The 60,948-nt window shown below is 42.7% G+C and overlaps 2 protein-coding genes across 5 annotated transcripts in view; one reads left to right on the top strand and one right to left on the bottom strand.

Moving 5' to 3' along the window:
* The window catches only part of LOC311054271 (amphoterin-induced protein 3), a gene marked incomplete at both ends in the record, with an annotated part of 2,134 nt that extends 1,800 nt beyond the window's left edge, over positions 1-334 (top strand). The window contains one exon of the mRNA XM_084070147.1: positions 1-334. This exon is cut by the window's left edge and continues 851 nt beyond it. Coding sequence (XP_083926273.1) covers positions 1-334 — 334 coding nt within the window.
* Positions 335-20,511: 20,177 nt separating this feature from the next.
* tasorb (transcription activation suppressor b) lies at positions 20,512-60,630 on the bottom strand. 4 transcript variants are annotated; one of them, XM_084069607.1, is made up of 25 exons: positions 60,131-60,630; positions 55,781-55,932; positions 54,040-54,132; positions 53,099-53,171; positions 50,863-50,954; positions 50,590-50,724; positions 49,543-49,667; positions 48,638-48,666; positions 47,808-47,913; positions 47,029-47,132; positions 44,102-44,211; positions 43,006-43,078; positions 41,932-42,006; positions 40,111-41,112; positions 38,246-38,553; positions 36,647-36,776; positions 35,741-35,910; positions 33,970-34,603; positions 33,223-33,560; positions 30,938-31,060; positions 28,830-28,989; positions 28,372-28,480; positions 27,244-27,422; positions 24,033-24,167; positions 20,512-22,445 (listed from the first exon to the last, which is right to left on the bottom strand). In XM_084069607.1, exons 1-25 carry the CDS (start codon positions 60,513-60,515, stop codon positions 21,064-21,066), a joined length of 6,222 nt encoding a protein of 2,073 aa, XP_083925733.1. In that variant the 5' UTR covers positions 60,516-60,630; the 3' UTR covers positions 20,512-21,063. The 4 variants fall into 4 exon arrangements, with proteins under 4 accessions (XP_083925733.1, XP_083925734.1, XP_083925732.1 ...); XM_084069608.1 differs by having other exon boundaries at positions 33,970-34,546; positions 38,246-38,556; XM_084069606.1 differs by having other exon boundaries at positions 20,512-22,442; positions 38,246-38,556.
* Positions 60,631-60,948: the final 318 nt, after the last annotated feature.

Genomic DNA, 60,948 nt, shown 5'->3' on the forward strand with positions numbered 1-60,948 from the left:
GACCATGGTTCTCATCCTCGTCTACCTCTACCTCACGCCGTGTCGCTGCGGCTGCTGCAAACAGCCTCAGCTCCCGCTCGATCCCTCGATCCTCCCGCCCGCCGCCTATGAACCCACCAACGCCCTTTGCTCCATGTTCTCGGCCTCCGTCACGACGACGAGGCCCAAGCCGGAAGGGAACCACCGACACGTGGCGTTCATCGAGCCGAGGCCGGAGGAGGAGCAGAACGGACGCCTGAAGGCCGCCGCCGACTACCCGCCGTCGTCTCAGTGGGAGTGGGAGACCGCGGGAGGACTGACTATAACGCCCTTCACAGCCGCCATCCATCATTGAGATATGAAAACGTGCTCTAGTGCAGTGGTTCTCAAACTTTTTCATGTCAAGGACCCCCAAAATGATATGTATTTGGCCGCGGACCCCCATCTAAAAATATTTTGTTCCAGGGACCACCAGAAGCGAAGATTTGAGTTACAAATGTTCGCTTTAAAAAAACATATATTCAAAGATTTGCACACATTTTCAAGATTTTTCAAAAATAGCAGATCTACAAGCTCATAGCGCGGCACTCGGTGCCGCGCTATGAGCTTGTAGATCTGCTATTTTTGAATAGACAAAGTATAAAAGGTTAAAATTATTCTGATGCTATATTTACACATTTTGCTGGGTACCCCCTGGAACCCACTCAAGGACCACTGGTGGTCCCCGGACCACTGGTTGAAAACCCCTGCTCTAGTGTGTCTAACCCAGGGGTTCTTCATGTTAGGGACCCCCAAATGTATATCATTTTGCTGTGGACCCCCATCAGAAAGGATGTTGTGCCAGGGACCCCCATAAAAGATCGGTGTTGTTAAAATATATATTTTTTTTTCAATATTGTTTTGAAAATAGCCAATTGTAGATCGTCTATTGTCAAATAGCCAATGTGTATATGGAGTTATATATTAGTGGTTAAAGTGATTTTGATGCTACATTAAAAATGTAATTGGTTAAATAAGTGTTAAATAGCTCTATATTCTGATAGTACTCATTGCTATAGAGTGTTTGTTCAGTAACAGGAGTCTCCATGTCTCTCCAGCTCTTTATTAAACAGAAAAAGCATTTTCAGGTCAGGATACCAATTTTTTCCAATCAATCAGGATAGAGAACTCAGTCAGGATACAGATTAAACAAGTTAAATTGGAAGTGATGACACAAAGAAATGAGCTGATACAACATTGGAACTGGAACACTATAAAAATGAAGCTGATAAGTGGGTACCTACCTGAAAATGTATTTTCTGTTTATTAAAGAACTGGAGAGACAGGGAGACTCCGGTTACTGAACAAACACTCTGTAGCAATGATTATTATCAGAATATAATGCTTTAACCTTTTAACAAAAAACGTTTTGTTTTAACCAATCGTTCTAACGATTGTAAATGAATACGGATATCCTCTCTCTTCTTCACCGATGTGACTATAAAGCCTGATTTATACTTATAGTTGCACGTCCAGTGTCGCGTATAGGAAAAGAGCAGATCGAACGAGCTCACGACTCGTCGCATACTAATTCGCTCGTATACAGGGCGTGCAAGCACATACACATCAGGCATAAGCTGCTGTATAATAGATAAGGTCAGTTTGTGTACAGTGTGTACTAAGTGAGTGGACTGTGATAGGCTCTATGCACAGCAGCCATATTGGAAAGAAATTGGGCACAGGAGGCCCTAGTAATGAAGGCCCTGTTCCTTTCAGGTCAAACAGAGTCAGGGTGCTGATATTGTGCATGTTGGCTCACTGGACAAAAGACGGGAAAGAAGGGAAAGACAAGGCAGCGAAGCCAATTCAGATCTCAGAGGAAGATATGGAAGGTAAAACGGAATAAGAGATCGAGATGATGAAAATAATGGGATTTGGCGGCTTTAACACCACAAAGTATAGGAAGACTGATGGATCAGTCAATGCACATGCTATCAACGTATCCCAGAAGAGAAAATACAGGCAGTATATGAATAGAAAAGGTGGATTCAACAGACCACTGGACTTCATTGCTTGAACGGAGGAATGCGTCGCATAATACTTCTGAAATAAACCTTCGATAGCTTCTCCTCCTCATGAAAGTGTTTGGTTTTGTGCTAATGAAAGTGTTTGGTTTTGTGCTAATGAAAGTGTTTGGTTTTGTGTGAACCAAATGGACCCGGGTTCCATTTGTACACTCTCAGAGTTATGGGGGTCCACCGTGTTACACTAAATGGATCAGAGCCTTAATTAGTATCTTAATTAGTGGAACACAACAGCACCAGAAGAGCCGCTCCAGTGTGTCCCTCCTTCTGGACTGTGATTAGTGTTGTAGAGCAGTGGTTCCCAAACTGGGGGTTCATGACACCCCGCGGGGTCCCCAAATTATTGTTGGGGGTCCCCAGATGATTAGCTTAACGTCCAACATTGTTTTTCTCACTCAACAGTAAACAAACCAACATACAGTATGTGTATAATACTGGGTATCTGCACATTTCTAAAGTTACAATTTAATGACTTTTAAAGACCTTTTTAACACCAAATTATCAAATATTACGTAAGAAAGAGGCAAATATTGTGAAAATAGCTGATGTACAAGCTCATAACGTGAGGCGTTGTGAGCTTGTAGATCCGCTAATGCCTACTATTCCAAGTGCTTGTCAGGGTGGGGGGGGGTCCCCAGTTCAAATAATTATGATTATTTTGGGGGGTCGCGGCCTGAAACGGTTTGGGAACCCATGTCGTAGAGATAGGCACCTGGCAAAGGTATATCTTCAGTTAAAGCACTATGCAACTTTTCTTTTATGAATAAAATGTAATTTTGTCCAATCTGTATTTGCCCTGCTCATCTATTGAGACATTTAGATTGTGTCAAAGGTCATGTCTAACATAGACACAGGATCTGACACAAATCTTGACCTGATAGAAAAGATTTAATTTATCCCCTGAGCAAGCAGGCAGGCTCCATTAGCTCAATGGTAAGAAAATGTCAGCACTTGCGCAGGAAAACGCGTTCAAATCACAGGGTAGAAGAGGAAAGATACATAGTGCAGCTTTAATTTGTCCCTCATTCTCTGTGAAATGTGTTTTTGACATGAGGTTCTGACAGCTCCGTCTAACTCCTTTGAATGTCCCACTCACTCCCCGATTTCTTAATAAACGTTTCTTTATTTGATCGTTGCTAGTTTTTCCTTTTCACCACCCAAGAAATGAATTCAAATATCCAATACGACTATTTAGTCACTGCAGCTACAAAAGAAATAAATGATTCTGGCCTAAAGCCTATGGGCATTCAACACAAGTTTAAACAGCTTATCTGGCAGAGAACAGGAACACCCTCCCGAGGTAGTCTATTTACTATAATCTAATACAAACCTGACGCATTAATCTGGGTAACAAACAATGCCTCGATCAGATGTAATGCTTATCTAGGAAATAGCAGACTGCACAAGTCTAGTAGAGGAGCCAAAAGCAAACACATATTGTTCTGCTTTCTACAAGACACAATCTCTTTGATAAAGCATATAGTGGAACAGCTGATCATTTTGGGGAATACAAACGTACACAAAGTGAACTGAAGTGACAAACGCCTCAATGGCCGGAGGATGTGTTATGATTGGAGTCCGAACGGAGACATATTTTTGGGCCCAATGCTGACCCCGATTTTGGAGAGCCTGTGGACCACAGACCACCTTTACAATGAGGTATAACTTGTATTTGTGCAATTGGGAAACAGCTAAACGTGTGGATAGCGCCACAATTCATTTTGCCAAAATCCCCAAAATGCCTGTGGACAACTTGTTATGAGCGACCTGTACCCGAGCATGGTACCTGAGCATGGGTCCTGCAACTTTGTTGAGTTTGTGTATGCTCCAAGCAGCAACACTGCCCCCATGGAAAGATGCCACGTGTGTCCCTTCAGGATATAAGGCCTGTGCAATAGACCCCTTAACAGACAACGTCACACTGGCTCCAAATGAAACCCATATCAGGTCTCGCTAGGGCGCGCCTCACTAGCCAACATGCAAGAGTGGGGTCGGGGTGCGCTGAAACAAGCGCACCCCGAAACAACGGTTGAGAATTGAAATGAGAATTGATTGCATGAAACCTGTGCATCCATCTCAGTGTTAGTAAATGAATACTTGGTCTATAGGGCAAGTGGAAGCTGGTGTTCCGTTAATGTCGGTATGTCAGCATAATATTTGGGTAGAGTCACCATTTCCAAACTTAGGACCAAGTTCTGTGAGACTGGTGAAGTCAAAGACAGACCGCGACCAGTGGCCGTCCCAGGGGGACAACACCCTATACAATGAACAAGCAAACTTAATATAAAATATGCATAAACTAAACTTTAATGTATTTAACCACTTTTTAAAGGTAAAAAAATAGACAGATCAACTGCAGAATCACTGATACAGATAAAAGAAAAGGCAAATAATTGCTGATATATGGGTCGGGTTGTGCTCTAGTTGTGACACGCTTTGTTTTGGTGCGTCGAAGATCACAGAGTACGTTGCACATGGTGAGAATGTGGCATCAGCAATGAATGGACAAAGAATAATCAAAGTAAGGACTGCCATGTGAGGTCACATGGCAGTGTGATGAGAACATTAGGTCAATGACATCATGAGAGACCAATCTGGCTTTGTGTACATCTATCAATAATCTATGTAATCCTGTCTGGAAGTCTTAAATACAGCCGTTCACTGAACCAAGATGATTTGGATCTGGATTTGATCTCAAACACAACAAGGCTCCTGGCATACAATGGCAGCCTGGATATATCAACATCTCTTGACCTACACACCCTGGTACATCAGGGTTGGATATGCGGGGGGGTGGGAGTTTTCATTTATATCGCCGGTGGCTATGTGTTTTATCCCTGCTTCTGGTCACACTGAATTAACCCTTTATGACCGGGAACGCATCTGTGTCATTTTAAGATTTCTTTGGCTATATAAAAATAGCAGATATACAAGCTCGTAGCGCGGCACCGAGTGCCGCGCTACGAGCTTGTAGATCTGCTATTTTATTTTTAAATTATGAAAATGTGTGCAAATCTTTAGGTTGAATATATATATACTTTTTTAAAGCGAAAGTTTTTAACTCAAATCTTTTTACAAATTCACTCAAAAAAAAAACTCAAAATTTTACAAATGTCTTGTAAATCCTAACATTTTTTTCTTTTCTAAAGTTTTTTTTAAATATTTTGTTTTACTTATGTTGCTCATTATTATTATCAATGGTTTTCAAACTTTTTGTGTCAAGGACCCCCAAAATAATACGTATTTGTCCGCGGACCCCCTCCCATCTAAAAATATTTTGTTCCAGGGACACGATTTTTTCTAAAAAATAGCAGATCTACAATTTCATAGGGCGGCACTCGGTGCCGCGCTATGAGCTTGTAGATCTGCTATTTTTGAATAGCCAAAGAAATCTTAAAATGACACACATGCGTTCCCTTTCCGGCCTTAAAGGCTTAATAGATACTGTAAGTGACAGAATGTTTGTTCAATAACAGGGGTTTCTCTGTCTCTCCAGCTTTTTAGTAAACAGAAACAAAGAAGAGGACAGCAATTTTATCCAATCAGGAGAGAGAACTCACACGGGATAAAGGATAAACAAAATGTGGAACTGGAACACAAGCGGATACATTATCTTTGTGTGATTCTCTAGTCTAGTGGTCAATAATTTTGTTCATCACGCACTAATATATGCAAACACGCCTGTCCTGGTTATCTGTCGAACAAAAACTGATCTGTAGTCTCCTTATGTTCTTCAGGACCATTATTTTAAATCAAACACCAGATTAGTTTTGCAAACAGTTATTAAAATCAAACAACACACACAATTATTTCACCAGGAATGCCAGCCGTGGCCCTATATCTCCTCAAACACACAGTTATTTATAGAGCTATATCCTTCTGGGACTTCTTACCATCTCACATTTATCTTATACAAAATAAATTATCCTTCAAAATAGAGTTAAAGACACACTTGTTGCAGCAGACCACATGACCGGAATCTTAATCTTGTGTTGCGTTTCATTTTTGTATAATGTAATGCAATGTAATTATGTATTTGTCATGTTTTATATTTGTATGCATCTTATATGAAGTGGACCCCAGGAAGACTAGCTGTCGCCTCGGCGTCAGCTAATGGGGATCCATTCAATAAACAATAAACGATCAGACTAATCGATTAAAAAAATCGTTTAGATTTTTTATTTTGGACGTAAAAAATAAATTCACAAAAAAATCTGCTTCTCCATTATTCTTATAGTTGCAGCCTTTAGATGCAGATGAACTGGAGAGGATCGACAAAACGCTCTCCAGCTACAGTAACCAGGGTTCATGACATTGCGCTTTGACTTTAAAGACCCATCATTTCTTCTGCCAAGAAGCTAAAGGGCACAGAAATCTATAAAAGATCAGCAAGTCTTCTCAGAAACGGGTCCAAGTGAGAAAAGAGCTGTTGCCCAGGTTGAAAGCCGCCTGAGAAAGGTGATAAAGCCAGCCTTAAGTATGATAAGCTGGTCATCACGCCCAGGGCTGGGCAAAGTCAATCATCAGCTTAAAGCTTCAAGGTTCAAAAAAGGATTTTGTCATGTTGGTTGTACGTGTCCAAATATGAAAACCAAGTAAGGGATTGGTAGCTCACTTAACCACATCAACCCTTTATACTTCATTGGCCGGGGTCCCCCAGGGGTCTGTTCTTGGTCCCCCATATTTTTTCCCCCCACTTTTTACCCCAAATCTCTTCAACGACAAAATCTACAAGCTTACAACACGTCGCCTGCAGATCGGATATTTTCACAGAATTTCCTGTAGAATTTTCCCCAATTATGACAGGCCCAGAACAGGTACGCTAGGGTTTATGTCAAGGGCGTCCGAACTTTCCTCAAAAAGGGGGCCATATTTGAAAATAACCTATGAAAATACCTTAGGATCAACTTTATCTCCTGCAATACCTTTGGACCATAACAAAGTCACTACAAATGCATCGCATTACAACAATTATATTTAACTACAATTATATTTAACTACATTTAACTCAATAGCCTTTTGTTGGCAGCGTAGCCAAATGTTTACTCAATGCTGTGAACAAAACAAAAACAAGAGTATTTCTGTGAGAGTTGCCACACCACTTAACACACACATACACAGAAAAGGGGGTGGGGGTGGGGTGGGGGGGGGTCAGTCTCGACTCTCGAGAGGCTCTTCAAAGCAAGCAAGCTTCAAGAAAGAAAAAAGAAAGGTTACCAGTTGTGACATAATGGACAGCACATCAGTCTACATGCATTGATTGGTTAGTGGTTCAGCACCACTGCTGATGGACAGCGACAGGCCCATGCATCATGCTGTGTGACCCAGCACCATGACTGACTCTACACACAGAGATACAAGACCCAAGAGAGCAAAGCAACACACTGTCTCAAGTCTCCACAGAGGCAGTAGGCTTGTAGTTAACCCATTAAACGACGACTTCACCGATTTTCAACCTATCTTCATATAATTGGTCCTCACTAATACCCATGATAAAATGGTACCATTTTTTTCTACTTGGTCTGTGTCTCATAGGAGGGCTGTGGACAGTCCAGGAACCCGTCTACCAGTGACATCATCGTTAGGCATGATTTTTTTCTCCAACAAGATTTCACATTTTTTATTTCGATTTTTATTAACACGAGAACAATGGCTTCTTTTATTGCATTGCAACTTTCCAGGAATAGAAAGCCTGCAGTTTCTATTGGGATTCCCCATCCCCATCATATACGACTGCATTGAGATTGGAGAGGATTATTGTATGTAATCCATCATATAACTGTTAAAGGAGATGTCATCAGTATCAGTAACCACACGTCTTAGTTCTTACGGGGGGTGTGGGGGGGGGTGATTACGGTCTAATCCTTAATCAAAACAATTGCTTTCAATCCTACAAAGACGGAGATCTCTGTGAGACGTGAATCTATATGGAGTGTTATAGTGATGATGTCTTTTTGTAGGCGTTGTGAGCTTGTAAATTGTCTGTTTTCACGAATGTTGCCTCTTTCTTATATTATTTGACAATTTGGCCAATGTTTGACCAGTTTTTAATAGTATATAGTTTGTGTTGGTTACTTTTTTAAGGTCTTAAAAGTCCTTAAATTGGGGGGACCCCTTCCTGTACCACTGCTCTAAGGGACAGAAAGGTGCTCAGCAAATTCCACTGCAGTCCGGCCAGCCGTTTTTGAGTTATGTTGCTTATTGGAACCAAAGTGGTAGAAGTACGGACACAAACCGACATTGATTTGCCATCCTAAGAGGGGAAATGTCTCATCTCTCTAGGATGGACCTCAAAAGAGCCCGTCAACGATGTTTCCAGTCATTTCAGACCTCCACGCATCGAGCTAGCTAGCCGGTACACATACACTAATCCCACAGCACCAGTTTGCTGGCTGGGAGCTCCTGCCTTCAAAGAGTTATGGTTTAAATATTAAGGGGTAGTAAAACTCTCTTAGGCTTTAACAGTACGTTAACCACATACATTATTTTCTTCATAGATCAAAAACCCTACAGGGAAATAAGCATTGGAACTCTGGGGGTGGGAACCCGTCGTCGCTAACTCAGTTCCTGGTTGTAGAACTACAAAAATGATTACTATTAAAAACTATTCGGCGTGAGGATAATAGTGAGGTAGAGAAATTATTACATCCAAAAGCATTTAAGCATTCAAAGGGTCACATGTGCATAGAAAACATGATGCTACTAGGTAGCAGCAGCATTGCAGCCAGTGAAACCTTTTCACTCCAAGTTTTCCTCAACGAGGAAGGAGATAAAACAAGACAATAAAATACATATAAGTTAAGAACAACAATACATCAAGAGAACACTGTACAATCTTCTACATAATATAACTGCATAGCGTGAGTGACTACAGTAATTGCAGAAAGGTGACAAATGCAGTATAATAATTTAAGACTGTGGGTGCCAGTAAATGTTAAGGGGCGTGTGTGTGTGTGTGCGTGTGTGCGTGCGTGCGTGCGTGCGTGCGTGCGTGCGTGCGTGCGTGTGTGTGTGTGTGTGTGTGTGTGTGTGTGTGTGTGTGTGTGTGTGTGTGTGTGTGTGTGTGTGTGTGTGTGTGTGTGTGTGTGTGTGTGTGTGCGTGCGTGCGTGCGTGCGTGCGTGCGTGCGTGCGTGCGTGCGTGCGTGCGTGCGTGCGTGCGTGCGTGCGTGCGTGCGTGCGTGCGTGCGTGCGCCCTGAACCCTAAGGAAACTGAAGCTGAAAATGCATCACGTTGTGAGCCTGTAAATGTGTTTTCGGTGTGAGACATTGGCTCGAAACCAAGTATAGATCAGGCGCCAAGTATAAGAAGAAGAAGAAGAGGTGCTGCCGTGCTGGTGCCAGGTCACACCACCTGGGGTCTGTCTATCATATTGGTGAAGATATTAGAAGTAAGACTTCATTATAATTCATTGAGTTTGGTATAAACATAACAGCTTTATTGAACACATTCCATGCATGGGTCATATTCTCGAAATTCAACTTTCCTCATCTCTGCTTAAAATCCGGCCTCTATCTATGTTTACCATTAGGACAAAGATCAACTTTATATTATGACTCACATACTGCTACAGTACAGTATGAACTCGGGTCAAAAATGATCCTAACATGACCTCAGTATCACCACAATCGTAGAACATTGCCAAAAATAGCAGATTTATAAGTTCACAACGTGTCACTTCGTGGATTTGGACACACAAAACAAATTAACATGAAACGTTACAGATCCGACATAAATCCTTTTTCTAAAAGCTAAATTGAACCGTGAAGTGCTTTAAGCCGATGATTGACTTTGTCCAGCCCTGGGCGTGATGACCAGCTTATCATACTTAAGGCTGGCTTTATCGTCTTTTTCTCGGGTCGGCTTTCAACTTTGGGCAACAGCTCTTTTCCCGCTCACTTGCACCGGGTTTCTGAGAAGACTTGATCTTTTATAGATTTTCTGTGCCCTTTGGTTTCTTGGCAGAAGAAAGGATGGTTCGGCCTTTAAGAGTACAATCCCATATCAATGGGGCTCCAGGGAGAAGCAAACCAACACGCTTCAAAGACAGGAAAGCAAGAAGGATGCCATGAACACACAGGTGGCTTTCCCTACATCAAACCTCTTCGCTAGAAATAGCCACGCTTACATGCAGATAGGCTATTTTTGCTGAATGTTCGCCCCTAGAATAGGGACAGTGGGGTTCATGTGGTTAATATATAAATAAGGAGGATTTAAAAGAGGAGATTAAGAGAAGAAGGTGGAGATGGATCGACACAGTCCACGATCAAACGATCACAACACAGCTCCATGGATCATGTTCAACCCATATTTGGCACAACAAAGGGAATGAAGTTGTTCTCATGCTATGCAACAACAATGTGGAATGCCCTACCAAAAGGAGTAAAGGAGTGTAAAACCCTACTCACTTTCACAACTGCCCTAAAGATACACCTTCAGGAGGCTGCAATTCCAAACTGGCCCCTGTCAAAGTCTTAACTTAACACCCCCCCCACCCCCGACCACTTTTTTCTTGTACATATTTCTGTCTGTCTCTTATATGTCATCATGATTTGTGTGCGTGGGAACTCATTTTAAACAAGCTTAGTGCTTTATGAGTTATCCAGTTTAGTAGACCTTGTATTGTGATTGTACTTCCATGTACATGTTTCTCATGTCTTACTAAATAAAGTACATCAATCAATCAATCAATCACACTCCGGAAGTCCAATACCAGCATCACGAGACAAGCGCTTAGATGGAACCCGCAAGGCACAAGAAATAGAGGAAGGCCAAAGAACACCTGGAGCAGGGACCTTGAGACTGACATCAAGCAATGTGGACTGACATGGAAACAGCTGGAAAAGAAGGCCCAGGATAGAGGACTCTGGAGGACTGTAGTAAACGGCCTATGCTCCATAAAAAGGAGGACTATCAGGGACGTCACAGGCTCTCAGAAGGTGGGGGGGATGGACTTTCGGTGGACTATACCCCTTACTTTACACTTTGGCTATTCAAAAATAGCAGATATACAAGCTCATAGCGCGGCACCGAGTGCCGCGCTATGAGCTTGTAGATCTGCTATTTTTGAAAAAGCGTGGAAAAACATTTGTAACTGTCAAATGTAACCAAATTCTGTATTTTCAAAATGTTGCGTTTTTTGGGCGGATTTTGTTAGTTTTTTTCGTGTTTTAGTTACTTTATTTCGGTTTTAGGGTTAGGGTTAGGTTATTTAATTCTTATTTTTGCCTGATTTTACCGATTTATTATCAAAAAATATATATATATATATATTTATTTATTTTTAAAGTGGGGGGTATGAAATCACGGATCTGTGAGAGTGAGGGTGTCGCGTCGTACGCACAGTGAATGGCCGTGACGCCCCTGAGGACTGTAGTCAACGGCCTATGCTCTATGAAAAGGAGCGATAGGCATAAGTAAGTAAGTATACATCAGTAATTTTTAAAAAATTGCCACTGGCCACCCTGGTAAGCAAACCTCATGAAAATTATTACATTTTCAGTTGAAGAATTACCTCTATTGGCCATGTGCAGTAACATGCTGCATGGGTCTGTTCATTTTCAGTGGTAACACTGCAGACGATGCACTGAGGGACCGGATGAGGTTAGGTATTAGGAGATTAGCGTGAGGATAAAAATCAGGTGCTCTGTCGATTTCTCGCTGTTGTTTTTTCTAATCTCTCTAAGCTGTTTCAGCCTATTGTGTGACACAGCACACACACAGACAGCTGGGCTGGGATGCATGTGGCATGGACAGTCAGCTGTACAGGAACAGTGGTGGAAAATAAATCATTATCTTTTTTTAACTTAACCCCTGGAACTGTGTCATTTTTAGATTTGAGCTAAGAGGCTTTATTTTACACTTTGGCTATTCAAAAATCGTGAAAATGTGTGCAAATTTTTGAATATATATATTTTAAAGCGAACATTTTTAACTCAAATCTTTGCTTCTGGGGGGTCCCTGGGACAAAATATTTTGATGGGGGTCTGCGGCCAAATACATACAATTTTGGGGGTCCTTGACATGAAAAGGTGAGAACCACTGATATAGAAACATACGTTTTTCAGAAAACTGTTGGGATTTAGGAGACATGTAGAATCGGCTTCAGGTCTTAAAGGGTTAAGTAAAAGTATCAATACTACAATGTAGAAATACTCTGTTACAAGTAAAAGTCAGGTATTCAAAATGTTGTAAAATGTGCAAAAGTGTTGGCATCAAAATGTACTTATAGTACCAAAAGTAAAAGTACTTATTATGCAGAATGTCCCATTTCACAAGGTATCATCATCATGTATAAAATGGATTAGAATCTTTTGAAAATAGCATATATACAAGCTCACAGCGTGTCACATCGCGACACGTTGTGAGCTTGTAGATCTGCTATTTTCAAATAGCCAAGGTTTAAATAAGGCTTAAGTGGTTAATGTATGTTTTGTAATGATAATTCAAATCTGCAAAGTAACTATTAACTAAGGTTTTCCCCAAAAACATGTGTGGAGTAAAAAGTACAATATTTGCCTCTGAGATGTAGTGGAGTAGCAGTAATAGTACTGACAATTGGAAATACTCAAGTCAAAGTAAAAGTACCTTTTGTTTTCACTTACGTTTACTTGAGTAAATGTAATTAGTTACTTTCCACCACTGCACAGGACAGTATGTGATCATGGAGTTCAGGAAGGGGACGTCCTCTCACAGAGTGCCCTGTGTGCCTCGCTTATGTAAGCAAACGGTTGACTTTAGGGATCAACCTCTTCATGTTAACAGCATTTCAAAAATTAGGATTAGCGATCCGTATACCCTAATGCTCATTGGGAGGCCATTTTAATCTAAAACAAATGATATGGCTGCAATAACTTAATGTCAGCCGTGAATTAAATGAAACGGAGGCATACACTGTACTGTTCAGCCATACAGCACTGGTGACACTGTAGCAATGCTATACCGGTTACTTGTATCTGAGTGTGCAACAATTACTTTATTAATGGGTTAATTGAATAATTGATTTTCAAAGTTACCGAAAATAGCCGATCTACAAGCTCAAAACGCGTGGCATCGTGACGTGTTGTTGTGAGCTTGCAGACCTAACGTTTTGACAAAATAGGCCAATAGGTCAAGACGGTGGTAGCCTGTGGTTTAGGAACTCTCTCAAAAATCGGCATCGCACCAAAACACATCTGGCATCGGTGCCCTTCTGTTAACCCTTTAAGACCGGGAACGCATCTGTGTCATTTTAAGATTTCTTTAGCTATTCAAAAATAGCAGATCTACAAGCTCAAAGCACCGCACAATGAGCTTGTAGATCTATTATATCTATTATATATATATATATATATATATATATATATATATATATATATATAGATCTAAGTCTTTGAATATATATTTTTTAAAGTGAACATTTATAACTCAAATCTTTTCTTCTAGGGGATTCTACAAATGTCTTCTAAATCATAACAGTTTTTTGAAAAAACGTTGCTATAATCAGTGGTGCTCAAACATTTTCATGTCAAGAACACCCAAAAGGATATGTATTTGGCCTCGGACCCCATCTCAAAATATGTTGTTCCAGGGACCCCCCAGAAGCAAAGATGAATATATTTGAAAACATATATACTCAAAGAATAAAAAAAACAATAGCAGATCTATAACCAGATCTATAATCTATAACCCTATAAGCTTGTATATCTGCTATTTTTGAATAGCCAAAAGAAATCTAAAAAATGACACAGCTGCGTTCCCGGTCTATATGGATTAACCGAAACACCCTGTCCTCTGCTTCAATTAGAAGCACACACAGCGAGCTCTTTTGGTTTTTTTTTGTTTTCTAGTGTTTGGGCTGGGATCCAAAGGGGCAACAAAATGATTTGATTCAAGAATCTAATTACCGCGAATGGGGGGAGTTTTTTTTTATTTTTATTGTGAATAACCGATGTGGAATTGCATTCAGTGCTCAAGGGGTACGTTGACCCTCAATGGCAACCGAGGCTATTATTGAACTGTCAAAACAGTCATCAGGGGAGGAGCGGAGGCTTGCAGCCGCAGCCAGAAAAGAAGCCACTCAGACATTATTATGACACACACACACATATAGGGCCCCGTCACTGTCACGGTCCACTGTCACCTTCCAAAGTGAAAGCCCCATCTCATTCTAACAAGACACCTTATTTAGAATACGTATTCAAGGTTCAAAAAAACGTTAGGCCTATTAAAACTCTAGGGCCGGTTAAACACACACGCACGCATGCACGCACACGCACACTCTTATTACTTTACTTGTGAAGGACATAAAAGTTTTAGAATGCAGACTTTATGAACTAGAAGTTCGACACCTATGTCGCACCGCCATTCCGACCGATGTGCCCATACATGGGCATGCTGCCTGATAGGCAGTCCTTGTTCCTTTAACGCACATATATGGAGATCCCTGATGTCATCAGTATATGCCCGTTTATGGGCATGCCACTTTTTGTGCCCACGTATGGAGCCGAGTGATCTGTTTGCGCCTGATGCTTTGACGACACATTGAGGTTAAACAACACACTCCATATTTGGGCGTAGCTGTAGTCCACCCCCCCGCCGGCCAGTCATCCCTTAAGCCAATTTTAATATAGATCTATTCTTTGGCCATTGTTAAACACAAGCCTAAAGCCGGAAAATAGCTGATCTACCTATAACCTCTGAATCTATAAACCTCTAATTATGCCTTCTAACCCTAACCCGAATCTTGTCCTAATTGTAAGACTAACTCTAAAAACCATTTACCATAAAACTACTGTACCATTTCTCCTGTGAGGACCAGGAACATTGCCCTCATAACGACTATTTGGTCCTCACTAGTATAGTAATACAAGTACGCACACACACGCACACAGATATATCTAAAGCCTGTGCGTTTACATTACATTACAGTCATTTAGCAGACGCTTTTATCCAAAGCGACTTACAATAAGTGTATTCAACATAGGTAGGCAAGGAAACTACTAATCACCAGAAGTCTTAAGTGCATTGTCTTCTAAAACAAGCAACTAAGAGTATACCTAGTGCTAAAGTAAAAGTGCAATATATCAGCTACCTACCTTCATAAACAGATGAGACAGGAGATAGGAAAATCAAATGAGCAAGAGCTAAAACAAATAAATCGAATAAACAAGAACCAATAAGACAAGAGCTCGTACAACTAGTCAACAAGTAGGCAAGGCAAAGAGGAAGGGTAGTGTTTCCTGAAGATGTGGGTTTTCAGCCTGCGGCGAAAGATGGGCAGTGACTCCGCTGTCCTGACATCAGTGGGGAGTTCATTCCACCACTGTGTTGCCAGAACAGAAAAAAGCAGTGACCGTGTAGTTTACTTACTTTACTGCCCTTTATGTCGGCTGGCATGTAGACATGTCTGTTCTGGGCCACTAGTGTCTTTAGTAGGCTACCCCATCATGGTGTGCAGGGCCTTCTTCAGCTCTCCCTCCACTGTCCAGCGTCAGATGATGTGTTGTGTCACTGTGTTGAGAGAGATACCACAAATAAAATGTTGAACATAATGTAGGCTACTCATTCAACTGGCACAGGTAGTCTTATTTAAAGGGCAAAACCACTTTGGTAGAGGTTAGGGTTATGTATTTACCTTGCCATGATTTAACTCCAAAGGTGGACAAGAAATAAAAAAGAATTGCTCCAGTGATTAGAAATTGATGATTAAAAATATGCTCCTCATTGACTTACATTGTACGCTAAGACAGCTCTCAGAGTCACTCTTTCAGCACATAAACAAACGCAAACAAAGTTGATTCAGACAATATAGATCATTTTTGTTATAAAAAAAGTGGAAAAAAAAAACAGTACTGGGTTTGATGATGTTCCATATCGTCTGAATCAGCTTTGTTTGTGTTCGTTTATTGTGCTAAAACAGTGACTTTGAGAGCTGTTTCAGTGTACAATGTAAGTCAATGAGAAGCATATTTTGAATCATCAATTTCTAATCAATGGAGCAAATATTTGTGATTTCTTGTCCACCTTTGGACTTACATCATGGCAAGGTAACAACACAACCCACACCTCTACCAAAGTGGTCAGCAGGCGACTATGTGTCTTTGTAACACTGTGTAACATCTGGGTGGATGGCTACAATAAAGATATCAGTTTGATTGTGATTCTAATATTGTGACCAAGTGATTCTTTCTCAGCCTTCTTTGTTTCAGGAACCCCCAGTTGTCTTTATCGGGGGTCTTCAACAGGGGGTCCGGGACGTAAGATATCAATTTGTCATTTTTATTGTTAGATATTTGCGCCAGAATTCCTTTACTTTCAATGATAACAGTGAGTGAACGTCTAATAGTCATTCTTTGGAACAGTAGAATATACACTCTAGTTGTGCTGGTACATGTATGGTGAAGATTAACCATCAATAATTTAGCTGGGGACCCCCTGAACCCCCTCAAGGACCCCGCGTAGCACCACTCGTCTTATCCAAACAGTCCCACGGTGGACTTAAGTAGGCCAATACACTGAGTGATCACATTTATTAAATATATTGGTATTACTATATTGATTTTAAACATTTATACCGTATACAATATAGATATAAGCTAATGTCCAAGTGTGTTAAAGTCATGTATGGTATACCCAGTGGTGTAAAGTAACTAAGTACATGTACTCAAGTACTGTACTTAAGTACAATTTTGAGGTATTTTTACTTTCTTCAGTATTTACAATTTTCAATACTTTTACCTACTCCACTACATCTCAGAGGCAAATATTAAAAACTTGTGAAATGGGACATTCTGCATAGTTACTCAAGTACATTTTTAATTCAGGACTTTTACTTAACAGAGTATTTCTACATTGTAGCACTGATAGCTTTTACTTGGGTAAAAAGAAATGTAGTACTTTTTCCACCGCTGAATATATCTGTATTATATTTATATTAAACATTTATGCAATATAGCATATAGGGCCAGGCTAATGTCTAAGTGTGTTAAAGTCATGGTATGGATGGTACATAGAGTATCATTAAACATTCAACTCCTACCTCTGCTCTGTCTCTCTGGTGGTTTCTGTTCTGACTCTCCTGAGTCTCTGAGCTCATATTATAGATGTTTAACATGTTCCTAAAGGCTCATATTGCCCCTGGCCACTTCACTACAATAGCATTAACTATTTATGTCAATAATATAAACCATTTTACGGTCTCATGAACACACAGAAAGAGACATGGAAATAAAGAACTAATGACCAGCTGTTGACCAGTCAGTCAACCAAGTCATAGAGCAATAGAAAGAGCCAATTAACGTGTTTATTTGCAGTGGTGGAAAAAGCAGGTCTACTTTTTAAGCAAAAATATCAATACTGCAATATAGAAATACTCTGTTACAAGTAAAAGTCCGGAATTCAAAATTGAGTAAAAGTACAAAAGTATTGATATCAAAATGTACTTGAATTACAAAAAGTAAAAGTACTCATTATGCAAAATGTCTCAAAATGAATGAAAATCGTTTGAAAATACTGAAAGTGGTTAATATTTTGTAACAATAATCAAGATCTACAAAGCCAGTAATTAAAGTTTCCAAATAATAGTGGAGTAAAAGTATAATATTTGCTTCTGAGATGTATAGTGGAGTAGTAAAAGTAAGTACTGAAAATTGGAAATACTCCAGTAAAAATACCTCAAAATTGCACTTAAGTACAGTAAATGTAACTTTAACTTTACACCACTGACAGTATGATTAAACATTGAACTCCTACCTGTGCTCTGTCTCTCCGGTTGTTTGAGCCTCCTGAGTTCTGAGTTCATATTATAGATGTTTAACATGTTAGTATTTCACCAACACTGTAACACAGCTTCCTAAAGGGCTTATGTTGACCCTGGCCACTTTACATTAGGTATGTATGCAAATAATAATGACCATTTTGCGTTATCATGAACACACAACAAGAAACAACATGGACATGAAGAACTGATAATTGAGCAGTCAGTCAATCATGTGGTGGAGCAACAGGAAGGGCCAATTAAAGTTCTTATTGTCGTGTTATTGAATAACTAACACGCGAGTCCAACTGTACTTAATAATAATAACGTGGTAAACTTTCATTAAACTCTTTCACATGTCTGTCGCTCTCTGACTGCTACAGCTGTGTTGCTCCATAGAGTGTTGCTCCCGCCTCCCGCTCGCGCTCGGTCGCACACTCGTGACGCCATCGCACGTCGACTCTGTAGTCTTTTCTCGCATAACACAATCACGCCACACTTATCTGTCACCTGGGGAGGTGAGGATAACATTCTTCTCTTAACAAGCTAACCTGGCAAATAAAAAGGAAAAGCTGTTGTTAAACCCATCTTACACAATACTTGTTCCCAGTGGTGGAAAGTATATGTACTCAAGTAAAAATGTTGTGGTATTCTTTACTTCATTGGTTCTCAAAGTGGGGTCCGGGGACCCCCAGGGGTCCTTGAGGGAGTTCCAGGGGGTCCCCAGCTAAATTATGTATAGTTAGGAGCCAAATGGACCCTTATGGGTCTGTAACTCTGAGAGTTAAATCAACATAGATTTTACAATATAAGTGGGGTCCCATATATATGTCATTTGATGTCAATGTCCTTGAAATTAAAATGGTTGAAAATCCCTGCTATAGAGTCGTAAAAATCTTTCCTTATATGGGGGTCCCTGGCATATATATTTTCAAATGGGGGTCCGTGGGCTAAATAAGTGTCAATTTGGGGGTCCTTGACATGAAAAAGTGTGAGAACCACTGCTTGACTTTACTTGAGTATTTCCAATGTTCAATATGTTTTACTTCTACTCCACTACATCTCAGGGCAAATATTGTACATTTTACTCCACTACAATTATTTTAGAACTTTAGTAACTCATTACTTCGTAGATTTGGAAGATTAGAAATCATGCATTGTATGAAAATATAGCGATGCGTCACGTTGTGAGCGGCGTTTTATTTGTTTACGTTTTGAAATGGGATATTTTGCATAATGAGCTGCCTACTTTTACTTTTTGTACTTTAAGTACGTTTTGATGCCAATACCTTTGTATTTTTACTCAAGTAGGCTACATTCTGACTACCAGACTTTTACTTGTAGTTGTAACAGAGTATTTCTACACTGTGGAATTGATTCTTTAAGTAAAACATCTCAATACCCCTTCCACCATTGAACCAGTATCCCACATGAAACAGCGGCCTCTGCCGTTCACTTTCTATCCCCGCAGCAGCATCAAATGCCTTGAAACAGTGGTTCTCAAACTTTTTCATGTCAAGGACCCCCAAATTGACACTTATTAGCTCGCGGACCCCCATTTGAAAAGATAAGCCAGGGACCCCCATACGAGAAGAATTTTACAGCACCAGCAGTGATTCTCAACCATCTTTATTTCAAGGACCCCTAGGGTTTGACATGCATTAGGGCTACGGACCCCCATTTAATGTCATTTGTATCTCTGGGACCCCAATTTATATTGTAAAATCAATGTTAATTTAACTCTGAGAGTGTACAAATGGGTCCTTTTGGTTCCATTTGTACACTCTCTGAGTTACAGACCCCTGGGGGTCCCCGGACCCCACTTTGAGAACCTTCTTGTGTGGCAAAATAGTTCAAATGGATTGGTTTCAAGGTGCAGCAAATTATAGTTTCCTTTATTTAAAGTGTTTAATAGCTCTATTAATATTCTGATAGTAATCAGTGCTTTATATGGTGTTTGCTCAGCAACAGTCGCCACATCTCCCTAGCTCTTTAGTGAACAGAAAATGCATTTTAAGTTCGGATACAACTCATACAGGATAAAAAAAAAAGTGGAATTTGAGGTCATGAAATGAGCAGACAAAATTGCAACACTATGAAATGTACTCTGATAAATAGATGTTCTGTTTACTATAGAGTTGGGAGAGACAGGGAGACTCCTGTTACTGAATAAACACTCTGTAGCAATAATTACCATCATAAAAAGAGCATTAAAAAGAGTTTACAAAAAAAAAAAAGACTTATTTCCTATCAATTACACACGCCATGAAGCCTTAAATTCCTGGAGATTTTTTTTGTTGGTTGCATTCCTGAGCCAACAATTTAATGACCGGTGAAGTCTCCTACCGGAGACATTAGCATCTTTCTGCCTGTCATCAAATTACTGCCTTGGGAATGCGACAAAAACAGGCTTCATGGTGTGTGTAATTGATAGAAAATGAAGTATTCTTTTGGTTGAACTACTCTTTTAACTTTCACAAAATAAAAAAAGTTATTAAAACAATATCACATGCCTCACTTTAATCCTTTAATAAGTCCACGCCACAAATAGTAACGCCATGCTCTCATTCTTCTAACTTCCATCGCACTTCTCCCTGACTCATCAACTGTCATTTTCTCTTTGCTCTGAGATTTATAATGGCTGACACAGTTTCACCTTTAGGTGTCATTAAATAAAAGGTGACAGCAAAAAAAATAACCGGGATATGAGTGAGAGAGGACATAAAAGACAGGAGTGGTTTATTATTTTAATGGCTCTTTTGACACCGTCATCAAAACCATTGCACACACACAAGGTCTGAAACATGTTTTATTTTTGATTAGACTTTTTGAACCAAGGATGTAAAAAAAAAAAGAAAAAAAACCCAACAGCAAAAGTGTCATTCCTTAAAAAAATATCAGCCTTCGCCCCTTGTTCACAAACCATTTTCCAAAAATCGGGGACAAACAGAAATTACATGACAAATCCGAGAGAAGCTGGAAGGCCATTGCGTTTCTTGGCAAATATAAATATAGTGGTTTGGACAGGGTCTAAAACGGCTCACATGGAAAGAGCGTACAATAATACAGTATACACGACAGTAGGACACTCGGCACTGCCTGTATCAGTTCTTATTAATGTAGAAAAACCAGGATCCTTCTTTCTTTTGTTTGTTTGTTTTGTTGTTTTTTAAATCAATGTGTTTTTATGACAAGTAATTATATACATTCAGCCAGCACTAATAAGTCTCTGGAGTATGGCGTGTTCCCCCCCTTTTTTTTTAGGTCACCATGATTGTCTTGTTTTTCAGGGGGTGTAATTGTGAGAGTATGTGTAGTAATCCTGTCCCCGTCCCCTTCCCATTGGATAGCCCCAGGAGCAGGGTCCGCCCCCGGGCCCTTCCCCTAGTCCTGGCCTGGGCCACTGTTGCGCTCCCGGGGGCGGCGGGGGGACCCCTCTCCCTCCTCGGTAGCCCCCTAACGAACCGGGACCCATCGCCCCGCGCAGAGCCCCGTGGTCCATGTGTCCGGGAATAGCACCTATACAACCGTAGGGCCCGCCGTGGAGCGCGGGGTGCGTGGGCAGCTTAGGTCTGACCCCCGACGAGCCCCCGCCCCCCCTGGTGGCTGCTGTGGGGATACCCACACAGGCTCCAAGGCTGTCAGAACAGTCCACTGGAGTCCTGGCTCCCTGGCTACCAGGGGTGTTGCTGCCGCCGACGGTTTCGGACCACTCCCTCTCCCCCCCCCCGGCCTGGATGAGCCCACTATGGGCCACTGCACCAGGATTAAGAAGGGCCCCCACCACTCCCTGCATTGTGGAAGTGTCACAAGCGCCTGCCCCCCCCGCCGCCGCCCCCCACGCAGCCTCCCCGGGGGGTCCACCGTGCGTCCTGTCTCCCGGCTGGGTGGGGGTCCCGCCGCCGCCGCTGTTCGTGGAAAAAGCACCGACGACTCCCCCCGAGGGGTCGGAGCCGTACATGTGACCCAGCATCATGAGGTGAGGCGGGGGGGGAGGTTTGACCTCCATGGGGAGAGAGGCCATGTTGGCCAGGGGTCCTGCGGTGCTTAGGAGACTGGGGGCGGCGGTTAGAAGCGAGGGGGCCGGCGTTAGGAGAGAGGGGGCCGGCGTTAGTACCGACGACAGGAGAGAGGAGGGGGCCGCGGTCAGGAGCGTGGGAGCCGGGGGGATGGTTGTTGCGCAGGCCGGGGGTAACCGGTACTCCTGTTCCTGGGTGACGCTGCAGGGCGAAGCGGGGTAGGCCGGAGAGGCGGTGAAAGCGGTGGCGGCCGTGTAGGACGCCCACGAAGCCGTGGGACACAGGAAGCTCTGGTGGGGGTTGACGGCGAAGCCCCCCGGCGACATGCTGCCACCGACGTCGGAGGAGGAGGCCACCGAGGCCAGCGGGTTGGTGGCGCTGAACTGAGAGAGCGCCGTGCTGAGGGCGGTAGACAGGCTCGGGGTGCTGCTGCCGGGGGTGGTCTGCTGCTGCTGCTGCTGGTCCGGGAGCGGGGGGCGGAACTCCTCGGTCTCCGGCGGCGGGGGCTGCGGGGGCTTCTCCGCTGCGGCGGCGGCGGCGGGTGCCGGCGGGTTCTGCTCGGACGGCTCGGCTATGGGGGCCGAGGGCTCGCCGCCGTCGTCAGAGTCCAGTGACATGTCCTCCGCCTCCACGCACTCGTCGTTCACTACTGAGGGAGAGAGAGACACGTTTATCACACATGCATTTAACACGTTCAAAGAGCCAGAACTAAAAACAAAATCTGCAATAATAACCATATTTATATTGCTGTACTTTTCTTACCAAGGTTAAACCCATTAAGACCTGAAGCCGATTCTACAAATGTCTTGTAAATCCCAACAAGTTTTCTGAAAAAACTTGAGTGGTGCTCAAACTTTTTCATGTCAAGGACCCCCATAAAATTATATGTATTTGGCCGCCGACCCCCATCTCAAAATCTTTTGTTCCAGGGACCCCCCAGAAGCAAAGAATAGAGTTAAAAAAATGTTCGCTTTAAACAATATATATTAAAAGATTTACACACGTTTTCACGATTTTTCAAAAATAGCAGATCTACAAGCTCGTAGCGCGGCACTCGGTGCCGCGCTATGAGCTTGTAGATCTGCTATTTTTGAATAGCCAAAAGTGTAAAATAATGCTTTTTAGCTCAAATCAAAAAGTGACACAGATGCGTTCCAGGTCTTAATGGGTTGAAGATGTGGTCTACAAATAAATACAAATTAATTTGTGATGGAATTCATTGCACAAAGGCCATCTTCGTTCATTGGATGTTTAAACCAAGTGAATCACCTTTACTCAGTGTTAACTCATCCAGTGCCAATGACGTGCTTCACAAGTTTTTTTCCCCAAAGGCCCTCCGCGCCAATGACGTGTGTTTTGTCTTATAGTGGTTTTATAAAAAGATCGTGCTGTTCTCTGTCACCCGAGTGATCACTTTCACTTTCAACTCACAAGGATCCGGAAACAACGTCATCCAAAGATTTCCCCCTCCGTCCACTTCCTGTTTAGGTTTTACATGGAAAGGCAATCTTGAGTTGCCTTTTTTTGTTGCCCTGAATTGGATTTTGCAAGAAATGTTATTTTCAAACGTGCTGCTGGAAGAGAAGGGAACGTTGTGGCTGTAATGTTTGTTCTCTGGGCGAAGCACACGGATACCGGGTGTGTTTACCAACGGCCAGATGAGCGATAATAAATGGATTAAAAAAAATCTGTGGTCAGTTGAAAAGGTAAGTAAAAGCGTGCATTTTGGCTAAAGATGGTATATTTTCATGCTGCTGTAAGAGAAGGGGCCATCGCGGTTGGATTTTTTTTTCCTCTCTCAGTCGCACACTGATACCGGGGTGAGTTTACACAAGGTCAGACAAGCGATCATAACGGATATACATTTTATGTGACCAGTTGAAAAAGGTATAAAAAACGAAAATCTCTGGCACTGGGCAAACACAGCCAGAAATAAGTCTGGCACTGAATGAGTTAATGATGGTCTGCGGACCGAAACGTCTGCTCCTTGTGTCACTTTTTTCACTTTGTAAATTAAAAAATATATATATATATATATTTGTAAATCCAAAAATGTCTTTGTTGCCAGTGTCTTTGGTAAGCCTTGAGTTTGGAGCACTAACCTTTTTACCTTGTAAAATCAACTGAACGCAATGAAAGTCTTAAGTATTCAGTTAAATGATTATATAACCCTCAATAACAAACGCATTCAGTGTTCAAATCCAGTTACTGTGGGTTCCTGTTTACCATTACCCACCTGTAGAGGGCGGAGTCGGCAGCTCATTCTGATCGATGGAGCCAATCAGGCTGTGGAAACTGGTCATGATGTCATCGATGCTCGCTATCACTATTCCATTTCTGGAGTACTGGAGGAACATCTCAAATGGCCTCTCTGGAAAAAAAAAAGCAAGCGAGGAGGAAGAGAGAGATGAGCACAAGATACTGCAATTGAGTCAAGGGCAAGAGTCGACACACAAGTAAAGCCTTTGATTCAAGACTCTTGCCGGAGTCCTCATTCAATGCCACTTTGACTATGGTTGCACTTCTTGGTTCTCCAAAAACTAAGCTTTAGACCTCCCAAAACAAACTGATTCGACTACTTCTCGGCCTAAAGCCCATGACCCACCTAATTCCAACACATTTTGCTAGCCTGGGATGGCTCAGGGTAGAAGACAGGGTAAAGCAATTAAAAATGGGATTGGTTTTGAAGAGGGGGCAAAAGGGCAATGCCCTCAATACTCTCATAGCTGACTAACTACTTTTCCAAAGTAAGAGACACCCACACCCACAATACTAGAGGGAACGACAACGATCTGGTACCACCCATCTATAGAACAAACATGGATTAAACATGAAAATCCATCTATCAGGAGACCACAAGGGGAGGTCAACTAAATCTTCCCATAGAAAAGGAGGTGACATTCACTGCCACCATTCTTCTCTTTTCTCCTTTGTACAGATATTGTTTTATATTTGTTGATGGAATGTATTGTTATGTTATTTTGTATGCTATGTTGATGAATTGAATACATAGGACCACAATGGAAACGAGTCCCCAGGACTTTTTTTGTGTTATCCTTTTAACCTTAATGTCTGACTGTACCGTGTGATGTTTACATGTTTGACTAATAAAGTATTCAATCATCAATCAATGCAGTGTCAAAGAATTTCTCAATGCATGCTTTACACTGATGGAAACATGTGCAAGACATGCAGAGATGCTCGTAGGCCTGCGTCCTGCGTCGCTGACGCACCATATTGCGAAAGGACGCATTCATGACAACTCTAGTGCGTCCATGGGACGCAGCTCCGATTAGCTCCGATAATATATAATATTTGTCAGCTGTGATCTACATGGACTCTCTCGGTTAGGCACCGTTGGTGGAGAAGTATAACTCTCCGGTTAGACACCGTTGTACTGGAGAAGTATAACTCGGTTAAACGGCGTTGTGTGGCAGAAGCAGCAGCACAGCCCCTCGCTGTTAGTCTACGCTACACACACAGAGAGAGAGAGAGAGACGGCATGAGGACCTGCTCTTAAACGTGTTAAAACGTCTTGGATAGACCACTGTCTGGAATAATAACTGATCATCATACATACAGGTCTACTACTAATCTTTGTTGCTGTTGTCATCTTAAATTGACCAGCCAAAGTAAAATCCCCGATTTTAGAGTGTTCTCCCACTTGCTTGGAGATCAGAGTGAGTGGTGGATTAACGCATGTTGCCAATCAGCTGTGTAACATTAGCAGGTTAACGATGGCTCGTTGATCCTATGCATTTGACCCTGATTTGACCACAAAGGCAAACAAAAGCACTAATTAATGGCAGCTGTAAGTAACCGGTTGTCTATCGTCTGTGTCTTGTGTATGTTTAATAGGCAACTGGATGTTTTCTGTAGCTTAGAGATATCATAACAATTAATTCCCTGAAGAGGGTAGACCCTCTCCCTCATGCTAAACTTAAAGTGACTTAAGGTTCCACTTCTCCTCAAAAAGACAACTTTATTTTCCTTTCTCAATGACAAGCCTAATAGTATTATTGCATGTTGACTATGTGCAATAACTGCAAGCCAATGTTCATAGGCATTGTCAGTATTTGTCTTCATTATTTCTTGAATTCCTATTTCTTTATTTGCCAATACTTCCACTGTAAGCCAGTGTTTTCAGTCTACACAATAAATAGTAAAAAATAAATTCTACATTCATAAATAATACAAAATAAAATAATAATAATGATTAAAAGGTTCTATGATTAAATGTATTCTATTGGTCAAAGGTATGTTAAATCCACCTGTTGCCCACTACTAGTATTTCTTACCATAAGGTGTGCTAATACTACAGAATCATATACATTTGAAAAAATATATTTATGATTTTTTAATATATGTATATATATCGGTATCGGTCTTGAAAAGCAGGAACGGGTCGCACTGATCTAGATCTGCTATTTTCACAATATGTATCTGTGGAACTGAATCAAACTAAATTAAGTGCCTCAACTCCTAATTCCTCAGGGTGGGGGGGTCCCCAGTTAAAATATGATTATTTTGGGGGGTCGCTGCCTGAAAAGGTTGAGATCCACTGCATCAGGATATAATGTACACAGTCACACACGCATAGAAGATATGGAGATTGGAGATCAAAGAAAACGATAGGGGGGGGGACGTGTAATTGGGGACCCATAAAATGTCCCTGGGACCCATCTAAAAGACCACCCTTGCATCCCAGGACCCATTACATTGAAAACCTAGCAACATCACTGGACATGTGTCCAGACATACAACAGAATCGCAAGCTGGTCTCTGAACACGTCGCTCAAATAGAGACCGGTGACTATTAGGCCTACAACTATCCATCATTTTAGTGATTTAGCCATTTATAATTCTCAAATAATCGAGAAGTGCTTATAAAATAGCGCTCGATTGGCTCATGTATGTTTAGTATAAATCTGCAAATTAACTAGTAACTTAAGTTTTCAAGTAATTGTAGTGCAGTGAAAAGTAGACTATTTTCCTCTAGGATGTAGAACTAAAAGCATTGAAAATGGAGTTGAGTAAAAGGACTTCAAAACAGTATTTAAGTACACTACGTCATTGGTTCTCAAAGTGGGGTCCGGGGACCCCCAGGGGTACTTGAGGGGGTTCCAGGGGGTCCCCAGCTAAATGATGGATAGGAACCAAATGGACCCTTATGGGTCTGTAACTCTGAGAGTGTACAAATGGAACCAAATGGACTGATTTTACAACATGAATTGGGGTCCCAGAGATAGAAATGCCATTAAATGGGGGTCCGTAGCCCTAATGCATGTCAAACTGGGGGTCCTTAAAATGTATCTTTTCAAATGGGGGTCCGCGGGCTAATAAGCATCCATTTGGGGGTCCTTGACATGAAAAAGTTTGAGAACCACTGCACTACGTGAGTAAATGTGCTTAGTTGCTTTACGATACTGACGATGAAGACAGTATACCTGTGAGGAAGATGAGGTGCCGCTGCTGGGTGTGCTGTGCTTGGAGCTTGATCAGACAGTCGAGGTCGGGGGCCTGGCGGGACTGGGTGTCACACTCATGATAAGGCAGGAACTCCACCAGGTGCTTCTTCTGGTAGACCGTGAGGAGATTCAGCAGACCCATGGCGTTGGAATTCAACCTGCGGCGTGACACGAGGGAGTTACAAACATGTACTCTAATTAACCCATTAAGACCGGGAACTTAGATTTGAGCTAAAAAGCATTATTTTACACTTTGGCTATTCAAAAATAGCAGATCTACAAGCTTACGAGCTTGTAGATCTGCTATTTTTGAAAAATCGTGAAAATGTGTGCAAATCTTTGAATATATATATATTTTTAAAGCGAACATTTTTAACTCAAATCATTGCTTCTGGGGGGTCCCTGGAACAACATATTTTGATGGGGGTCCGGGGCCAAATACATATAATTTTGGGGGTCCTTGACATGAAAGAGATTGAGCATCACTGATATAGAAACATAGGTTTTTCAGAAAACTGTTGGAATTTAGGAGACATGTAGAATCGGCTTCAGGTCTCAATGGGTTAAGGAGTTCTCCCAAGTGGGATCCAGGGACCCCCAGGTGTCCTTCAGGGGTTCCAGGGGGTCCCGAGCAGAAATAGTGAATACAGCATAAAAATCAGTTTAACCACTTTAACCCTATATACATTGGCTCACAACACCTCGTTCTCTCGAGAACATTTTCACATTTTTGAAGTTCCTGGCTAAATATTTTCAGATTAGGGTCTATCCACAGTCACATATTACATTTATGTGGCTGTGGATTAATGTGGCTGTGGATTGACCAGAAAATGTTTGAATCACAGCTTTAATTCCTCTTTACCACCACAATCTGAGCTATTCTGGGCCTCAACCACCACACAGTAAAATCATCAGGGTTCATTTATCCATTTGTAAACTCCAAACGGAACCTTTTAATCATTTGTAACACAGAGCTAATCATTTGTAACGCAGAGAACCAAATGGATTTGGTTGCATTTGAGCACTCTCCCCGAGTTAAATTGACACTCGGGATTTTTACTGTGAACTCTTACTGGAAGCACGCCAAGCGACGGGTCGGGCACTGACCTGGCGAGCTCTTTGAGCTTCTTCTGGGACTTGCAGTGCACCTTCCACTGCCAGGGGTGCTCCGGGGTGCACTGGTCCTCCAAGAACCTCAGCAGACCCTGTAACCGTTCTGAAAACAACAAACAACAAAACGCATGCTCTGTTAGCTATTCCATTATTGGTGGGACACATACTAAGGATGCATCTATTATAGGTACCGTATACAGTTCAACTGATTTGAGTCTGATGCCGATCCCGATTTTGGAGAGTCCTAGACCACCGATTTTAAAACATTTGAAAACATATGCCCAAAATAGGAACAACAGGTTGAAAGTGGTAAAAAATAAACTCGGGACACATCGGCTGCATAATTGCAGATATTATATCCATGTCGCCATAAAAGTCAAATAATGGCCTCTCCGATCAGGTATTCAGTGAGCTGTGGTGCATGGGACAGACGAGGAGGGGGCTCGGCTCACCCTGTGAGATGAGGTCCGGGTTGAGGACGAACTCATCGGACACGATGAAGCCACCCGACACAAACAGCTCGTTGTAGGTGTGGTTCTTCACGTCGTCCAGGGAGTCCACTCCCGCAAAACTCACAGAGGACAACTTCTTTAGAGACACCAGGGCTGGGATCTGACAGGAAAACACATTTGATTATTATTATTACTAGTCCATACCCGTGGGGGGGGGATATGCACACATGATCTGGAAATCCGGGAGCCATTAAATCCCATAGCTCGCGGGGCCATCATCCCACAGCTGGGCAGCAGTAAACATGGTGACATTCTTTTACAAAAAAAAACGCTAATAAATAGCTGACAGTTGGGGAAATCGAAAAACGGGCTTCGCTGCTCCGTGCACATGGTAATGGTCGATGTCTGTGTGCTAATTCAGATCAATTGCTCCAGCCACTGAGGAGAACCCGGGCAGAACAGATTTTGGGCTCACCACTACAGAGGTTTGTAGAATTATAGCAGGATATTATTATTTGCCAGACCCAAGGGGTCGGGCTTACATGAGGCTTTGTATCTGTTTTCTCCATACATGGGCATGGTCACTTTGTGGTCCGGCCCCAGCCCAAAAACATCTGTCCCCAAAGTCTGTCCCCATACATGGGCATGGTCCCTTTGTCCTCCAGCCCCAGCCAAAAAAGTTTGTCCCCATACATGGGCATAGAAGGGCATAGAAGGGACACAGGCTGACACGTCATGTGAAGTCCGGCTTAGCCGTGACGTAGTGCTCTGATCTTATAAAGTACTTATTCTGGGTCTGGCAGAACCAGGTCTCCTGGTCTAGTTATTATAAACATGTATTTATTTTTACAAATAGTGCATGTCACACAAAATCTGATTCCAGAGGCCACAAACAAACTGCCACACACAGCTAATGTATTACATAAATAACCTCATAAATGAACCTAACGATTTTCTTTTTATTCAACAGCTGGTTGAAACCATAACAAATCATGTTCAACACGAAAACCCCATTAAGATTCCATTATTTGTGTGTGATCTCTGGATGCAGTGATGTTGACGGCCCAGCTGTCAACAACACTGTGCACCGCACTGTATTATGCGAGTCATCTGCGCTCTAGAGACTGGAGGTGTGACAATGACCAGTTGTTGGTCAGTTGGAAGAGGAGGAGGCGGCTAGTGAATCAGATGCTGATGCTGCTGATGATGATTAGGGCTGTACTAATCTGAGTTCCCAGAAGTTTTCGCCAGCTCTGGCGAGGAACTTCTGGGCCAGAGCCCTGGTATTTGTGGGCGGGATGTAACTTACGCTCAGAATCTGAGCGGACACGCCTCTCACCGGTCTGAGAGCTGTGCAACTCGTCTAAAAAGTCAGACGAGAGGCAAACAGCAGTACACAACAATGGCGGCCGAAATTTCTCAAGGGGAAATTGCTTCCCGTCGATCCTATTTAGATGCAACACCCACTGCATGTGGATCCCGCCCCCTTTTCTTCATTGGCTGTTGATTTGAATCAGAACTCAGTGGATCCTGTTGTCCAGGATCCAAGCCGAAGACTCCCAGACTAGGGCTGTACCAGTGTTGATTTCGTCGACTACCTCTTTTTACTGACGAAAACTGAATAAAAACGAAATAAAAACTAAGCTACGATGACTAAAACTAAATATATTGACAATTTCGTCAACAAATAAAAACCAGACTAAAATGTTAGTGAGGGACGAGTGGAGAAGAGATCCAGTAGAACTAAAAGACAAGTCTATTTTATGTTTGGAAAATAGCAGAAAATAGCAGATCTACAAGCTCACAACGCGACGCGCTGCGACGCGTTGTGAGCTTGTAGATCGGCTATTTTCAGCATGCTACAAAGTGTAAAATCAGCCATTATGACGCCATCGAGGCACCGCCAAAATACATTTTAGTCGACTAAATCAACTGTAGATTCAGTCGACTAAAATCGTATGATATTTACCAGTAGTCGACTAAAACTAGACAAAAACTGAAACACTTCAGATGACTGAAATATGACTAAAACTAAATGGAATTTTATTCCAAAGACTATGACTAAAACTGAATCAAAATCTGCTGTCAAAATCAACACTAGGCTGTACCTTGTGGACGTGCGCCGCGATGTCCTCGTTCTGGATGATGATTAGGAGCTTATCCAAACTGCCGCTGTTCTCCAGGAAGGCCTGAGGCACGCACTCCCTGTTGCCCAGACTCTGCAGGTACTCCTGCAAATGGGGGATGAAAGAGGGACAAGCTTAGCCATTTAAAGTCCTATTCACTTACGTTTTTGAAATATCAAGTATTTATTAAATATGCCTTTACGCGATAAAGCATCGCAGCCACCACACTTGACAGGAGTTACCTCCTACGCCTTATGTGGGATTTATTATTAATATAAAAATTAAATATGGATGTTATTTTCTTTCTGCAAGCGTAGCAGAGTATCTCAGCCTCACAACGCGTCGCACACAGCTTGTAGAAATGCCATTACCGCAAAAGTCTCAAAACTGTTTAAAATGTTAAATCTATAACGCAGTGTTGATTAAACAGCACATTTTATTTAGTTTTAGTCATATTTTAGTCACGTGAAATGTTTTAGTTTTTGTCTAGTTTCAGTCGACTAAATATCATAAGATTATAGTCGACTAAATCTACAATTGATTTAGTCGACTAAAATGTATTGTGGCGGTGCCTTGATGGTGTCGTAATGGCTGATTTTACACTCTGTTGCATGCTGAAAATAGCCGATCTACAAGCCCACAACGCGTCGCGCTGCGACGCGTTGTGAGCTTGTAGATCTGCTATTTTCCGAGCGCAACCTAACATAAAATGACTTGTCTTTTAGTTCTACTGGATCTCTTCTCCACTAGTCCCTCACTAACATTTTAGTCTAGTTTTTATTTGTTGACGAAATTGTCAATATATTTAGTCTTAGTTTTAGTCATCGTAGCTTAGTTTTTATTTAGTTTATCAGTCGTAGTTTTAGTCGACAAAATCAACACTGCTATAACGACGTGCCCAAAACAAGGCTGCCATGTTCAAAGCGGTTTAGTAACCTTAGAAATAAACGTTTCTCCCTCTCTCTTTTCTAAACATACTGTAGTAGTGTTTACACATTGGAAGAGTTCAGCAGTGGGAAGATATACTGTAAAAAGCGGAGGGCGGTCGATCACGCTGCCCTTGTTAACTTTTTTTATTTTTACTGCAGTACGGGTAGGACAATTTATTATCTGTGACAACTGTGCAGGACTGTCCCGATTGCAATAAAACAGTGGCGGCACATGAGATTTGCGACCGTAGACTCTTTACACTCTCTAGTACAGAGGAACTGCAGAGAGTAAAAAACAACGTGCCATGATCACTGACAATAAAGAACATTATAGTGCTCCAGCTTGTCCAATAAGGGCTTTTAGTACTATATATATATTATACTGTACATTCCAATTTCTACATTTCATACCCTTTTACATTCACTCCACATTAAAACAAATATTACGACGAGGCAAAATGACAACAGACTTTTAAAAGATACTGAGTAATTTAAGAGTGGATCAGGATTAAATAACATATTTCCAACACATTTCATTAAACTCAAGCTGCTCAACATGCTGATCCTCTAACAAAAGAACTGTTGACCTGAGGGATTCTCAAACACTCACACAACATAAAATACACTCTACAGTAGAGTCTGAATCACCCGCCCAGCTCAGCAGTGTTGATTTTGACAGTAAATTTTGATCTAGTTTTAGTCATAGTCTTTTGAAACAAAGTCTATTTTTTTAGTCGACTAAATATCATAAGATTATAGTCGACTAAATCTACAGTTGATTTACAGTAGTCCACTAAAATGTATGTGGTGCCTTGATGGCGTCATGATGACTGATTTTACACTTGGTTGCATGCTGAAAATAGCCGATCTACAAGTTCACAACGCGGCGACGCGTTGTGAATTTGTAGATCTTGCTATTTTCAGAGCGCAACACCCGAGCGCAACCAAACATAAAATGACTTGTCTTTTAGTTCTACTGGATCTCTTCTCCACTAGTCCCTCACTAACATTTTAGTCTAGTTTTTATTTGTTGATTAAATTGTCTATATTTAGTCATAGTTTTAGTCATCATAGCTTAGTTTTTATTTAGTTTTCGGCAGTGACAAAAGGTAGTCGACAAACGTTTTCGTCATAGTTTTAGTCGACGAAATCAACACTGGCGCTCAGCCAAGACGAACGCACTGGATTCAAACTCCTAGACTCCGAGGTGGTGGCTACCCTGCACTAAATTCTAAATGTCACACGTTCCCATATACTGGCAATAACTTAACTTCCACCTTTACAACGTTTCGAGACCTGCATATTATAACAATGGCGCCCCCCCCCCCCCCCCCGTACCTGGATCTCTGTGCAGATGGAGCTGCTGCCGTTGCTCTCCTCCTCCGCGTGGATGTAGAACTTGACCGTGTTCTTGGTGACGTCCTTGAAGATCTCCACCAGGCTGCTGAACACCTCGGGCTTCAGCTGCCCGATCAGGCTGTTGGCGAGCAGGGTGGAGCCGGGCGGGGCGGGGGGGGCGAGGCCCCCGGCGCTCTGATGCTCCGGGGAGTTGGGGGTGACGCGGGACGGTGAGTAGATCTCCGACACGCCGGCCTCCCCCGTCTGGCCTCCGGCCTCTCCTCCTTTCGCCTTCCCCGAGGAGGAGGACCGGCCCGTTTTACGGCCGTGAGACAGGGCTGTCACGATTACAAATTTAAAGAATTAATCACTCAAATAATTGCAATTAACGATTGAATTGTGTTTCTGTCATTGAAAATGAATGGAACATGATGAATAAAAAGTTACATTTCTGTTTGGCTTTTAGCTTTCGTATACAAAAGTTGCACAGAGCAGCTATGACAAAAAAACACATATTTAATTAATCTATACTTAAAATAAAATAAGTATACATTAAAAATCAAAAATAGTGGAAATAGCAGATCTATAAGCTGCTTATAGATCGGCTATTTCCACTATTTTTTATTAAAAAAAAAAAAAAAAGACATTTTTTAACATGGAATTGAATATGACAATTATACAAAAATAATTACGATTGTATAAATTAATTGCGATTAGACAATTACGTATTAATTGTGACAGGCCTACCGTGAGACGATGAAGAGGAAGCGCTTTTGGACTGATGAGAGGGTTCTGCTTTGGTCTTGGGCGTTGCGGTGCCGGCGGCGACGGTTGGGTTTGGCGGCGTATGGAGGTCAGAGCCCGGCGTGTGGGAAGGTGGAGGCGTGACCTCAGGAGCAGCGGCGGCGGCAGCAAGAGGAGGGGGAGGAGTGGGAGGAGGCGGTATCAGTTTGCCCATCTTCTCGCACAGCGCGTTGACGTGCCCGTGCACGGGCACCGAGGTGACGTACGGGACCACGAAGCCCGAGAAGGAGCGGTTGGGGATCCAGGAGTGGCGCTGCGGGGGGAGCCGCTGGGGCAGCTGGGAAGTGTAGTAGATGTGCTGGTTCTGCATGAGGTTCCGGATGTCGGAGGTGAGGCTGTACACCTCCTGGTTGAGGATGGTGTCCAGGCTGATGGAGGGCCGCTGGGGGGGTTCCTCCACCATGCTTATTATCCTGGTGGGTGGGGGTGGCGATGCGGGCTTCTTCGCCTCCGCCACGGACGCGGGAGCTGTTGCCTTCTTGACCTCCGCCGCCGCGGTGGCGGGAGCTGCCTTCTTCACCTCCACCGCCTCGGGAGTTGCCTTCTTCACTTCCGCTACGGGAGCGAACTTCTTCACCTGCAATTACAAATGTAGGCGTTTAGCAGATGCTCTTATTGTCCAGAGCGACTTACAATAAAGCAGGGGTCTTCAACAGGGGGTCCAGGACCCCTAGGGGGTCCTCAGAGTTACTACAGGGGGTCCGCCAAATCTTTGTGTGATAGGATTTCGTTTTTTTTTACATTAACCACTTGAACCCTAGAATTCCTTTTCTGAGGGGAACATTAGCCGAAAATAGCAGATCTACAAGCTCACAACGCCTCGCAGCACGAAGCGTTGTGAGCTTGTAGATCGGCTATTTTTGTCAAAGAGGTATAGGTGTAGAGGGGTAAAAAAGAGCAGAAAAAGTTTGTCTGAAACACAATGTTATACAATATAGAGGGGGTCCCTGTTTCATCTCTCTCTCGGCTAGGGGGTCCTTGGCCTGAAAACGTTGAAGACCCCTGCAATAAAGCAAGGCAGTCACGTACGTAGAATAATGCTGAGAGACAGTGTGGCGTCTCAAGAAACTAGAATCCCAGGTAAACCAAGAATCTAGCATCAGTCTAAAACTAATAATATAAAAACAAAATAGTCTACTATCGAAATACTACTATGAATGGAAATAAATGATATTGAAATGGGATAAATATATATATTTTTTTTTGAGGTAAACAAAGAATCTAGCGTTTGTTTAAATAACGCATTTAAATTTATTTTTAATCATTATATTATCATAGATATTTTTGGGGCTAAATAATGGATAGTTAGGAAGCAAATGGACCCTTATGGGTCTGTAACTCTGAGAGTGTACAAATGGAACCAAATGGACCCGAACGGGTCCATTTGGTTCCATTTGTACACTCTCTGAGTTACATTAACATTGATCTTACAATATAAATTGGGGTCCCAGCGATAGAAATGCCATTAAACGGGGGTCCGTAGCCTAATGCATGTCAAACTGGGGGGTCCCTGAAATTAAAATGGTTGAGAAAATCACTGCTAGGGTCATAAAAATCTTCTCTTATGGGGGTCCCTGGCATATATTTTCAAATGGGGGTCCGCAGGCTAATTAGTGTCAATTTAGGGGTCCCTTGACATGAACAAGTTTGAGAACCACCGCCCCCTAAATTACATTATGAACATTATTCGGTCAAGAAAAATAAGCCCTAGCACCTCCGGCACGGGAGCGATCGTCTTCACCTCCGCCACGGGAGTGACCTTCTTCACGTCGGCCACGGGAGGAGGAGGAGCCACCTTCTTCACCTCCGTCACGGGCGCCGGCTTGGGCTCGGCGCCGTGGCCGTCCACACTCGCTACGGGCTCAGGCACCATCTGCACCGGTTCTGGAGGGAGAGGGAAAAAGTCTGTCAGATATTCTTAGTTATTTTATACCTGATCAACCTTATGATGCGGCGTCAAAACTTTAATTTAACCCATTCAATCCGGGAACGCATCCGTGTCGTTTTAAGATTTCTTTGGCTATTCAAAAATAGCAGATATACAAGCTCATAGCACGGCACCGAGTGCCGCGCTATGAGCTTGTAGATCTGCTATTTTTTGAAAAATCGTGAAAATGTGCGCATATCTATGAATATATATTTTTAAAGCGAACATTTGTAACTCAAATCTTTGCTTCATGGGGGGTCCCTGTAACAAAACATTTTGAGACGGGGGTCCGCGGGCCAAATACATATCTAAAAATGTTTTCTAAATCCTAACAGTATGTTGCTATATCAGTGGTGCTCCAACTTTTCCATGTCAAGGACCCCCAAAATGATATGTATTTGGCCGTGGACACCCCCCCCCCCCCCCCCCCCCCCCATCTCAAAATATGTTGTTCCAAGGACCCCTAGAAGCACAGATCGAAGTTTTAAAAAATCGCTTTCAAACATTTCTATATATTCAAAGATCTGCACAACTTTTCCTAGATTTAAAAAAAGAAAAATTGCAGATCTACAAGCTGTATAGCCAAAGAAATCTTAAAATGTCACAGATGCGTTCCTGGTCTTAATGGGTTAAAGACCTAAAAACAAAACAGACTAGTAGGTAAATGAAGTGTGCAAGTTAAGTTTGCAGTACCTTCGTGGGTGGTGCCCAGCCTGGACAACCCCGCCAGGGCTATCGCCCAGGCTGGGTTGTCTGAGGTCTGGGGCTTTTCTACTGGTGATCCTGGGCTAAACGGACTGGCAGGGCTACAGTCCATGTCCTCCTGTGAACACAAAGTATCACAGTTACTCATTACTTTACAGCAGTGCTTCTCAAACATTTTCTTGTCAAGGAAAATACTACTGATAGGTATTTGGACCTCAATCTGGATTTAATAGGGGCGGAAATTGGTATGTATCTGACGATTCAATTCGATTCCGAGGGCTACGATTCAATTAAATTGTGATTAGTGATTAATTTACTTCCATTATCTTTTATTGATAATAAAAACTAATGGAAGAGATGTGTTACTGTCGACTGGAATGTTATATTTGCCAACATCAACAATTGCAGAAAACCAACAAGAAATATGGGTGCTGCTCTGTGCAATTAGCGACATGATGATTTTTTAATAATCGATTTTTGACTTTTGTGAATCGATTCATAATTGTCCGAATCGCGATTAATTGCTGAATCGATTATATTTTCCACCCCTAGGAAATAGTGTGTGCCAGGGACACAGGGATAATTCCAAATAGCCAGTCTTCAAGCTCACAGCTTGGCTATTTTGGAAACAGATGGTGTATAAATAAGGGTTCGAGTGGGTTAAACTGATTTGGATGCTACATTAACTCGTTTCGCTGGGGACCCCCCCATGGATGTGTGCCACCAGTAACTAGTTTTGTGAAGGGGTCACGAACACACGTCAAAATTAATACATCCAAGGTCAAATCTGCATCAAAACCATGTAGCGCTAGACAAATGGATAAATCAAACGTCTAGTTGCTTCTCCCTGGAGCCATAGTTTCAGCTCAAACTGTGATTGACAAGAAAGCTGCCAACGCATAAGAGACAGCTCCATTATCAAACAACACAGTGTTTGATCCGTTGGATCGAGGATATGTCTATTGATATTGTCGGATATAATAGTAATGGAACAGATTTAGGAGAATCGTCAAAATGCATGAGTGAGGGGGAATTATCGGCATAGCAAAACAGTCAGTGGTGTAAAGTAACTAAGTACATTTACTTAAGTAAACTTTTGAGGATTTTTTACTTTACTGGAGTTGGATTTCCCATTTTCAGTACTTTTACTTCTACTCCACTACATCTCAGAGTCAAATATTGTACTTTTACTCCACTACAATCATTTGAACACTTTAATAACTGGTTACTTTTCAGATATTAATTATGATATTATGAAACACACATTAACCACTTTAGCCCTATTTTATATGTAGGCTGTTTGAAAATAGCCGATCTACAGATGCGACGCGTTGTGAGCTTGTAGATCTGCTATTTTCAAACATTTTAGTACTTTTACTATTGATACTTTAAGTAAATGAATCAAGTAAATTTAGAATTCTGGTAATGTCGCAGTATTGATACTTTTACTTAAGTAAAGAATTTTGAGTACCACTGAAAACAGCTCAAGACAACAACAAAAAATGTTAAAAGTTAAAATAAATTACAACCATTTCATAAAATATAAAAAAATAATAATAATTGTGCCGCAGCAGCTCTCTCTCTCACCGCTACGTAGTTGGTGGGCAAAGCGGGCTGCAGCTCCTCGGGTTTCCTGAGGTCCGGGTCGGGGTCCCTCCTCCCCCCCGAGCCTGCCGAGGAGGAGGACTCGCCGTAGCTGCCGGTTTCGGGGCCGCCCATGGCCTTGTTGAGGGTGGCCAGGAGGATCTTCAGCAGCCGCTGGGTCTCGTTCACCGAGGAGTTCTGGGCGTTGCCGCGGGCCCTCAGGTCCGTGTCGTAGTCGATGCCCATGCTCTCCATGACCGACGCCAGGTTGAAGTTCTGGCCGCCCTCGTCCACGGCTTCGTCTGTCTGGACTTCTAAGCAAAGAAAACACGCTTGCAGTTTTAACCACATGTGACACTGGCGTCACCCTATTCTGCGCGGGTGGGGGCGGACGTTTGGGAAAAAAGGGCAGATCTACAAGCTTGTAGATCGGCTATTTTTGGCTAAGAGAAATGTATAGATATGGTTTAATTCAGTGGTTCTCAACTAGTGGTCCGGGGACCACCAGTGGTCCTTGAGGGGGTTCCAGGGGGTCCCCAGCCAAATTAATAGTTAGAAACCAAATTGACCCTTGTGTGTCTGTAACTCTGAGAGTGTACAAATGGAACCAAATGGTCCATTTGGTTCCATTTGTACACTCCCAGAGTTACATGAACACTAATGATGATGACACAGTGTAGATTGGGACCCCCAAGAAATTAAAATGGTTGAGTCCCTGGCATATCTTTTCAAATGGGGGTTCCTGGGCTAAAATGTGTCAATTTGGTGGTCCTTGACACGAAAAAGGTTGAAAACCACTGGTTTAATTAGTTAACAAAGATTGCAAATGCATTTATTTATAAATACCGTAAATCCTCTAATAGTGACCCGGGCTTTTATTTGTTTCAACTGTAGCGGGTACCAGGTTTTTATTGAAAAGGAGACATAAGAGAGTCCTATATTTCTACTTTTCGAGAAAACAAAAGGCTTGTATTATATCAATGTTTTATTGTACAAAAAGAGGCCTGTACTAGAAGAGAGGCTTTTAATCGCTTGTTTCAACAACGCCCCCAGTCATTAATAGAGATTAATAGAGACCCGTTTTTTAATTGAATAGAGTTAACTACATACATAAATAAAATACTGGATTTTGTTTCTCCACCCACAGTGGAGATCAGACCAGGAATGTGGCAGAATGATGCAGTAATATGGTATTCAAGGAGTTGTTTATAGGTCCCAGCTCAAGTCAAAAAGCCTGTTAAAACATGACATTTGCAAACGGCAAGTTAGTAGAACTAATATTGTTCTAAAAACACAGCTCAAGGACCTCTGCAATCATGTGCTCTGGTGAGTTAGACATACTTTTATTTCGTTGGCACACAGGAATTTGGAAATCCACTAGCGTTTTGTCTTGTAACAGAGTATTTCTAGTACATTGTAGTATTGATACTTTTACTTAAGTCAGTAGTTTTCAACCAGTGGTCTGGGGACCAACAGTGGTCCTTGGGGGGCTACCAGGGGGTCCCCAGCTAAATTAGTTAACATAGCCTCAGAATCATTTTAACCACTTAGTTTGTGCCGAGTGCCGCGCTATGAGCTTGTAGATCTGCTATTTTTGAAAAATCTTGAAAATGTGTGCAAATCTTTGAATATATACATTTTTCAAATAGAACATTTTAAACTCAAATCTTTGCTTCTGGGGGTCCCTGGCACAAAACATTTTCAGATGGTGGTCCGGGCCCAATGCATATCAATTTAGGGGTCCCTGGCATGAAAAAGGTTTAAAACCACTGACTTCAGTAAAACATTTGAGTACTTTTTTTCCACCACCGGTATCCACACACATACATAACTCTAACGTTACACAGATGTCGCCGGGCACTCCTCACCTCTACTGGGCTCTCCGTTGCTCATGGGGTTGAGGCGGGGGTGTTTGCTCGCGCGCGCCCCCCAGTCGTCCTGGTTCTCCATCTTCCTCTTCAGACTGTGAGGGTCCCAGCCCCCCCCGCCGCCGTCCTCTGGCCTCCGCTCCTGTCCGGGCTCTTGTCCCGGTTCGCCCCCGATGTTCTTCTTATGCTGGTGGATCAGCTTGAGCAGCTCTTTCATCTTGTCCTTGTCGTACTTGTCCTTGTCCGTCGTCGTCGGCCCGCCGTACTCGCCGCCGTGCGACGACGACCGCGACTTCGGTGGCTGAGGCTCGGCCTGGGACCCGTTGGAATGGGACACCCCCCCCGACCGGCTCCGCCTGCTGCCGCTGCCGCCGCCGCTTCCGCCGCCGCCCTCCGGGAGCACCAGCCTCTCCGAAGACGACCGCTCCGGCGGCAGCAGAAGCCTCTCTTGCGGTTGTTGTTGTTGCGGCCTCTCAGCCGCCGTCCTGTCCGACGAGCCCATGTCCGAACCGCCCCAGTCCGACACGGGGCTGTATTCCACCGGGGGCAGCGGGGCGGCGCCGGCGCCCAGGGGGGCGGCGGCCACGTGCTGCTGCACGGGCACAGCGTGCACAGGCACGGGTACGGGCACCACGGGGTTCCGGATTTTCTCTATCATGTCCCGGGCCTTGTTCAGGGAAAACGTGTAGTTGCTGGGGTTGTGGACGTACGTGCGCAGCTGGCCCTCGATGTTGTGCTTGGCCCTGGGGGCCGGGTAGTTGTTCCCCCGCTCGTCCAGGTTCTGCTTGTAGTCGGGCACGATGAAGGGCCGCACCGCGGCGCTCTCCAGCCGCGTCAGGTACTCGTGGGCCCGGTGCTCCACGCCGGCGCTCAGGTCCTTGCCCGGGTTGGGCCGCAGCTTGTACAGCGCGTAGTGGAGCGCCGGGAGGAAGGGCTCCACGTGCGGCTGCGGGGCGGGCTGGAGCTCCGCCGACAGGGGCTCGGGTTCAAACACTCTGGGTGCTGTGAGGGGGACAGGGAGGGACAGGCACACGTCATCATCAGCACAGGGCGTGTTATGATGGGGACAATGTGGTTGACGATTTATTTGTCATACAAATAATTGTGATTGATGATTTAATTGTAGTTTTGGCATTGAACAATGGAACATACAACTACTGTAAAGATTGCATTTCTGTTTACCTTTTACGCTTTGTGAACAAGAATTGTACATATATATGACAAATGAGTTACGTTTACAAACAAATTACCGACAATGACCATAACCAATAATGAAAATAAAGTCATATACCCGTATTTTCCGCACTATAAGGCGCATCTGAGTATAAGGCGCACCTTCAATAAATGTATTATTTTCATACATAAGGCGCACCGCATTATAAGGCGCATCCGCACTATAAGGCGCACTGACAGCGCGCCTTATAGTGCGGAAACCAAGGGAACCAATATTGATACATATATAAGGCGCATCGGATTATAATATACTTATACTGCGGAAAATACGGTACTTAATTTTTTAAAAAATAGCAGAAATAGCAAAAAATACAAAACGCTTTGAGCTGGTATATTGTTCATTTCCACATTATAAAAAAATGTCAGGCCTTTAAATCTAGTCTTACATTGCCCTGATCAGAGCAAGTCATGGCCATCTGAAGTGTTACACACTGCTGTGACACTGCTGCCCCCTGGTGGCACTATATTCTCATGGCAGACCCCTGAACAGTGTGACAGGTTTGGTACGGATCGAAGCAACGGGTGCAAGTCCGGATGATACAGGGTTAAAGGATGTATACTTTCTGGATATTATGGAATAATACTCACGATACTTGGCAACCGTCCTGGCCTCCTGAAAGATGAACAACGCCTGTAGACTCTTCTCCACCCGCCCCCATCGCTCTGGGAATCAAACACACGAGCAGACTTCTCTCAGGGCTTGACGTTCACCGACAAGTACATCATCACACAAGCGTTTATTTAACCCATTAAGACCTGAGGCCGATTCTACAAATGCCTTTTAAATTTTATTTTCTGAAAAACGTAGGTTGCTATTGCTGTTGGTCAGAAACCTCTCTAACCGTTTGAGCTTTTTCGTTAATTAATGCCCTACTTGATCTAGCCCTAGAATGTCTGTGATCTTTCATACATTTCATGTATTTCAAATACACAGCCATAGATCGGTTGTATCCACTTATCTGCGCGGCGTTAAACTGCTCTAAGCTCTGTGTGCACTCACCCAATAATTAATTCCTAAGACTTGGAGTGTCTGAATATATCTAAACTTCCTTTGGGAAGCACAAACGAATGGGGTACACAATTGGCAGGTGGTGTGATTCATTACCCCGCACCAATCACAACGCACCTGTCAATTGTGTACCCCATTCGTTTGTGCTTCCCAAAGGAAGTTTAGATATATTCAGTCCTGCACTCATTCAGGCCCCTTGCCCAGACAGAAAGTCGCCCGTGTGCAGCTCGTGGAAAAGTGGAGATATTTGACTAAACATGCGTTTTCTGGCAGAACTTTCAAATGGATATGACACTAGAGGACAGTAAGTGGATGCAACTGATCTATGGCTGTGTATTTGAAATAAATGAAATGTATGAAAGATCACATTCTAGGGCTATACTTGATCATACTACAGTGTCACACAAAAGTATCAAAATGAGCAGATCCACAAGCTCGAAAAGCGGCGCGAAGCGACGCGTTTTGAGCTTGTGGATCTGCTACTTTTGAATTTTAATTCTGAAAAGTAACAATTTTGCACATATGAGGTTTCCACCCAAGAGAGATGTTAGATAGCTAAAATCACACAGATGCTTTCCCGGACTGAACAGGTTAACGCAAAACACAAAATAAAAATAAATAAGAAGCATAAGATAAGGTTTTTTTTAACGCACCGTTGGGATTGACCATCTGAGTCGAAGTCAGGAGGAAGAGAAAGCCTTTGTCGAATAAGGGCTGCACCAGCACCTGAGTAGGAAGAAGAAGAAGACACACCGTACGGTCACATAAAAACACCCACACCACTGACACCGCACCGCTCTTACCTCCTCCTACCTTGGAGAAACGGTTGGACATCTTTTCATGTGCTCCACACATTTTAACCTCAGCTATTTGTCTTCCCTGTTTGGATTTGTGTTTTCTGTATTTGATGCTTTTTTTGTGTTTTAACTTTGATGTCTTGTATGTAACCACAGCCTTGTATTTAGAGAGTTGCGTCACCTCAGGGGGGGCAGGAAACAGCACCCGTCACGTGGTTCATGTGAACTCGAAATAGTGACAAGCGCTCATGGACTTCATTGCATTGACGGTATAGTTCATGACGTTAGCGTCATGGACTATACCGTCGCGGTCGGACCTGAGAGCTTATCTGACTGTGAGTAAGGAAAGAAAGCACCGATTGATCAGCCAAACATCAATATAGGCTCTATGCATAGCAGCCATATTGGAAATAAATTGGGCCTCTTCTTACTTCCTTCACAGGTGTTACCAATGATACTAATGAAGGCTCTGTTCCATTCTGGTCAGGGTGCTGATATTGTGCATGTTGGCTCACTAGAAACACTCCATTTTGGTTCCCAAATGGCCCCTTATGGTGGGTGTGTGGGTGTGACCCCCATAACTCTGAGAGTGTACAAATGGAACCAAATGGACCCGTAATGGGGTCCTTGAAAATAAGACAACCACTATGCCACACTAAATGGAACAGAGCCTTAATTAGTATTATTGGTAACACCTGTAAAGGAAGTAAGGCAGGGGCCCAATTCATTACCAATATGGGATGCTGTGCATAGAGCCTATTGGCCAATATGGGCCAATACGTTGACTGACTACCACAGTGGAGTAAATGAGAGGCAAGTTTAGTTGTACAGCACATTTCAACAACAACAAGGCAAGCAAAGGAATCACAATTATAAAATTGACATTACGCCAGAGTGGCCGATGTTCGTCGGCCGTTTCATGAATCAGTGATTGATCATTGGTATATCTCACCATCCTGTCCCTCTCCAGTTTGTGCACCAGTCCTGCCAAGCTGCCATTGGTGGGCTTGCCCTTCCCATCCACCACCTCAAACAGGCTGCAGAACATGCCACACTTCATCACTGCGGGTGGATGAGGGAGAGAGAGAGAGAGAGAGAGAGAACATTACAAACGTTGTTGTGGTGGCACACATTTTTGACACATTCACTGCCAGGGGCTTTCTGCTATTGGCAGGTAGCTTCTGCCAGCATTTTTAAGCATTCTGAGTAATTTTTCAAGAACCACTGAATATTTATCTCCAGTATGATCGATCCCCCTGATGGTTGCTAATCACGGAGGGTTTCACTGTGCTTCTGTGACCTCCAGTTCTCTTGTTTTACCCAGTTGAAAATAGCATGTTTGGCCAAAAATACATAGTAAAACACAGGAGCCGAGATACAGGATTTTAAAGTAATAAGTTAACCAGGAAGTGAATGGAGCAATAAATCAATAAAATCAACAATAAAAACAATACAAAAAATACATTAATTATTTTTTTAATGACGGACATATCCGTTAATGGCGCTGAACGGGTGGATTTTAAATGACGGAGATGTCCGTCAATGGCAGTTAATGTGTTCATTCAGACATTGGAACGCAGGTTATCAACTAGTAGATATTCTACAAATTATGATTTTCACGCCACTGATGTCTTTATGTAAGCAGTATCCTATGAGAAGGAGTCCCACTCTGTTGTTTATCAGCACAGTTGTGATTTAAGCATTGATTAAACTTTAATCACAGCTGTGCTTATTTACAGTACGCCACGCAGCCTCTAGTGTGTCATTGCTTTTATACAACCGTTCCTACATGAATCTATTTATTTATCAAAGTAATGGGAGACAACAGCTAATATGATTTTGTTATTATTCCGCTCTGCCAACAAGCACAGTTCCTTCAAGACTGTTAACAAGCTTGTTGTTAACATGGCTTTTATTCAAGCGCAACTAAACTGTTGTATACGTTTGCTTGTGAGGAGAAGTGGGGGTCTGTTAACATCAGGGGCGTCACGGCCATTCACTGTGCATACGACGCGACACCCTCACTCTCACAGATCCGTGATTTCATACCCCCCACTTTTTGAAAAAATAAAATATTTTTTTTGATAATAAATCGGTAAAATCAGGCGAAAATAAGAATTAAATAACCTAATCCTAAAACCGAAATAAAGTAACCAAAACACGAGAAAAAAAAACTAACAAAATCCGCCCAAAAAACGCAAAATTTTGAAAATACAAACTTTGTTTACATTTGACAGTTACAAATGTTTTTCACGATTTTTCAAAAATAGCAGATATACAAGCTCATAGTGCGGCACCGAGTGCCGCGCTATGAGCTTGCACATCTGCTATTTTTGAATAGCCAAAGTGTAAAATAAGGGGTATAGTAAAAGTCCATCCCCCCCACCTTCTGAGAGCCTGTGACGTCCCTGGTTAACATTGATCTTATTTCAATTAATTTCATTGTTTTTAAATGTGTATCTATTGTCTTGACTTTTATGCCATGTAGCACTTTGAAATTTCTGTGAAACATAAAGTGCGTTACAAATATAATCTTCGTTTGACCGAAACGTTGATCAATGAAGCAGACAAGTGTGCACGGGAGAATGCAGTTTTGATGAAGGGGGATTACTCCCAGCAACACAGACACTTCTGAGAGGCATGCATGTTGATCTCTCCTCACTACACAGTGTGTTTACATCACTGGTTCTCAAACATGTTTGGCGCAGGGCACCGCCTGTAAACAACTTTTTCATCCACGGCACCCCTGAATTACATTGTTACTTCATAGCACCTTACATGTATGTCATATTACAATAAATACGTAAATCTTTCCCCCTAAAGACACAGTAGCCTAAGTCACGAGGACAACTTGAGAGAATGTCTATTTGAAAATAACTTTCTACTTGACGTTTAACCCCAGCATCCCCATTCTGAGGGGAAGCATTAGCCCAAAATAGCCGATCTACAAGCTCACAACGTGGCGCGTTGTGAGCTTGTAGATCTGCTATTTTTTTGGCGAAGAGATTTGGTGTGGACTGAAAAAGAAACGCACCAAGTACAGTGGTAAATGGTGCATTTATATAGCGCTTTTATCCAACACGCTTTACATAGATTGTGCATTACATTAACCCATTCACACACACATTCACACACCGATGGTGGAGGAAACCATGCAAGGCACCAACCTGCTCATCGGGAGCAATTAGGGGTTCAATGTGTTGCTCAAGGACACTTCGACACTAACTCTGGGGGAGCCCGGGATCGAACTGGGAACCTTGCGGTTTCCAGTTCACTCTATCCCATTGGTTCTCAAAGTGGGGTACGGGGACCCCCAGGGGTACTTGAGGGAGCTCCAGGGGGTACCCAGCTAAATGATAGATTAGGCACCAAAATGGACCCTAATGGGTCTGTAACTCTGAGAGTGTACAAATGGAACCAAATGGACCCTAACGGGTCCATTTGGTTCCATTTGTACACTCTCAGAGTTAAATTAACATAGATTGTACAATATGAATTGCGGTCCAAGTGATAGAAATGCCATTAAATGGGGGTCTGTAGCCCTAATGCATGTCAAACTGGGGGTCCTTGAAATTAAAATGGTTGAGAATCACTGCTAGAGTCGTAAAATATCTTCTCTTATGGGGGTCCCTGGCATATCTTTTGAAATGGGGGTCCGCGGGCTAATAAGTGTCAATTTGGGGGTCCTTGACATGAAAAAGTTTGAGAACCACTGCTCTACCCGGCCACTCTACCCCTGAGGCACTGCCGCTCACAGTGCAACTCAGGTCAGTAGTACAAAGTCAAATAAGGGTGCCACGGCACCCACTTTGTAAATGGTTTACATGCCATGTAAATTGAAGATGTGAACGAGGTGCATGCATGTTACGCTCCACTGACCTTCCCGTGTGATGCTGTATGTATCCCAGCTGAACAGCACGGCAGGAATCTTCCTCTTCGCCTGGTCCAGTTGCATTCCCCGACTTAGGTCCAGCCTCTCGGGCCTGAAATATTTCATATCAAATGATTATTCATGTGGCTGATGCCCAGGGACGTCACAGGCTCTCAGAAGGAGGGGGGGATGGACTTTCGGTGGACTATACCCCTTATTTTACACTTTGGCTATTCAAAAATAGCAGATATACAAGCTCATAGCACAGAGTGCCGCGTTATGAGCTTGTAGATCTGCTATTTTTGAAAAAAACGTGAAAAACATTTGTAACTGTCAAATGTAAACAAATTCTGTATTTTCAAAAGTTTTTCGTGTTTTGGTTACTTTATTTCGGTTTTAGGGTTAGGTTACTATCAAAAAATATATTTATTTTTTCAAAAAGTGGGGGGTATGAAATCACGGATCTGTGAGCGTGAGGGTGTCGCATCGTATGCACAGTGAATGGCCGTGACGCCCTGCTGATGCCTCATTCATACAGGTTGATGCTTTTATTTGCGGTAAAAGAAATCAACCTCGTTCTGAAAACAAAATGTGCAGCCCTTTATTGTTTAAAAACGTATATATATTATTTTTATTGGGGTAAAATTAATCATAGAAAACAAGGCTTCCGTGTGTAAGGATCTACACTACAGTATATGCAAATCACACAATGATGCCACGTGCCAACAATAGCCGATGGGCACATTTTTCACGGCTAAGTATAAACAGGGCTTTTAGTTAAACTCACAGTTTGAAAGGCAGGTAGGGGCGGGTGGAAGAGCGTACGCAGACCTGGAACATTTCCTGGCCCTTGTTCATCAGTGGACCACTCCACACTGTGTAGCAGCACTTTCCTGAAGGACATCACAGCATCACACAGGTCACATATTACGCATGGAATAATGCAAAAATAACATCTCATGACATTGTGTCAGTCCTGATCTGTGATTTATGAAATAGCTATCATTCTAAACCCCATCTTCCTGCTGTTCTACGTACAGCCAACCAGTAGAAGAAATCGCACATTGATGCTTTAATCTATGCTTTTATGAAATATCCGAGACCTTTATGGTGCGTTCAAACGGGCAGATTAAAAGATACATGGTACCATTCCTTTTCAATGGAAACCAGCAACATGAAGATACAAAGATTAAAGATACATCCGACGTTTGTAGCTGTAGCTCTATAGCGACAAAGATACAAATACAAGTTGAGCTGGGTTCAACTTCCAGATACAAAGCTACAAAGATACAACTGTATCTCCGATGTCCACACGTTTGATGACGTCAGCGACCACGTTGAGCAACACAGATACAAAGCAAAACAGCGACAAAGATGAGGTGTATTTTTGTATCTTTTAATCTGCCCGTGTGAACGCACCATTAGGGTTTATGAAAGATGCTTCTGCACATGTATTCAGCGGGTCAGTCATCATCGATGACTGAGGTCATAGGCAAAGATCCACATTGGGGCGTCCCCATGTCTATGTGGATACCGGGAGCCAAAGAATGTCCTAGTTTTACCGTGTATTGTCAGTTCAAGAAACTAAGCATGTACAGGAGGTTGAAAAATATGTACCTCTGTTTGCTTGAGGAACGATGTTGAACCTGTTGATGGAAGGAAGAACCATGTTATATTCACCCAGTGAACAAAGAGATTGTTTGCATTTTGTTAACATGGAATGAAACCCTAGGCCAATTGTGTTGTTTGTAAAATTGCAAAAATCATTAGATTTAGTTGTGCCAATGTGCAATCATTCACAGCACTTTTGACAACTGCCAATGCTTGCACATTGGGCACACCGAAATCTAACACACCCATGATTAATTAAGTAGCTGCTGTCGTGTAGCTTACATCACTGCATGACCCACTGAAAGAGAGTTACCACACTCTTTGATCTACCCATGACACGATCACATTCATGTATCACACATGCTTCATTAACACCCATTACGAGGAATCAAGTGTTTGGAACAATACAGTGGTGTTTGAAACTATACAGTAGAGTTCAAACTATACAGTGGTGTTTGGAACTATACAGTAGAGTTCAAACTATACAGTGGTGTTTGGAACTATACAGTAGAGTTCAAACTATACAGTGGTGTTTGGAACTATACAGTAGAGTTCAAACTATACAGTGAGTGTTTGGAACTATACAGTAGAGTTCAAACTATACAGTAGGGTTTGGAACTATCCAGTAGTGTGTAAAACTATCTCTATAAAATCCCAAGTCAACTGTGACGTTGGTTTTGGCAATAAATGCTTGAAGATTTAATATTATTATGAATATTCTCAGTCAATGGGACTGCCGTAACTCTCTCTCAATAGCTCTACTAAGGTAAGCCTGCCATATTTTTACCGTTCTGTAGTTTGTAGCCTGTACAGGCAAACAAACTACAAAATCGGCGTAGGGTTTCATTTAGATTTTGCATCTGAAATGCATGCTGGTTGCCTGCATATTTACTTTAAAAAGAAAAGTGTACCTGTGTGTCGTCAAGGGAGCCGACGCAGCATCTTTGCCTTTGTACTGAAAGGAGACCACAGCGTACGGACACACGTGCCGGGGCCGTGCTTTGATCTCCTCAAATGCAAACTCGAAAAAGTATTGCTGTAAGACAACAACAAAAGGTTATAGCATAACAAATACTGCTCAATAGTCACACTGTTATATATCCTCAGTGATAATTTAACACTATAGTATATACTGTCAGTTATGAATGGATAAACAAATGGATCAATTAATGGTGCTGTAAGTGATTCTTTTGGTAGGATTACGTTGGTAACACAACCCGGAAAATGTGTTTTCTGTTTACAAAAGCGCTTGAGAGATGGGAGACCGGTCACCGAACAAATACTCTATAACAGTGGTTCTCAAACTTTTTTGTGCCAAGGACCCCCAAATAGACACTTATTATCCCGCGGACCCCCATTTGAAAAGATAAGTCAGGGACCCCCATAGGAGAAGATTTTTACAGCTCTCTAGCAGTGATTTCAACCATTTTAATTTCAAGAGGACCCCCAGTTTGAGATGCATTAGGGCTACAGACCCCCATTTAATGGCATTTCTATCACTTGGGCCGTAATTTATATTGTAAAATCTATGTCAATTTAACTCTGAGAGTGTACAAATGGAACCAAATGGACCCGTCAGGGTCCATTTGGTTCCATTTGTACACTCTCAGAGTTACAGATCCATAAGGGTCCATTTGGTGCCTAACCTATCATTTAGCTGGGGACCCCCTGGAACTCCCTTAAGTACCCCTGGGGGTCCCCGGACCCCACTTTGAGAACCAATGCTCTATAACAATGATCACCATCTGAATATTGAGCTATTTAACACATACGTTTAACAAGAGATATCACTTACAGCGACTTTTACACAGAGGATTTTACTGTTCATTACTAGCTTTTTATATTCCCAACTTTTCTTTTGAAAAGACAAGCCCATGCACGTGTACTCAAAACACACACACACAGCCAATGTGATAGATCTCATTTTAAGCTAGAATCAGACGGAACCCATGTCTCACCTGTGTGAGCTCAAACGCTCTGTATGACAGCAAAGATGAAACCCTGTTGGCACTTTTGGACACGTGACAGTCGAACTTCTGCGTCGGCTCCACGGCGTTCTTAGGCATGCTGTCGTATATGTGCTTTATTCGGCCCTGGGGGGGGGGGGGGGGGGGAATAACCGATCATTGGTTTGACATCCGTAAAACCAACAGCAGTGTCAAGTATTATTATGCATGTTAACTAGTAATATGATCATTTACACTAGATCCTGTATGAATGGTGTTCCTTACCCTCATAACCTTAAATATGATCATGTCGCCAACGGAACCCACTTCGAAAGGATTTATTTGCAGCAAATCGGAGAATTTGGAGAGATACACACCTACGATGACAAGAAAAGATTCTGCATTAGCCATTTATGTCCTATACTTCACCTTGTGATGAATAGTGGATTTGGCAGGGTAAGGAAAGAAAAACGTTACATCACATTTTTGTTTTTATTATTTTGTCCAAAATAGGAACACCAGAGGTAATGTGGTTTAAACCATTACCTGAGGCTGATTATAAAAACTGCTTCGAAATCTGACCTAAGTTTTCTTATTCTTTTCTTTTAATCATGTTGCTATATAGTCATCATATGTCCAAAACTGTAACTTTTAAGCATTCAAATAAAAAAATTAGCAGATTTGCAGATCTACATGCTCATAGCTTGTAACACGGCAAACAGTACCGTCCTATGAGCTTAGAATATATACATTTGTTTTAAAGCGAACATTTCTAACTCCGATCTGTGCTTCTGGGGGTCCCTGGAACAACATATTTTGAGATGGGGGTCCGCGGCCAAATACAAATAATTTTGGGGGTCCTTGACGTGGAAAAGTTGGAGCACCACTGATATAGCAACATACCCCCAGAAGCAAAGATTTGAGTTACAAAATAAATATTCAAAGATTTGCAAAAATGTTCATAGGCAGCACTCAGTGCCGCGCTATGAGCTTGTAGATCTGCTATTTTTGAATAGCCAAATAAATCTAAAATGACACAGCTGCGTTAACGGATTGAATGGATTAACACATTTTTCAGAAAACTTAGGTCAGGATTTAGAAGGTATTTTTAGAATTGGCCTCAGGTCTAAATGGGTTACGGGAAAAAATCTATATACTCTAAATGCAGTTACTGTGATTATGTTTGTTGTCAGTCTGAAGAACACTTCTAGCCAGAGCCCCAATTCCTCGTGCATGCGCTGATACAACGCCAATCATATGAGAGCACAGCGGGACTGGGTTTATAGGCCATTCTCAGCTGTCGCTAAGTTGTGTATTAGGTATCCTGCACTGTAACCTTATCAGGTCAAAATGCAAAGACGCCTGCCAGAGGACGAAATAAGACAAGATAATATGATATAAATCTTTATTGATCCACGGAGGGGAAATTAAGGTATCATAGCGGTGACAGCACTAAGAATGAAACATGGGAGAGGTACTATCGATAGGCTATAAGACGTATATAGAAATTATTATGAATGGATATTATATACAGTAGTCAGTACAAGGCAGCAGTTCAGGATTGAATCTTAAATTACACTCGCAGACAATCGGTGTTGGATTAAAGAATTCCCCCCAAGTAGTTCACCCAGTATTTCCTATCAATTACACACGCCATGAAGCCTTGAATTCCTGGAGATTGTCTTTGTTTTTGTTGCATTCCTAAGCCAATAATTTGATGACCTCAAAGAGTCCAATGACTCAGTTATCAAATTATTGGCTTAGGAATGCAACAAAAACAAAGACTATCTCCAGGAATTCAAGGGTTCATGGCGTGTGTAATATTTTTTTTTGGTGAACGAATTCTTTAAGGGCAGAGATGCCCTTGATTGACTATGAGCTCCATAGATCGTACTTGAGGACTGGAACATGGCTGAGGACTACTATTATGTTATACTATTATTATACGTGCTATTATTGTTATCATTATAGGCGTTGCTATTGTTGTTGTTGCTTGTATCTCTCTTGCTGTCTCTTTCCTCTCTCTACTCCCACCCTCCACCCCGACACGGTCAAGGCAGGTGGCCGCTCTATTTGTGAAGTGCCTTGAGACAAACTTGCTGTGATTCCACTGACATTCAGAGACTGAGCTTTAATGGTGCATTCACACGGGCAGATTAAAAGAATACAAAGACACAAAAATACACCGCATCTTTGTAACTGTGTTACTCAACGCGGTCGCTGACGTCATCAAACGTGCGGACATCGCAGCTACAGTTGTAGCTTTGTATCTGGAAGTTGAACCCAGCTCAACTTGAATTTGTATCTTTGTATCTTTGTCGCTATAGAGCTACAACTACAAACGTCGGATGCATCTTTGTATCTTCATGTCGCTGGTTTCCATTGAAAATGAATGGTAGCATGTATCTTTTAATCTGCCCGTGTGAACGCACCATTAGCATAGTAATAACACATTTTTAAAAAGAGCAATATTTGTGTAACAAACGAATGCAACGGCTGCGCATGCAGAGGATGCACTCACCCGATGCTGGGTTTCCTAGTATATTGTTCCTCGAGTGTCCCACGCTCAGACCCTTCTCACAGACCCACTGGAGCTGGACAGACAGAAGAGCACATACAAGCTGGTGTTAACGATCACATGAAAGGCATATCACTGTTGTCAGGCAAAAACCTATTATCTCCATATTTTACGTTGTTTTTTTTTATGTTTTTTTCGTAAATTAATGTCCTACTTGATCCTACTACAAGCGTCACCCAAAAGCATCAAAAATAGCAGATCTACAAGCTCGAAATGCGGCGCGAAGCAACGTGTTTTGAGCTTGTTGATCTGCTAGTTTTGCGTTATGTGACTTTTTTTTACGACATCGTTATGCAAGGGATAATCAATGGGGAGCGGGTCATTGTTGAGAGATAAATCTAAACCCTGACAAAAAGCAGAGGTGATCTTTATCACCTTGAAGGGGTTTATTTCTCAATAATGATCGGCTCCCTGTTGATTATCCCGCTTATTACACGGAAATTAATACATTGACTCAAACGTAACAACAAAACAATTTGATTTATGTTGATTAATGAATCCCTGAATTTATACCAGGTGCATCGAGTGCAACATGGTCAGCTCGGAAAACACCGGTAGGTGATCAAATATGAATCAATATTCTGTTACTGCATTTTCTATTTCTCACCTCAAAGAAATTTCTCAAAAGTTTTATATTTGTTCTCAAAGTGGTGTCCAGGGAACCTCAGGGTTCCTTGAGCAGGTTCCAAATGGACCCTTACAGGTCTGTAACTCGGAGAGTGTACAAACGCATCCATTTATACACTCTCAAAGTTATGATGGGTCCTCGAATTTAAAAGATTTGAGAACCACTGACCACATCATTCAGTTTGAGAACCACTGACCACTTCATTTAGTCACGGTCTCTCTGGTGTGTGTGAGGCAGGCTCGGCAGGCAGACCTACCCTGGCTTTGTCGGGGAAAAGGAAGCAGTAAGACTCGGCCAATTCTGCTTCAGTTCGTCCTTCCTGTTTCATGGCTCTGCGCTTCTCTATGAACTGGAAAAAATGGAAAAAAACATAGCCGTCAGTCTGTGGTCTGTAGGTACCTCACAAAACACAAGTAGAGGTTGTAAATACAGGCATCTTGCGCATCACATACACAATAGCAGACAAGCACAATAACAACGTTATAATTGGCTCCAATGACCATTAGGGCCAGAATCAACATTTTCAATTGGACAGCCACCACCAGTGTTGATTTCGTCGACTAAAGCTATGACGAAAAATGTTCGTCGACTACCTTTTTTCACTGACGAAAACTACATAAAAAATAAATAAAAACTAAGCTATGATGATTAAAACTAAGACTAAATATACTGACAATTTCGTCCACAAATAAAAACTAGACTAAAATGTTAGTGAGGGTCTAGTGGAGGACAGATCCAGTAGAACTAAAAGACAAGTCATTTTATGTTTGGTTGCGCTCGGGTGTTGCGCTCTGAAAATAGCAGATCTACAAGCTCACAACGTGTCGCGCTGCAACGCGTTGTGAGCTTGTAGATCGGCTATTTTCAGCATGCAACCAAGTGTAAAAGCAGCCATTACGACGCCATCAAGGCACCGCCAAAATACATTTTAGTCGACTAAATCAACTCTAGATTTAGTCGACTATAATCTTATGATATTTAGTCAAACTAGACAAAAAGTAAAGCATTTCAGATGACTAAAATATGACTAAACTAAATGGAATTTGATTCAAAAGACTTTGACTAAAACTGAATCAAAATTTGCTGTCAAAATCAACACTAGCCACCACAAGTGCGTGATGAGGACTGTATCCGCTCTTACTTATGCTCCCATGTTGTCTGGGATTGTCGCCACCTTTGGCTAAATGGCCATAGCTCTCTCTATAAATGTATCACCTTTATGAACAAAACTGTTCCGTAAGAGCAATGTGATGACTGATGAGCAATGTGAAGAACAATAGCCTGGGTATGTTTCACAATGCCTTACGGACTTTCACTTTCATTTTCTTGTAGATACAAGAACTGCATCCAATAGTTGCTCATATCCACACGTTTCCTAGGGCGTTGTGGGCATCGCTTCCCGTTGATTCGATATGCTGATACCTGATCAAATCGACAGGAAGTGATGCACACAACCCCTAGGAAACTTGTGGATATGTGTCTTTTTTTGGTGGGGGGGGGGGGGGGGTGAATCTCTCACACCCAACAACACTGACAATAGCAAGGTCTTGCAGCTCACAATGCAAGGCCGCGACACATTGTGAGCATTCAGATCAGAGCAGTGGCTCCAAACAGTGTTGATTTTGACAGCAAATTTAGTTTTAGTTTTAGTCATAGTCTTTTGAATCAAATTCCATTTAGTTTTAGTCATAGTTTAGTCACGACTAAACTTTAGTCGACTAAATCTACAGTTGATTTAGTCGACCAAAATGTATTTTGGCGGTGCCTTGATGTTGTCGTAATGGCTGATTTTACACTTGGTTGCATGCTCACAAGCTCACAACGCGTTGTGAGCTTGTAGATCAGCTATTTTCAGAGCGCAACACCTGAGCACAACCAAGCATAAAATAACTTGTCGTTTAGTTATACTGGCGCCAAGGGAAAAAAAGCTGCGGTAGAAAAGCCAGCACATTTTTGGATCACGTCGTGGACATATACTGTAGGATGGATGAACCAACCTCTTTCTCCAGCAGCTCGTTGTGAATGAGCCTGGCTTTACAATACGAGAACGATCCCCGTGAAGACTGGTCCAAGTAGAAGGAGGAGAGGATCTTCTTGAGGTCTTCAAACCCCCGGCTGTCAGGGGGGAGGAAGTCGTACATACCTGTACCTGCACACACACACACACACACACACACACACACAGAGAGAGAGAAGAGGGGAGACACAGGATTAGCATAGAACATTGGTTATCAACCGTTTTAATTTCAAGGCCCCCCGCGTAACTTTGAGAGTGTACACGTGGAACCATGGTTCCGTTTGTACACTATCAAGAGCTACCGACCTGTGAGGGTCCATTTTGAGTGCACCTGGACCCCACTTTGAGACCAGCTGGCATAGAACATAAGCGGAGTCTGAGGACAACGTAGAGAGAGAGAGAGTGCGGTGCATGCGTACGTACCGAGCACAGAGTCAGTGCCAAGAGCTGCAGCCATCGCCCATCAAATCTTTGAATTAATTTAGCAGCAGTCTCGGTGCTTTGTAATGTTTGAGACATTGAACCCACAGAAAGATAACGGGGGATACTTTATGTTTTACATATTTATATCACTCAATTATGCTACGATAATATTGATAATAGCTTCACTGTTTTTATCAGTGAGTGAGCTTAGACTGTCATGTGTGATGCTATCGGGTTAGATGAGACAAACTTCCTGACTTAAGACAAATTTTCGAGCCGAGGGTACTTAACCCCATGAACCAATCTCTCAAGGATCCTGATGCTGGACACGTCATGATAGGTGAACATTCTGCAACGAAAATGGCACACATTCTGCGAAAATAGTCGTTACTTACACATGCTCAAAACGTGTTGCAAGTTGCAAAGAAGTGATGCGTTGTGTGAGCTTGCACACCGGCTATTTTTGCTATTTGATGAACAAGGTATATAGGGTCCAAGTGGTTAAATCTCCTTTCTATGACAATTCTGAGGCCAAATGAGTGTGTGCCGCGTGATCTAAAAGCTTGTAGATCTTGTAGATTATGTAGCTAATCAGACTAATCAAGTCAAAAGACAAATCGATAGTTGCAGGACTAGACTTTTGATAACATTATCATTTGTGTTACTTTCCACTAGCAGTAGAACTGGAATCAGCAGTACTTAGGATGTCAATTCCCTTAAAAAAAAATACAGTGGCATCAAGTCGTGGGACAACAGCATTACTACTACGAATTAACATGTGTGTGTGCTCGACAAGAGCTGGAAGAGAGAGAAAGAAGAGAGATATTAGTCCACAAAAAATATATACCTCGGGAAAAAAAGTGTCCATGCCGACACAGTCAAACATATAATGCTAAACTAAGTAGGGATGTACCGATCAAATAAACCAACTTTCTCTCCAACTTCAACATACACAAACATGCATCTACCAAACCGTGTGCGTCAGGAAGGAAGGACGGACTGTCAATATTAGCCAGATTAACTAGTATTAATTAGAAAAACAGTAAAAAAAAACACAACACCATGTGCTGCCCACAGATAACCTAGATATAGAAAACTTATTTCAACCCAAACGGATGGAGTGACATTACTCCTAGTCCTACCTCCACATAATACAGCCTCTACAACAAAATCGTGATGTTGTGTTTCAGTTATGTAATTGTGAAATTTTGTAATTAATTCGAATTCTTATTTGGTTAGCTGTTGCACCTTGCCCTCGTCTCCTCTCTCCTCACCATTACATCGGGTTTGATAACATAAACATGGACATTGTACAAGCTATCTCGCGGACAATAAAATCACAGAGGCCTGGCCCTTAACATATTGTTTGACCAAAGACATGACGCAGATCAACACAACGACCAACAAATGTATTAAGATTATAATCAAATCATCTTTTTCTATCAAAAATCATCATCATTAACCCATGATTGCAATATTCTGCAAAATGACCGGGATTATCACTCTAGTCATAATCGTGCAGCACTCTCTCTCTCTCTCTAGGTCAGTGGTTCTCAAACTTTTTCATGTCAAGGACCCCCAAAATGATAATGTATTTGGCCACGGAGCCCCCATCTCATTTTGTTTCAGGGACCCCTGGAAGCAAATATCTTTCAAAAAAAAAATCTTGTTAAAACATATATTATTCAAAAGGTTTGCAACAAATGTTCACTATTATTCAAAAATAGCAGATCTACAAGCTCATAGCGCGGCACTCTGCGCTATGAGCTTGTAGATCTGCTATTTTCATCAATAAGGTGAATGTCACAAAGCCAGGTCTTAGTATTTGAATCTTCCAAATTAAGCTTCATGTAAGATACTACAACACATCAACATACTCAATCTGCTGGTAGAAAGTTCACATGATGGCTCAACACAGGCCCCTGGTCCAGCTAACATCTGCCTTAACTTTGCATATAAACAAATCGCGTGATATAATCCCAAACACAGCTAACAACCACTACTACTACTGCTCATCCGAGTGGAGTCCACTGTCTCCAAATAGAATAAAGTGCCATGTCGGCGTGCCATGGGCGGCTGGGAGGGGAACTGCAAAAGATTGGACAGATCTTTTAACTTTGGACAAATTTTGTAGTTTGTTACCAGGGACACGCGAGCACAGAGATAGCCTAAATAACATCTGCATCACGGGGTGTGGCAACTGTCAAATGTTTTGGGGAGGGGTGCGGGCGGGGGTTCACTCAATAGGGTCATGGTGCTTTGAAAGGCCATCCACACCATGGTGGGGTCATTGAGGAACAGCGAAAATGAGGAACACTTCAGCCCCGTTTAATTTGTCAGCTATTCAGAAATGACCAATCTACAAGCTTGCAATGTGTGTTGTGAGCTTGTTGTAGATCTGCTATTTACGAGGGAAAAAAATGTATTGACCTATATTCTCTTATGGAGGTCCCCGGCACAAAACCTTTTCAAACGGTGGTCCACGGGCCAAATACATATCACTTTCGGGGTCCTTTGGCTGATCTACACAGTAAAAAGCCTCTTTGTATCCATTTTCAGGGTCCTTAACTGATCAAATACAGTAAAAAGCCTCATTGTATCCATTTGTAACCTTTTAAAAACGGTTACAATCTTTTGCTGTGTACAAGATGGGTGTGGTGGTGTATAAAAACTTGAGAGAATTGACTGTGGTGGTCCAAGGGCCGAGGTGGGCAGGGGGGCCAGGGGGGGGGACACGGTCACCCACATTTCAAGAGCCACTCTGGGCCAGGTAGTGGCTCTTGAAAATCATCACATTTGACTAGAATCCGGGGTAAACAATCCCTTTAAAACAGTGGTTTTCAACCAGTGGTCCTTCAGGGGGTTCCAGGGGGTCCCCAGACAAATGAATAGTTAGTAACCAAATTGACCCTTGTGTGTCCTGTAACTCTGAGAGTGTACAAATGGAACCAAATGGAACCTCACGGGTCCATTTGGTTCCATTTGTACACTCTCAAGAGTTAAACTAACACTGATGATGATACTACAGTGTAGATTGGGACCCCCAAGTAATCAAAATGGTTGAGTCCCTGGCATATCTTTTCAAATGGGGGTCCCTGGGCTAATATGTGTCAATTTGGGGGTCCTTGACGCAAAAAAAGGTTGAAAACCACTGCTTTAGAATAACAATTAAGGAGAAGTAGGACTCTTGTTGGGGTCAGCAGCCCTGGCTGCTTCACGTGCCTCTAGCCTGTCTGGCCTGGCGCTGCCACACAGTGTCAGGACAGACACAGCTTCCATGGTGGAGCTCCGTGTACATCAGGCAGCAATGTGCTGCAAAACACCCCACGTTCCTCCATGTAGAGACAACCCCAAACCGCACAGCGGTAGCTAATAGTGTCCAAAAAAGGATTATGTTGTTTACCTATCAAGCTAATATAAGTAATAACGTGTATATATATAAGAAACCCACACACACACACCACCGGGGCTAGCTTAAAAAAAAAGAGGAGCTAACTAGGCTACACGCTGCAGCATTATGAAAGGCAGGACTGTGTCTCCCTTCAGGCCTGCCAACAACAGCCACACTGTGAGGTTTTCTTTTACTTTTCAACAAGAGTGGATGTAATTTCCTGTGTTCTGGAGAATTGGGTTTGATACCTTTACCAGGCTTGCAACATGATGGGTACAATTTGAAATCCATTGAAATCCATTAAAAAGTAGGCCTACTACAGTAAGAGTTTTTGATATCAAATCAAGGAGAAATCAAGGGAAAATGACAACCAAGGGAGTCCCTCAAACAGGAGATGAAATCAAGGAATCCAGGAGGGGTTGTTGGTAAGCCCCTGGGGTCCAGAATAAAGCTAAAACGAAAGCGTAGCACCAACAACAACAACAAACAAGCAGCAACCCCAATGCAACTAAGCACCTTTCCCTCCTTTAGTCTTCCTGGGGATCTGGAAGGAGCTCCTGCGGGCCAGCAGCAGATCCTCGCCGCTGCCTGGCTGCCTGTGCCCGGCGGCCAGCAGGGGCGACGAGCCGGGCTGGCTGGAGCCCCGGGCGTCACGTTCCGCCGCCTGGCCGCCCTGCTGGCAGTGGCTCTTCCGCCGATCAGGGGCTTCTTGCTCGGGCATCACACCACTACCACTGTCTTCACATCCAGCCTGATCGCCATTTTGGTTGTTGGCCGCCGCCGCCGAGGTGGTGGTGGTGCCGCTTGACGACTGATTCTCGCCGCCGTCGTCGCCCCTCGACGCCTCGGTACATTCTGGGTCCCTGCTCTTCCCCTCCGCGTTGTTAGGGTTCAGGGCCATTTTGTTTAAGGGGAGGGGGCACCCTCTTGTTTCCTCACGGAGCTAATGTTGTTTCGCTAAAAAAGATTCCGACGCCGCTTTCAACGTACTGCTACACTCTGAGCTCCTCACCCAACCTCCGCCATTGTGAATAATGACGTAGACGTCCTGCTTTTTTTTTTCCACACCACTGCAAAACGCTGCCGTCACTCTGTGTGTGTTTACAGGCGCCACCTAGTGGTGGTTTTGTACTGTGTTGATGTTTTATTGTGAAAATGGATCAGGGTCAACAATCATGATGTGTTGTGAATGTGAACAGTGATTTATTTTTGGACAGTGGTGGAAGAAGTACTTATTTCACAACTTTTCAAATGTATAAAACAGGGGTCTTCAACGTTTTCAGGCCAAGGACCCCCTAGCTGAGAGAGAGATGAAGCAGGGACCCCCTCTATAT

Source organism: Gymnoscopelus microlampas, assembly GCF_963454915.1.
Source record: "Gymnoscopelus microlampas genome assembly, chromosome: 10".
Classification (NCBI taxonomy): domain Eukaryota; kingdom Metazoa; phylum Chordata; class Actinopteri; order Myctophiformes; family Myctophidae; genus Gymnoscopelus; species Gymnoscopelus microlampas.

Bases quoted from the DNA above. Each gene is read 5' to 3' on its own strand.
- tasorb (XM_084069605.1), bottom strand. From the start codon at position 60,515: ATGGCCCTGAACCCTAACAACGCGGAGGGGAAGAGCAGGGACCCAGAA. The intron at 36,777-38,245 runs GTGAGAGAGAGA...TTGTGTTCACAG, and splicing joins TGCCCACCAACTACGTAGCG to GAGGACATGGACTGTAGCCC. The intron at 22,446-24,032 runs GTGGGTAATGGT...TCTCTCCCTCAG, and splicing joins GCCGACTCCGCCCTCTACAG to TAGTGAACGACGAGTGCGTG.